General features: G+C 46.3%; 2 protein-coding genes and 1 pseudogene across 2 annotated transcripts in view; 2 read left to right on the top strand and 1 right to left on the bottom strand.

The window, feature by feature from the left end:
- The first annotated feature begins 12,194 nt into the window (after positions 1-12,194).
- Mmp20 (matrix metallopeptidase 20) lies at positions 12,195-46,694 on the top strand. Its single transcript, XM_051199220.1, has 10 exons — positions 12,195-12,317; positions 19,909-20,156; positions 23,699-23,847; positions 25,948-26,073; positions 27,181-27,342; positions 28,393-28,534; positions 35,393-35,529; positions 36,427-36,583; positions 45,246-45,349; positions 46,594-46,694. Exons 1-10 carry the CDS (start codon positions 12,195-12,197, stop codon positions 46,692-46,694), a joined length of 1,449 nt encoding a protein of 482 aa, XP_051055177.1.
- Positions 46,695-56,456: 9,762 nt separating this feature from the next.
- LOC127233222 (interferon-inducible double-stranded RNA-dependent protein kinase activator A-like) lies at positions 56,457-61,956 on the bottom strand (annotated as a pseudogene).
- A 1,178-nt stretch (positions 61,957-63,134) lies between these two features.
- The window catches only part of Mmp7 (matrix metallopeptidase 7), a 9,161-nt gene continuing 4,922 nt past the window's right edge, over positions 63,135-67,373 (top strand). Inside the window, exons 1-3 of the mRNA XM_051199592.1 lie at positions 63,135-63,251; positions 66,390-66,616; positions 66,702-66,850. Coding sequence (XP_051055549.1) covers positions 63,138-63,251; positions 66,390-66,616; positions 66,702-66,850 — 490 coding nt within the window. The 5' untranslated portion in view covers positions 63,135-63,137. The remainder of the gene's footprint in view (positions 63,252-66,389; positions 66,617-66,701; positions 66,851-67,373) is intronic.

Genomic DNA, 67,373 nt, shown 5'->3' with positions numbered 1-67,373 from the left:
AGTCCATCCCTCCCTGGGTGCAAATGAACCCTTGTTGCTGCCATGGCTGCCCTAGGCTTGCTATCCTGCCCACATACTGCCCTCTTGGCTGCCAGCTAAATCCCAGCCCTGGCTGTGAAGCTTCGCCACACCTTCAGCCAGGACTAGAGCTCTCCCTCCTTGCTTTTGCCTTTGGTCAGGCTAAGAATTCCTGGCCTCTTCCTTCCGGTGGCAGTCACTGGGTTTGTGGGTGAGCCATGCCTCCAACAGGTCTCTGTCTCCTTGCCCACTTCATCCCCCGCTGCTGTCCCATCCTCATGAAGAAATAACCTTAGCTCCTGAAGAACAGACGACTTGGAACATTGCCTCACTCCGCGATCACCTCATCTCCAAACTCCTCAATCACCTCATCTCCAAACTCCTCCTTCCTCCCTTCCTGCAGCCACCTCCCAGTGTCCTCTCCACCTTTTGGACAGCCCACCCCCTCCTTCCCATTCCCACCATCTGCTGTCTCGAGAGAGGTGGGCTTTCCCTCACCTGCCTTCATGTAGACCTGCAAATGACACCGATCAACCACGCTGCATTCTACTCAAGTTCATATGAAAGTATCCCTCTCCCTAGACAAATGTGACCATGGGGGGGGGGACAGATTTTATTATCGTTACCATTTGTCCCCCTCATTGAACCTGGTACTGGCAGATAGAATACAGGAGAGAGTCTCAGAGTAAATGGGTCAGGCATGGTCAAACAACCAATGGCTCAATTATACTACTGAGTCCGTTTTAAATTACCCATTCTTTTTCTTCCTTTTCCTTCCTTTTTATTTCTTAGATACAAGTGTGGCGCGTTCACTCCCACAGCCTTTCTAAAACGCACCACCTTTTAAAAACATGTAGATTATCCTGAAGGAAAATGCCAACACGTGTTGGGGATGAGACTCCAGTGGCAGCCACTGAGCCCACTTCCCGTCGTCATTACCGATGTTCACTCTAGCCAAAAATAAACATTTTCACTTTATTCTTTTTTTATAGTTATTATTTTTTCTTATTTTACATATCGATCCCAGTTTCCCTCTACCTCCCTCCCACCCATGCCCCACCCACTCCACAGGGAGGGTGACGCCTTCCAGGAGGGGTCATCAAATCTGTCAAGTCATTTGGAGTAGGATCTAGGCCCTCCCTCCTGCCTCTAGGTTAAGGGAGTATCCCTCCATGGGGAATGTGCTCCCAAAGTCCTCTCGTGCACCAGGGACACATCCTGGTTCCACCGTCAGAGGTCCCTTAGACTGTCCAGGCCTTCTAACTGAGACCCATGTTCAGGGGTTTGGGTTGGTCCAATGCTGGTTTCCCAGCTATCAGTCTGGGGTCCATGAGCTCCCCCTTGTTCAGGTCAGCTGTCTCTGTGGTTTCTGTAGCCTGGACTTGACCCCATTTTCTTATCTCTCCTCCCTCTCTGCATCCAGTTCGGCTCAGTGTTTAGCTGTGGATATCTGCTTCTGAGGGCTCTAGGATGGTGTATACGTTAGTTATCAATCTCATTATCAAGGAAGGGCATTTCAGATAGCCTTTCCCCTGTTGGGGTCATCCTTGTAGGTCTCTGGACATTTCTCTAGAGTCAGTTTGCTCCTCAGACCTATAATGGCTCCCTCTATCTCTTTGTTTGTTTGTTTGCTCTCTTCTATTCAGCCCCTGACTCAATCTTTTTATTTTATTCTTATCTTAGCAAACAGTATTAAGAGTGAAATGCAGTGCCCAAATCTAATTTTACTGTGGTTGATTGGAAGGATGCAAAGGTACTGTCTTGTCAGAAACCTTCCACTTTTAGCTAAGGTCTTCTCCACAGCTGGTATCTTCTATTATCCCAAATGCTGAGCTCCTGGGATACAAAAACAGGTCTCATCTTTACGTCCAAAGGTAATTGGAACTCCATAAATATTTTGAATACATGAACAAGAAGAAATATTTTCCCAAGTGTGGTGGGCACATCTCTAATTCCAGCACTTGAGAGGCAGAGGCAGAGGCAGAGGCAGTTAGATCTCTATGGGTTCCAGGTCAACCAGGGCTACATAGTGAGAACCATCTCAAAAATCAAAATAGTATTTTTATTATCATGTCATTCCTAGAAAAGAAAACCTCAGTGGCAAAATTACATTATATATATGTGTGTGTGTGTGTGTGTGTGTGTGTGTGTGTGTGTGTGTATAATATATATAACAACTATTGTGAATAAATTGCATAAATCAATTGTATGTATGAATGACACTTGGAACCCATGTGCAGCTGTGCACACAACCCACACCTAAGCAGGCAGGCAGAAAGGAAGCTGGGCGCTGCTTGGTTTTCCTTCCTTCGTGAGCTCTTGGCAATCGAATGCACAGCCTCAGGCATACTAGGCAAGTTGCTGCTGCTAAGCCGAGAACCCAGCCTGAGAAGCCAGCACGCTGGTTCTAGCAGTTTCTTCCAGTGCTCTGACTGCTGGGTCAGAAGGCTACACAAACTTACCTAGTGTGTGGGGAGTCCCTTCTGCTCTCTTCCCTCTTCTTTCTGTCTCTTCCTACTCTCAGGGATGATAAAGAGACTGGCTTCTAGATCCTTTGCCAGGCTGCCTCTGCCTCTCTCCCTTCTCTCCCTCACAGGGCAGGCAGGCAGGGCCGTTTCTTGACCTTCCATGGATGGTTTTGATGTATTCCTGGGTCTCAACTACAGTTTAGAACTTTAACTTAAATCCATCTAATTCTACACATGTTTACCTAGAAATTCTGGCTATAGGGTGATATTACTCTGCTTTTTTAGAGATGGGATCTCAGGTACCCTACACTGGCTTTGACCTCACTAGGTACATTTGAGGATAACCTTGAACGGCAGATCCTCCTGCCTCCGCCTACAAAGTGCTGGCAGTATGGTTTGTGCCACCAGACCTGCCTTATTCAGGTTTGATCAAAGCCAGCACTTTGTGCCTGCTACACAAGCTCTGTGTCCTGCTACACAAGCTCTGTGTCCTGCTAGACAAGCTCTGTGTCCTGCTAAGCCACATGCCCAGCCCTATTCTCTCTGTGCCTCTGCCTGTCTTTCTCGGTGTCTCTCTGTCTCTCCCTCCCTCTCTCCCTTCTGTGTGTGTGTGTGTGTGTGTGTGTGTGTTCTTTGTGTGCGCATGCCAGTTTTCTCCTACTACGTGGTCTCCAGGAATGTAGCTCAGCTCATCAGGCTCCCTGTCAAAAGCTCTTATCCACTGACCCACCCCACCTGCCCCCTAAGCATTCCTTAAGTCTGGAATTCAGTGTAGAGTTTATTTACTGAAGGATCTGAGGTTTGTGAGGGCACTTATGGGCTGGAGAGAGCTGCTGTTGCCACAGAATGTGAGAGTCCTGTTGTTTCTAGAGCTTACACTATAGCAGAGAAACAAGGACATTGAATGAGAAAGCACAGCCTGAGGGGAGTGGACAGCCTGAGGGAGTGCACACTCAGCCTGAGGGAGTGCACACTCAGCCTGAGGGGAATGGACAGCCTGAGGGAGTGCACACTCAGCCTGAGGGAGTGCACACTCAGCCTGAGGGGAGAGGACAGCCTGAGGGGAGTGCACACTCAGCCTGAGGGAGTGCACACTCAGCCTGCAGGGAGTGCACACTTAGCCTGAGAGGAATGCACACTCAGCCTGAGGGAGTGCACACTCAGCCTGAGGGAGTGCACACTCAGCCTGAGGGAATGCACACTCAGCCTGAGGGAGTGCACACTCAGCCTGAGGGAGTGCACACTCAGCCTGAGGGAGTGCACACTCAGCCTGAGGGAATGCACACTCAGCCTGAGGGAATGCACACTCAGCCTGAGGGAATGCACACTCAGCCTGAGGGAATGCACACTCAGCCTGAGGGAGTGCACACTCAGCCTGAGGGGAGTGCACACTCAGCCTGAGGGAGTGCACACTCAGCCTGAGGGGAGTGGACAGCCTGAGGGAGTGCACACTCAGCCTGAGGGAGTGCACACTCATCCTGAGGGAGTGCACACTCAGCCTGAGGGAATGCACACTCAGCCTGAGGGAGTGCACACTCAGCCTGAGGGAATGCACACTCAGCCTGAGGGAGTGCACACTCAGCCTGAGGGGAGTGCACACTCAGCCTGAGGGGAGTGGACAGCCTGAGGGAGTGCACACTCAGCCTGAGGGAGTGCACACTCAGCCTGAGGGAGTGCACACTCAGCCTGAGGGGGAGTGGACAGCCTGAGGGAGTGCACACTCAGCCTGAGGGAGTGCACACTCATCCTGAGGGAGTGCACACTCAGCCTGAGGGAATGCACACTCAGCCTGAGGGAATGCACACTCAGCCTGAGGGAGTGCACACTCAGCCTGAGGGAATGCACACTCAGCCTGAGGGAGTGCACACTCAGCCTGAGGGAGTGCACACTCAGCCTGAGGGAGTGCACACTCAGCCTGAGGGAATGCACACTCAGCCTGAGGGAATGCACACTCAGCCTGAGGGAATGCACACTCAGCCTGAGGGAATGCACACTCAGCCTGAGGGGAGTGCACACTCAGCCTGAGGGAGTGCACACTCAGCCTGAGGGGAGTGCACATCTGCCAACTATTCTGCAGGGTACGGCATGAGCTAGGAGAGCTGGACTTGGGTTCTGAGCGGGTGGGCCTATTAAGTATGTAGCCAGTAAAAATGAAAGAGGGAATAACACACAGACAGACATGATAGGCAGATAGCAAAACATCAGGAAATCCAAGGCTCACAGCTTCCAGCAGTGTTGAGTGTAGCCCGTGTGAGAGCTGACGGGGAGGTCAGAGTCAGGGGAGTTGCCTCTGAGCTATCCCTGAGGATCAACTCCTGGCTTCCTCCCCAGTACAGTGTAAACATAAGCATTCTCTGTTGGGATCAGTTTCTCAAGGATACAAGCTCATCTAACACCCTCATCTGCCTGATGCTCTCCTCTTCCCCATAGGAAGCCCAAGAACCAGCCTGACCCAGCACAGAGGAATGGGGGGAGACTCTGTGCATCCTTGTTCCAGAAGTCTGCTTTCAGCAAGCTTAAGCACACATGAAAACTTACCAGTGTGATCTATATCAACTTAATCAATTAATGATGTAATGCCCTCTTTTGCCCCCCACAGTAGCTATTTAACCAAGGGTTGGTCCAACGACCAGTGGTGTCCTAGAAGAAAGTATCTTGTGCTCATTTTTATCAACCCATCCCAATATTTCTTAGAAATGTTTTCAAATCATGACAAAAAGCAGTTCTGAAACAAGCAATCATCAGCATTAACATCCATTAGTCACGTTAGCGCTCCCAGAATCCTCGTGTGTGAGAACTAGGAGACAGAAAGACTGGGAAGTCACAGAATATTCCCTAGCTTTGGTTCTGTTGATTTGGATTTGTTTGTATTTGCAGGGCATGCACTCACCATTTAAAAACACAGTCTCCATGGAGGTGTCCTTCCTCTGAGGTAGAGGCCGAGTAGAGGGCAAGGGCGAACCTCTTCCCAGTCTGTGCACCAGGAAGAGGGCATCCAACCCAGGGCCAGTCAACAACTGTCACATGTGGCACTTTAGAGGGTGAGATGATGACAAACAAGACCTTAGCAGCAACTGTGCACCTGGGACTGTCCACCACAGGAGACCAGGGTCCCACCAGTTCACACTGTGAGTCTGGGACACACTGTCCACCACAGGAGACCAGGGTCCCACCAGTTCACACTGTGAGTCTGGGACACACTGTCCACCACAGAAGACCAGGGTCCCACCAGTTCACACTGTGAGTCTGGGACTGTCCACCACAGGAGACCAGGGTCCCACCAGTTCACACTGTGAGTCTGGGACACTGTCCACCACAGAAACCAGGGTCCCACCAGTTCACACTGTGAGTCTGGGACACACTGTCCACCACAGGAGACCAGGGTCCCACCAGTTCACACTGTGAGTCTGGGACACACTGTCCACCACAGGAGACCAGGGTCCCATCAGTTCACACTGTGAGTCTGGGACACACTGTCTACCACAGAAACCAGGGTCCCACCAGTTCACACTGTGAGTCTGGGACACTGTCCACCACAGGAGACCAGGGTCCCACCAGTTCACACTGTGAGTCTGGGACACACTGTCCACCACAGGAGACCAGGGTTCCACCAGTTCACACTGTGAGTCTGGGACACACTGTCTACCACAGAAGACCAGGGTCCCACCAGTTCACACTGTGAGTCTGGGACACTGTCCACCACAGGAGACCAGGGTCCCACCAGTTCACACTGTGAGTCTGGGACACACTGTCTACCACAGAAACCAGGGTCCCACCAGTTCACACTGTGAGTCTGGGACACTGCCCACCATAGAAGACCAGGGTCTCACCAGTTCACACTGTGAGTCTGGGACACACTGTCTACCACAGAAACCAGGGTCCCACCAGTTCACACTGTGAGTCTGGGACACACTGTCTACCACAGAAACCAGGGTCCCACCAGTTCACACTGTGAGTCTGGGACACTGTCCACCATAGAAGACCAGGGTCCCACCAGTTCAAACTGTTAGCCTGGGATACACTGTCCACCACAGAAACCAGGCTCCTACCAGTTCACACTGTGAGTCTGGGACACACTGTCTACCACAGAAATCAGGGTCTCACAGTTCTCACTGTAAGTCTGGGACACTGTCCACCATAGAAGAGCAGGTTCCCACCAGTTCACACTTCAGCTCTGGTTCTCCCAGACTGGGTCTCCAACTCTTTGGCAATTCTCTGACCCACCCAAAAAAAAACATGGATTCTCTTACATAAGCCAAATATGGTTTACAGAGCATGATATTTAAAAACACTCACTGAGAACTAATCTGGAAAATGGTTGATCATTGTTGAGTTCTAGGATTATCTAAGTAACAAACCTGTGTCCTTCATTTAAGGAAGACAACCATAACCTCCATGCCTTCCCATGGACCCAACACATGGTGGGTGTATATGTAAGGATACATGCCTTACATACACACATGCATACATGAATCATACATACCAAGAGGTAGAATAGTGGGCATCAGAACCTTCTAATAGTGTCTAGATCACTTTATTTACTCCACTCTTCCCTCCAAACTGGAACTTACCATTCTTTTTCACATGCTAGAGATGAGAATATTCTCTTCTCTCTCTCTTGTCCTCGGAAGTTCAGAACATTGGTGTACTTGTTAACTTTAGTCAACCTGACACAAACTGGAGTCATCTGGGATGACAGAATCTCTGCTGAGCAGTGCTCCATCAGACTGGCCTGTGGGCATGTCTGTGGGACGTTCGTTCCCTTCCTCATTAACGACTGAGGTGAGCCCTCAGTCCACTGTGAATGGTCTACTCTCAAACCTGTGGGCTGTATAAGAAAGCAAACTGAGAGGTCATAAAGTGTAATCCCCTTAGCACAACCCTCTGTCATCTGCTTCATCTACTGTAACATGAATTAATGAATGACCCAGAGCAGATATTGGCGTTCAAGCTGAAGATCAGGGAAGCAAAGGCCGACCTCTAGCTTCTTACCTCTACCTCAAGCTGAATGGACTGATCCTGTCTCTTTGAGCTCTCACCAAGCCTCAGACTGTGACCTCTCCTCAGTGTAGCTGGAGAATGAAGGCCTCCTCCTGACTCCTGATGCTAACTTATGTACCTCTCCTGAGTCCTGGAATTAAAGGTGTGAGCGATAATTCTCTTTTAGACTAATTCAATCTTGTGTAGATCTGGGTGGCCTTGGATTCACAGAGATCCATCTACCTCCTAATCCTAAAGGCTAGGATTAAAGTGTGTACCACCACCTCCTAGCTTCGGACTGCTGGAATTAAAGGTGTGAATCACCACTGCCATGATGCCTATGGCTTTGCTTTTCCGAATCATCAGTCAAGCTTTAATAAATCATAAGTATCACCACAATCTCCTGCCTGGAGTCCCAGCTTTGAGCTCAAGCCTTAGGCCAGACGAGACTGTAAGCAGTAAGCCAAACAAATCCTTTTCCTCCCCTAAATTGATTTTGAACTGTGGTTTTCATGGCAACAACAAGCAAATTAAGACGCCTGGACTCTCTGCTCCTTCCTGCTAGGGTCATCTTGGAGAGGAAATAAGAGGACAACATAACCGATTGCAAAGAAGTGTCTAGACTGTCTGCTCGTTCATATTCCACAGCGGCTGGGGGGGGGGGCTGCAGAAGGCAAAGGGCTTGCTCTGTTTGAGCGACTGTTGTAATGTCTTTTTCCTTCCTGAAGCCAGGAGGCGATAATTACTCTCTATGTTCATTCATATACTAAACAAACATAAGGGGTTTGTTTTCACGGTAAACCAATCAAGAAGCTTATAATTTAGTTAGCCAAGTGAGGCTAGCCGATCTGCTAGCTTTCTTTTTTGGTTTGAGATGTGCCTCATTTGTCCCAGGATACACAATGCATATGATGCGCACACCTAACAAAGCAGACGTTCCCCAGACCTTACAGGGCTGCTGTAGCTCCACTGCTGCTGGATCCATTCAGGAGAGGACAGCAGAAGGGGAGGGAGAGGGAGCACAGGGAGCACCTTGGATTTGTCTAAACTCGAGAGTGAGCCTTACATACGCCTGTGCTCTAAGAGGTATCGTGCCACGTTATTAGCAAAGACTACGTAGACCACTTTCAAGTGACAGATGCCACGATAAAGTGGCCCCAGAGGCAAAGGCAGCATTGAACACTTCTTGTGACTGACATGCTCCTAATCTTATTTTACATTTTACTCTTACTGTTTACCTTAGACCCATGATTATACTCACTCCGCCACTGCAATGGTTCTCCAATGTTACCGTGCGTCAGAATTGCCTGAAGAGCTTGTTAAGAGTACAGTGAGGTTGGCTTAGATGGGTCAGTGGGTAAAAGGAGCTTGTGGCTAAGCTAAGCCTGATGACCTGAGTTTGATCCCTGGAACCCACATGATAGAAAGAGAGGACACTGATTTCTACATGTTGTTCCCTGACCATACAAGCACATGACCTCTTTACATGTGCGCATACACAAAACTTAAAATGTAATTTTTAAAAATCATATCCACATGCACACAGACAACACTTACTGAACTCAGTGCATCATAAAACAAAAGAATATAGAGGACATGAAGTTGGGGGCAGGGGAAAACATGCTGGTGGGGATCTGGGAGGAGCTGAACTGGGGAAGGGTGGATTTAATCTAAGTACATTGTGTCCGTGTGTGAAATGACCAGAAAATATTCACTACGAGGTTAGAAGTCCTCGGGTGATGGCGATGCCCTGAGTCCAGAAACAAGGTTAGAAGTCCTCGGGTGATGGCGATGCCGTGAGTCCAGAAACAAGGTTAGAAGTCCTCGGGTGATGGCGATGCCGAGAGTCCAGAAACCACACCTTGAGGACCAGAGCCCTGGGGCTCCATCCATTCTCTCACCAACGCATTTGTTAAACACCAACCAGGTTCCAGGCACCAAAAGAAAGAGCTGATGTCAGATGCCTAACGCTCCCCCCCCCCCACTGTGCTAAGAGCGCTACAATAACAAGATTCTTTGTAGTTGGCATCTTTCCCGATTTTAAATATGAAAATATCACAGACAAAAGGGACGAACCAGCCTGATAGATCACATGCTTATGAGTCAGAATTATGCTCTGAACTGGCAAAGCTTAAAAAAATAAAAAGCATAAATAAAAAACTAAGAATAAATAATAGCTCTGGGTGAAAAGTATCAGCAAGCAAAAAAGAATTTCTGCAGGGCTGAGGAAAGGGTTAAAGTCCGGGTACATGCCATGGCAATGTGCTAGACCCAAAAAAGGGGGGAGGGGTAACAAGTTTTTGTTGGAGAGAATGGGGGAGATAGGGGGAGAGGGAGAGAAAGAGAGAGAGACCATACATAAGGTGCTTGGCTGCAAAAAATATATTGATTTGGGTCACCTAAGGCCAGAGTTGGTGCTATCCCCATGGTAGACTGCTCAGGACAAGCTTCTTCTCTGAATGGGTGACACCTTAAATCGTGTTAAGAGGAAGTCAGTGCAGGTAGAGTGTGGAGGACATTCTGGGGAGGAGTCAGTGCAGGTAGAGTGTGGAGGACATTCTGGGGAGGAGTCAGTGTTTGCCTCCTTTATGGTTGAGCTGTCCACTGTCCCAAGTCTCTTCTGATTACAAGTAAAATATCAGATTCTCTCCTTCACGTTTTCTGGCTTTTAATTTTCTCTGAATCCAATGAGAGTGACTTCATATATTTCTCAGACCCGGGGTCCTAGAAGCAAGGTGGCACTAGCAGACACAGCTCTGTAGCCAGTACTGGCCTGTACACTAGTGCAGGCAGTCTGCAGATGTAAAACTGCTCAGGCGCACGCTGCTAATGCATCTGCAGATGCAAAACTAGAATGCTCAGATGCATGCTGCTAAGAAACACCTTGCATCTTTCGGGCCTGCCATGTTACCATTGGTTCAAAGTCAGAGTCAGATTGAAGAATATGACTCCAGGGGCTCAGGAGATGGCTCAGTGAGTGACATGCTTGCCTGTAAGCATAAGAACCTGACACCACCCACAGAACCGGTGTTAAAAAGCCAGGTATGGCCCTTAACAACAGGGAGGCCTCAATGATTACATAAGGCCTCTGCAACCCTTAGCCAAACCTTTGAGTGAAATAAATGTTTTTAATCCCCAAAAAAAAACAAACAAAAAATCCAAGCAAGGTGGCAAGCCCTGGCAATCCCAGAGCGCCCCCCCCCCCCGTGGGCCCACCCAGGCTGTTTATAACCCTGTAAGAAGCTTTGTTTCAAAGCCATTGTCTTCCGGGCTCCAAGCACATGTGTGTCTGTACCTGCACACATGAATACACACACAAATATGACTCCAAACTAACCAGGGTTCACGGAAAATAGGAAATTTTGTCCCATATTCTGGTTAGCAGACATAACTCTGGGGTAGCTGGTTTTTACTTTTACTCTGTGGCTTTTGGGGAGCTCACCACCCAGCTCCCGAATAAACACACAGTCTAACTCTCTCTTGTGAATGGCCAGCCTTAGCTTGGCTTGTCTCTAGCAAGCTTCTCTTCGCTTCAATTATCCCATCTACCTATTGTCTCTGGGCTTTTACCCTTCTGCATTCTATATGGCTTTCTCTACTTCTTACTCCGTGGCTTGCTGGGCAGCTGGGTGGCTGCTCCCTGGTATCCTCTCTACTCCTTTTCTCATTCCTATATCCTCCCTTCACAGATTTCTCCTTCTATTTATCCTCTCTACCTGCCAGCCCCGCCTGTCCTTTCTCCTGCCTCGCTATTGACCATTCGTCTCCTTTAATTAGACCAATCAAGTGTTTTAGGCAGGCAAAGTAACACAGCTTCACGGAGTTAAACAAATGCAACATAAAAGAATGCACCACATCTTTGCATCATTAAACAAATGTTCCACAGCATAAATGAATGTAACACAAATTAGTAGTCCACATCACTCTGGTGTTACCTCCTTGAAAAGTCTTCTAGTAGTTATGTTTGACTCTCCACCCTCACTGGCATGGTGTCACATGAAGTTTCCTGGATGACCTTGTGTGTCTTCGAACCAACAACAGCAGCAGGAGCTGTTGCAGCACACTCATCCTAAGAAACATCTTGGGAGATGCACATACAGGGTGCTGGAGGTTGACTGGAATGTGTAGACAGCTCAATTGTATTATAGTCCAACTATTCTTTGACCATTTAGCTTTTTTCATTTTTAAAGTTGCATTTATTTATTTATTCATATATTAGTAGGAGGGCATGCAGAAGGTGCCATGACATGCATTTAGAACTCAGAAGGCCTTGGAAGAGTCATTTCTCTCCTTCTACCATGTGGGTCCCAGAGACCCAGGTCATCAAGCCAGCAGGTGAAAGTAAAGGCTCAGTAAGGAGCCATTGGTCCCTACTTTTTCTTTAATCAGAATTTAAAGTGGGCCCAGAATTAGGACTAACAAAATGTTTCAGTTGGGTGGGAGTCAAATCAATCAGTGTGTATAGTTAACAAGCTTCATTAGAAGTGGCCATTTCTCTCCTTTTTGACATGGTCAGTCACAAAGAATGAAGCTTTCCCTGATCCCTGTGCACAGCTGGTACCCCATCATCAGAGAGAGAATCAAGCTGTGTAATTACCATTTGAGACATGAATCATCACTTGCAAGGCCCAGACCTGTGTGACTCTATAAAAGAAGCTCGGGTCCAGGTGCAGATGTGCGCTGCCTGCCATCCCCTGGGCTGACCCCACAGCAGGTGACCGAGAGGAGATGAAGGTGCTACCTGCTTCTGGCCTTGCTGTCCTTGTCACAGCTTTAAAGTTTGCCACTGCCGCCCCCACCCTATTTGCAGCCGCCCCTAGGACCATCAGGAGCAACCACCACATCGCACAGGTTTGTGACTCTGTCCCATTCCCTCATTCTTGTCCGAAGCCAGAACACCCAACAAGGTCGTAATGACAAAGTAGACAGAAATCTATTTTTGGAAATCACTTTAAACTCCACAGAAGCCTGATTCACCACACCGTCTAAGGTCCGTGCCTGGTGCTTGTTAGGTGCGTGGATGAATTCATGGCTGAATAATTGTCTGTGTAGGTGTATCACATTATATAGAACTTGAGTGGGATTATACAACATACAAAATTCAAAAATAAGTACTTGAGGAAAAATAAAGCTGAGAAATAGCAACACTGGGGCAGGCTGTGAATTCAAGGCTGAATGCCCAGCAGCCACAAGGGGAAAGTTTCTTAGGTTCACATTGTGAAAAATGGCTTTTTTGCTCAAGGTAACCTTGGTCAGAATTTGAGACGGGCCAAGCTTTCTTCTCTCCAGTGTCTTTCCTCCGCACGCTGTGTCTCCACAGCCCTTACTCCAGCTTCCCTCCGCTCTTGTGCGTCCCTGCACCTGACCGAGGAAACTAAGTGGGTGTGAAGGATCTGGTACAATCCATTACATTAGAATTTTGTGAGGCTTTTGTGGCTGAAAATCATCCTAAATGCAGAGAAGTCGGCTGAAGGAGAACAGTGAATCCTAACCGGTGAGGACAGATTTCTGGAGACAGAATGGCTAGCTATGACATGAGGAGTTTGTGGATGTGCCACATGGGTCCCTCACGGGAATCTGATGAAACTACAGCATACATGTGATCCCATCTCTGCCTGGGGCTACTGCCCTGTCCAGCTGCATCCGCGGCCAGCTTGGGCCCAAGAGATAGACATCTGTCACCTATGTACCCTGGGCTGTCCCTACCAGTTGTGTCTCCACTTACCTACTGCAGTTGATCAGTTTCTCTTATAACACGAGAGAATTCGGGGAGCATTTGCAGGAGTAGCCTGAATGTAAATAAGCAAGTTCAGCTCGACAGAAGACGTCCACTTCACAGAAGATGCCCACATCAACAGCAGATGCCTGTATCAACAGCAGATGCCCACATCGACAGCAGGTGCCTACATCAACAGCAGATGCCCACATCAACAGCAGATGCCTGTATCAACAGCAGATGCCCACATCAACAGCAGATGCCCACATCAACAGCAGATGCCCATATCAACAGCAGATGTCCACATCGACAGCAGGTGCCTACATCAACAGTAGATGCCTGTATCAACAGAAGATGCCTACATTAATCGTAGATGCCTGTATCAACAGCAGATGCCCACATCAACAGAAGATGCCTATATCAACAGAAGATGCCTACATTAACCGTAGATGCCTGTATCAACAGCAGATGCCCACTTGAGTTGAATTTTTTTTAGTAGAGCCCATGTGTACATCAACTCAATTCAAAGTAGCTCCAGGTGCCAAAATTATAAATTGTGTTGTACTGGCACACTCTGTGGGTCCTTTCCCTCCAGACGTATGCTTCTCTAATTCAGAAACTATAAAGCCTTTGTCATATCCACTTCCTGGTGCTCACTCAGCTGGTGATGTCCAGCTAGAACAGATCTGGGCCAGTGGGAAGTTCTGATGTTGGTCCAGGGTTTGAGCAAATGTCATTCTACCACTCAACCCTAGCCAGACCATTAGACTACAGGCTCCTGTGCTATAGTGTGCTACAGTCTGCAGAATCAAAACTATCAACCACAGCTCTTTACAGATGGAATAAGATGGTCCCACTCTAAATAGGACTAAGGTCAGAAAGTTTTGAAGGCAACTTTGCTGGTCTGACCAGCTGTGGAGTGGGAGCACATTTCAAAAGAATGTTGTGGCTGGGGCCGGGGCTGTTAAGACATCCTCATTTTATTCTCTCTCCGTAAGTCTCTGTTATGCCCTTGGGGTCATGGAAACTTGTCCATACCCTGTCACTTGACACACAGAGCATCCGCTCTGGAAAGAGCATTTTCTTTAGGAGGCTGGCCACAAAGATGAGGACAGATCTCTCATGCTAAGCCCAGAAACTAGAGACGATTTATGTGCCACCTTGCAGCTTACAGAAATATCCACCGGCCTTGTGAGCCTATAGAATCCAGATGCAAACTAGCAGCTTGTACTGTTACCGACCGCCTCTGGATAATGCATGCTGCGAAGCACATGTCCACCTCTGCCCTCCTGGTCTGCCGGGACGGCAACAGGACGGGAGGGAGGATACAGGGAGGACGCAGACACGCCACTCAAGTGCACAGCTTATTTCCAGAAGTGGAAAGAGATATCGGAGAAAGACTGACAGGCTATGGGCCGCCGCGGAAGCCTCTCTGAGACAGCCACGTCTGGGATGAGCCTCAGCTGTAGAATGAGCTTGCCCTGGAAAATCCTGGAGACAGGGCAGGCTGGCAAGATCATCCTCAAGTGCAGGTTCCAGCATAGAGGAGTGCGGGGTGTAATCACCGTGTGGCTAGAGCAAAGAGACCACGGAGAAGGTCACGAGACCGTGGGCAACCAGGAGGCATCTGTCACAGTGCTCTTTTCTTCCTAAATTGCTACCTGCGAAACAACAACTGCAGATATCTGTGTCCCCAAACCCACGGACATAAACATCTGCACTTGAGGACTTAAACAGTTCTGACTTGATTTATTTACTGTCCAGTTAAATAAGTTCTGTTTTGCTCATCAGGGCATTGATAGGGGGATGAAGATATAGTGCAGGTGGGGATATAACCCAATAGTAGAGCGTCTGCCTAACATGCCTGAGGTCCTTCATTCAGTCCTCAGCAATTCGCGGGGGGGGGGGGGGGGATGACTCTTTGCTTTGTAAAATCGGTGCAGATGTTTCTTCGCATATGTTCGTGTTATAGCTTGATAACCTCATCATGGATTCAAAATAGGCGAGTTCAACCGCTTACCAAAAGCCATGGTTTGTCAACATGGCACAGTGTGCCCCAGCTTTGTGTCTACCTGGCTGCTGTGTGGCTTGGAGCTATGGTCATGGCCGAGGCTCAGGATCCAGGCAGAAAGCCTCACCATGCACTACCAGCTGGAAAAAGACCAAGAGGGTTTGTACTTAGAGGGCGCCACTTCTCACCATCGCACACTCAAAACTCCCTGTCTCAGACGATTGGGACACGGGAGCTACCTGCTGTTGCTGACATAATATTTAAAACAACCTTCTAAAGTGTCTCTAAAAATAGTATAAATTCTCATTTACCACATGATTCTAAAAAATTACATCATCCAAAAGAAACTTCCAGGCTCTGGAACCATTGATACCCATCTTTTCTGTGGTAAATATTTTTTAATTGTTATTATCTTTAGATCTTGGCTTCTACTTTTCTCACTGAAAATTATACCATAAGAACATTTTGCCTTTTAAGCTATTCCCATAACTCTACTTTTTAAAGAGTTACAAATGGCGGCTAAAGAGATGGCTCGGAGCTCAGGTCTCAGCATCCACATGGACACTCACAATTGCCTTGCAACTCCAGCTCCAGAGCATCTGACGCCCTCTTCTGGCCTCTACAGGTACCTTCAAGCACACGGCACATATGTCCACTCAGGAACACACACATGCACATAAAGTAAAATATGTATTTAAAATATGTTAATTGTCAGAAAGAGTCACAGACATCTCTGAGCGTAGGTAGGTGGTGGGCACTTCCTTACCCATTTCTTTTGTTAAAGAAGCACATTGTTGCCCTCGCACTGGTAGTAAGACAGTAGGCAAGGCTGAAGCTGGCAAGAAAGCTAAAGAGCAGTTCAAAGACTTGCCCTGGCCTGTTTATGTGTGGCCTGCATTCAGCCAAGTCCTTACAGTTCTCTCTCGATGACTCTGTGCTGAAGGACGCATACCCTGGCCATTGCTCAGAGCAGCGATACTCCAGCCCGGGGGTGGGGGGTGGGGTGGGGTGGGGGGGGTGGCTGTTTCTAAATGTCCTAACATGTTGGCAGCGAGACTGGACCACCAGCCAGCCGAAACAGGCCCTCTTAGCCTCCCTTACTTTTATCTGCTAAACACTGGACAAGAAGAGGGTAGAGGACCGCTTGAAGTGAATGCTAAACTTGCTGATTTGCCTGGCAGCGGGCTGTAGAGAGGGTGCCAGTTAAATTGGACACCTGTGACCAAGGGACAACATTAAAGTGGTGGCCTATAAAACGGGACAGTCCTCAGCATACCTCTAAGTGCCAGATGGGGCATCTTGACTCCACAAAGGGTGCCAAAGCCTCATCAACAGCTCTGGAAAAGAAGCCCCAACTGCGAGGCTCTCCCGGGCTTAGAACATGTGACAGTGCTTCATACTTGGCCCCAGGAGATCACTGAATCACCTCCTTGGTACCATTCCACTGGCAAGGGTTTCTCCTTTTTTATTAAGTAAGAATAACTTCTGAGTTTATTTCATTAGAGGTTTGGCAACCTGTGTGTATTTTAAAGGAAAAGAAAAACATTACAAACATTGTGTAGACTCTTAGGAGAAAAACTTGTAAAAACTATAATCAAAAAAAAGAAATGCCCCGAGTCCTGTCATCAGCATGTAGACACTGTTAATTCTTTAGTCTGTAGCTTTCAAGTCAACTCCCTGTTAACTCGGGGTGAGGTTTTGGACAAGGCAAACAAGGGCCCGCCTTTCATTTTGAGGTTTGGGTTTTTTTTTGTTTTGTTTTGTTTTGTTTTTTAACTTTCTATTTATTCTTTGAGAATTTCATACATGCAAACAATATATTTCCACCACATTCACCCCACCCTCCAGCTCCTCCCCGATCCTGTCAACATTCCCCACCCCAACTTCACACTTTCTCTGTTTTTAAAAATGGTCTACTGAGGCTCTGACTGTGGCCCAGGGCCCATACATTTACAGGTGTGGGGCCATCCTCCCCAGGGGCCAACCCGCTAGATAGAGGCCATCCCCCGCCAGGGGACCCGCACCGCTGAGAATACTGACTCCTCCTCCTATGCCAGGGGTGGGGGTCTCAGGCCATTGCTTACTTCTCCCCCATACAATCCTGTTATCCTGTTAGTAAGTAAACTTGTGAGGGCCTTTTCACACTGATTTTACTGGGTTTGCCCAGTGTCTGTATAAATGTGTTATTTCTCTTGCTAGATGAGTCTTTAATAACCTCTCACTGGCTTCCCTGTGTCCTTGATTGTGACTATGCCACTTTAACAGTAGCAGTAAATACAGGACTAAACATCCCCTTCTATGGTCACATCATACATACATACATACATACACACACACACACACACACACACACACACACACACACACATATATATCAGATACTTGAAACTGAAACCATCTCAGAAATACAGAGCATCTGGCCTTAGGCTGAGTTCACTCTTCTCCAAGGAAGGTAACTGAGTCATCACTTCAAGCTGCCTCAACATCCCTTTGGACACAAACCACAAGCCCTCAGCACAGCTTCATTCTCAAAAAAAAAAAAAAGAAGAAGAAGGAAGAAAGAGGACAAAGGAAGAAAGGAAGGAGGAAAGAAGAAAGGAAAGGAGAGAGAGAGAGAGAGAGAGAGAAAGAGAGAGAGAGAGAGAGAGAGAGAGAGAGAGAAAGGTAAAATGAAACCCCTGCCATGGATGGAGGTGGACCCTGACTCAGAGCTCCTCATCCAAGCCAAAAGGCCTGAACTTTTTAAAACATTGTTTCAGACCTATTTTTATTTTCATGTATGTGTTTGTAAAAGTATGCCACAGATGTGTGTGCTCACAAAGGGCCAATGAGGAAATCAGATCTCCTGGAGTTGGTGTTATCTGGCGGCTGTGACCTGGGTGCTTGGGACCAAACCCGGGGCCTCGGGAGGAGCAACAGGCACTTTTTCCAGCTGCACAGACCCTCTAGCTCCCGAGCTAAACCTCTGAAGGGGCGCTCTCCAGCACAGCTACCTCCTCTCTCCTCTCAGAGGCGGAGCGCAGAGGAAATAGAGCATGAGCAGTAACAACAGCAGCTGCACCACAGAAAACGTGTGGGTTTAAGAGAGCATGAAAGGCAAAGTAATAGTTGCCAGCACATGCCCCACCCACAGACGACCAGCGCTGGGACTCAGGCCTCTCCACATCCCTTATCGTTCACTGCATGTACTTAATTCTGAAGGTCCTCAGGACTTAGTAGAGTGCTTGTACAGCAAGCCAAAGTTTCCAGGTTCGCTCCCTAGCCCTAAAAACAAACACAGCCCGTGTTGTAAAACAGTAAGTTTGCTTCCAACATTTAAATATGTGTCATTTGCATAATATGTTAACATAATATGCATAATTTATGGATAATTAAATCTATGGTTAATGTAGAGATAAATATTTTATTTATTTAGACATTTTAATACATCTATAACAACATTTATACAATAATTAATCAACTAAACTAAATATAAGATGTCTAAATCTCTAGCTGCATTGGACAGGGGAAATTCCTGGACCAAACATGGGCCTCAACCCTGCTTTTGTGCAGTCCTGTGCAGCTCAGGTCACCGTAATTCCAATCAAACGTCCACAGTAGTGGTGATCAAGGCATCCATCGTAAGGGCTTTGAAGCCTGCATGTGTAGGTGAAACTTGATCATGTAGGAAGAGGTTGATTATTTTTTTTCTTTATTCTTTGAGGATTTCATACATGTATGCAATCTATTCTGACCATATTCATCCCCACTGTTCCCTCCAACTCCTGAGTTCTTGTCCAGTCTCACTCCCAACTTCATGTCCTCTTCCCTCTCTCTCTCTCTCTCTCTCTCTCTCTCTCTCTCTCTCTCTGTCTCCCCCCCCCCCATCTAATTGGCATTACTCATATGCATAGAGGCACAGGGCATGGTCAACCCACAAGGAGGCACACCCCTAAAGAAAATGTTCCTCCTTCCCTCAGGAGCCATCACTGGTCAATACCTCAGTTAGGGAAGGGCTCACGAGCGCCTCCTGCATCCATTCTGGAATGTTGACTGGCTTGACTTTGTGTAGTCTCAACTGTCACAAGCAGTGGCCCTGTTGTATCCAAAGGACACTGCTTCACCCTACCCTCCTCAGACTCTGTCTCCTCCAGTGTCCCACCGCCTGTCCCCTGAGCTTTATATGCAAGAAGCCTAACAATTTATGGGCTTGTTTTCTTTGCCTCAATGGGTATTGAACATGTTCCAGAAAACCCACCCTCTGAAAACAAAGGTCACCCACAACCTACCAAACTACTTACGATCTTCAGCCCACACATTGGCCTCTTTGTGTCTAATGAGAGGCTGAAGCATAAGTCCTCTTGGAGAAAAAAAAATATTTATTTCACATTACACACGAAGTGTTCTACAATATGTAATTAAAATGACTTACCAACATCATCCTGTGGTCTCCACATGAGCCCACATAAGCAAGTGTGCCTACACACATATGTGCATACCACACACAAACCCAAAAACTGTATGGAGTAAGGAATACGTCTACAAACTTCAGTGCTCAAAGGTAATCATTAATAATAATTTAGGGCATACCTGTTTCACCTATGCAAATATGTCTAAATTTTAAAAATAAGAATATGTACCCTATTTTTATATCAAGAACACTGTCCCCTATCTTAGCTGAGTATGAGTGTTCTCCAACCACACCATGGATGTGTCAGGCTTTCTCTCCATTTCAGGAGTATCTTGACAAGTATTACTCACACAAAGGAGGCCCCCAGGCTGGTGAGATGGTGGCAAGAGAAGGCAACCCCATGGTCCGGAAGATTAAGGAGCTACAATCTTTCTTTGGCCTCCGAGTCACTGGGAAGTTGGACCAGAACACGATGGATGTGATCAAGAGGCCGCGCTGTGGAGTTCCTGATGTGGCCAACTACCGCCTCTTCCCAGGTGAACCCAAATGGAAAAAAAATATGTTGACATACAGGTAATGACACTGAGTCTTTCCCAATTCAAAGAGAAAGACACACCTCTCCGTCCTATCTTTCCAAGCCCTCCTGCTTTTGATCTGTATGAAAGGCAGAATCCGAAACAGCCATAAGAAAGGGTAGAAACTTGCCAGCTGTTTGTTTGAAAACTATAATCTCGGGGTAACTGTCCACACTCCCCATTACCAGCCTGACCAGCTAGGAACAACTCAGTAAGTTTACAGCTAAGTAACCCTTGGTAGGATCGGCAACCCTTTAATCCGGCCAGCTGGGCTCATCAGTCAAATGAAAGACTGAAGGCCTTGTGAGAAACCACACTGAAGGCTGGGCTCTGCCTGCATCCCACTATACACACACTGCAAAAGACTCGTTGATAGACTCATTCATTGACTCCACAGATCACTTGCTTACAGACTTTGGGCTGCTATAGGCACTCAATTTATGGAGTATAAAGGTGAGTGGCTCATCTTTCTGCTCATCTTTAAGGGGAGATAGACATGAACAGGAAAGAACTGTCCTCATGGGCCTCCGTGGGCTCCGGGCCAGCAGTGCAGGGAGCCATCAAGTTCACCGGGCATACAGAAGTGACACTTGACCCAAGCCCCATTTTACCCATGGTGCAGCCCTCGCATTGTCCACCATCTGGAATTCTCCTGTTTAGACCGAGGAGACCTGCCCAACAGGAGCTGTTGTCCTTTCTTATTGAGCTCCAGGTATGAAGAGCAAATTTCCCTCTCTGGCTTCCTTTATCTACTCCAGAGCTGATTCCCAGGTTAGCCCAGTCTCAAGTGTGTCACTCAAGGCGCCCACTCCTCAGCCTCAGTGGGTTTGAAGGTGGCTGATGCTGTCACGCTTGGGTGTCATGTGTGTAGCTTTGGGTGGTTCTACACCAGAGTTTTGTAGAACTTAGGCCATTTCCAAGCAGAAGCCCACCAAGCAAGCTGAGTGAAACGGGCTGTCATGCTGAGTGGCACTAGCCTCCCAATACCCAAGTGCACCACTGAAATTGGAGTAGAGAGAGGGCGGGTGCTGTGCAGTGGTGGGGAGGCAGATTGAGCAGTAAGGACTAGCTGGCTGTTGGTAAGACCAGGATCTGGATCGGTTACAGTCCCAGGATCAGCCCACCTGGGTTAAACCTGGAGATGAGGAGGCCTGGGCTGGAGCAGAACGGCTTCCTTACCATACCAGGAGCCAGCTGTGATGGCAGGAATTCTGGGGTCTGTCATTATGCTTCCAAGAGCTTTGTGTGCTAAGAAATGACTATATTCAATAATTAACTTTACCATTAAATTGTATTTTAAAACAAAGATAGCTGAAACTTTACTTCCTATTCTTACATTTTGCCATCACCTAGATTTACAAGCTTATCTGTCTATTTTAACTGATTAGTGTCCACGCTCCACAATGTTCTCTTGGCTGTTGCCAACGTGGCTTCCCTGACAGGAAGTCATTATTTACATTACAGGAGCCAGCAAGCCACACAAGCCAGAGTGTAATGTTCCCTGGTGAAGTGGGTTATTAACCCTTTACAACAGACCCTGTGATGAGACCCAAGGAAAGGAGAACTCGAGGGACACTTTAGTCACGGGCTATTAGACTCCCTGCCACAAGGTGCCACTCGGAACAAAGAAATCAAAACCACAGGGCGTCTGGGAAAAGTTAGCCACAGTCTGAGAAACAGCTAGAGTTTAAGACCTTAATAAAACAAAAGAGTGAATTCACGACATCTTTTCATGATTGTCTTCAACTGCGCCCTAGAATTGTAGGCTGTGACTACACACGGCTAACAGCAGGGGCATGCATCAAGACAGCATAGCACTTGGAGATGTGTAATATCCGGTGATAAATAGCTCTCGGTCCCCAGCTTCGAGACCTGCTCCCCGGCGTTACCACTCCTCCCTAGAGCCTGCCCTGATGCTGACCGTTCCTGGAGGTCACAGTCGCGTCTTGTAACAATCACCAGATGATTGAAAGTGGAAACACACAGCAGAGCTGCACAAGCTTTGGAGACAGACAGAGCAGGACTAGGCTCGTGCTAACCACAAGCTGCAGACCTTGATCATCATCATTACCGACTGCCTTGGGACTGTGAGGGCTAGATAACACACCACATTAAAAAGTGCTTAGAGCCCTGTCTAGCTCTAAGAGCACATCTTCAAAGGATGCTGCCTATGGTCCCCATCCGCTCATGTGTTTTCAATCCATAGACCCCAGGTCAGGATTTTTCCCACTTCCTCTTCTCTGGCGTTATTCTTTTCTCCATCCTTATCTTGGCTGTCTCCATCAACTTGGTACACCATCAACTCCAGGATACACTGTTCTGCCCATAGAAAGAGAGAATAACGAGGAACCGTCTAACCTGGTCCTAAACCATAGGTTTATATGACAAAGGGGTGTGCCATATTTTGAGATCATTAAATAGTCCAGAAGTGAGTGATTTTCCACATCCTCTCTTTTGGCCCTTTTTTTTTTTTTTTTTTTTTTTTTTTTTTGAGTACCCTAGGATTCTGTATGCTGGTTCAGATCATATCACCTGCATACCTGCATGAAAATAATCTAAGATACTTGCTAAAATACAGATTTCAAGACTAAATCAGTACCATCAACAAGCTTGCTAGACAGTTGTGGATCCTAAAATCCAGAGTCCCGGAGTACCCTTATATCACAAGCCTTTGTTCTTCATTTTGCCAAGCACCTCCTCTGTTTAAGATACTGGAGCCCAAGCTAGAGAAAAGGGGAGTGGATGTGCCTCCAACGCTGGCTGCTGAGCACCTGCCTCCCCACGGTGTAGCCATTGCTCCAGCCCAGCCCAGAGTCCCAGGTAGAATTCTCTCCCTTCTTTTCCTGCTGGCAGAGCCCCAACCTCTGTGCTGCGGATCAGAAGGGACCTGGGTCCACCAACCCTGTCCATAACCACTGTGCTCTCCGGCTTTGTCACTCCGGGCTCCCCGAAGCGCTCAGCCCTCTCCACGCCCAGTGAGCACTCTGTTCTACAATAGTCCATCCCCTTCAAGGAAAGAAACACAGGGCTGGAGAGATGACTCAGTGGTGAAAAGCACCTGCTGCTTTTGCAGCAGACCCAGGTTCAATTCCCAGCACCCACAAGACAGCTCACAGCCATCTGTGACTCCAGTTCCAGAGGATCCACACTCTCTTCTGGCTTTCACACATTATGCACAGACAAAACATCAATCCTCGTAAAATAAAAATAAATGTTAAAAGAAAACACTGTACCCCCCCTCTCACACACACACACACACACACACACACTCATAGGCCAATCCCCAAGCCATTGGCCTTTGATAAAGACCTGAGGTGACAACCCCTCAAATAACAATGAAAACTAAACTTTGCGAAGCCCAGGGCTGTCTCTGCCTTTTGGGTCTCTCCGTATTGCCCTGTGGAGACATGGGCCTGTGGTCTGTAAACAGCCTGTACCATGAGACCCAGGCCTGAGCCTATGGGTAGCCTGGGTGTTCACTCTCCCTGTCTGTTTGGGAGCTGTCACTAAAGCACACACATCTGCTTTTCCTTTGTCCAGGGTCTCTAAGTATACGCCTTCCATGAGTCCTGCTGAGGTGGACAAGGCCGTGGAGATGGCCCTGCGTGCCTGGAGTACCGCTGTCCCTCTGAACTTCGTTAGAATAAACTCTGGGGAAGCGGATATCATGATATCGTTTGAAACCGGAGGTATTGTACTGTTTCTTACATTCTGTCTCTAATGCCAAGGAGAATTGTCCCAAACTTGCTCCTTTGGCAGACTTATGGAATGATTAGCTCAGGGTTTCATCGCACAGCGTTGAGATGAGCAGAGCCAAGACCATAGCCAAGATGAACATCTTGCCAGAAGGTAGAATGGAGCAGTCTTAGCACTGGATGCATCTGTAGCCTCCACCATGGGACAGATGCCCTGAGGTGCCCCTTCCACTGTGGCTCTGCCCCAGGAGAGGACAAGTTTGGTCAGCTTTAGGTTTTCCCACTGGCTAGGGGACCAGATGATGCCAGTTTCCCGTAACAGTGCTCATCACTATTACCTGGTTCCATGTTGCTCAAAATTCTCCCACATGGAGTTCCCAGGGACCCTGTGGTAGCCCAGACCCCAGTGATAGCTACAGAGGCAGCACTCAGGTCTTACCCATGTTTGAACACTACTTTTGAGAAGCACTTGTGAAGCTTGACTCTACCTGCCTGCTTCTCCATTTCCTCACACAGCCTGCTAGAGTAGGCCATGACTGTGGACGTGATTGGTAAAGCTCTGAGCGCTTTGCAGAGGAAGGCATGCAGGAAATAGATGAAGCAAGAGGTCTCTCCTCCTCAACTCCCAACAGTGAAGTTGGATGTCACTGGCTCTCACCCTGCCCAGCTAATGTTGCTCAGTGCCCGAGACATTCTGAGCCCAGGGCTGTTGCTGTGGGGATGTGCTGTGGAGGTAGGGAGAGGAGGTAAAGAGAATCATGAAATGGCCTTGGGTGGAATCTGGCCACCGACAGGTCCTGTTCCTGCCGGGCATCAAGGGCACTTGGTGAAACGCAGGGCATTGTAACTCAGGGTAGGTTCAGGGATGTGGAACTGATTGGCGACTCTATCTTTCGAGCTGGTCCCCTAGCACAAAGACTGACTAGAGACCAGGCAGCCATCTCATCAGCCCCTCAGAACACACAGGCTGCATCACCTGAGACCTGAGAAACAGCATACTGAATTTGGGAGTGCTGGCTTTAAAAAAAAAGATGGGCCAGTGAGGTGACCCAGCCAGCCAGATGGCCCCAGATGGACCCCAGAAACCTGGGGTGTGGTGGAAGGAGAGGACCGGCTCCCACACATTGTCCTTTGACCTCCACGTAACAGTGAGTGTAGCCACTCACTACACATGTACATACATACACAAAGTAAATAAATTGAAAGTTAATGAATGAATTAATAAAATGAAATACAAATGCCATTTTAAGTAAACAAATGATTTGGCATTGTCACTAAAACTCTGAGAAGTCGAGAACAGTGCCTTCTGCTACACCCTCCAGAGGCCTCCTCTTCTGTGGGGTTCACCGCCTCTAACTTAACTGCAGATGACAGGACAGAGCGCCTAAGGCGCTGGGTGCCAGCATTTTCCTGATCACCGTTACTTTCGTAGGCTTTACATACTCAGGTATCAAAATTACATTGACATATCCTTTCGTACTTTGGACACACTTTAATTATATTATGCAATGCAAACAGGAAGCACACTTTCAGCTTACTAACCACCCCCTCCCGAGAGGAATCAGACTTTGAAAGTTCTTTCTGCCCACAGGTTCACACTGTCACCAGTCAGTGGGACTGGTTGCTATCAAATCAAATGTCCCTCAGTCCTTTCTCCTTCTGCAACCTGTGTTTATCATATACTGTGCAAATGTAAAAAAATAAAATAAAATAAAATACAATGCTTATCGGTTGGCGATGCCTCTTTGAAGTAAAAAATTTTAGTTTTTAATTCCTTGACCTATGACCTTATAATATTTTAGATTGAATATTAATGCTAGAGAAATGTCTTGGCAGAGTTAAGAGCAATTGTGCTGTAACTCCAGCTCTGGGGAGATCTAACACCCTCTTCTGGCCTCCTTGGGTACTGCATTCATGTGCATATACTCCCATAGGGAGACACACACACACACACACACACACACACACCTAAAAATAGATCTTTAAAAGATTAATGTTGAAAGTGCATTTTAAGGGTCAATGTTGTTGAGACCTTCTGTGACCCCCCCCACCCCAGAATTATTACACCTTAATCCAACTGATGCTTCCTCTTAGATCACGGTGATTCCTACCCGTTTGATGGGCCCCGAGGGACTCTGGCCCATGCATTTGCACCTGGAGAAGGCCTGGGAGGAGACACACATTTTGACAATGCTGAGAAGTGGACTATGGGAATGAATGGTATATATGCACAATTCACCATAACCTGGAAACTATTGTACCTTCTTCTGGGCCTCCATCATGAAACCTTGAGGTTCAACGTCCCAAGCCACCCTTTAACTAGGGGGGCTGGCTAGGAAAAACAAGTAAGCCAAAAATCCAGAAGGGAACACACAGGGGAAGCCCCCCACCATGCGATGTTGTAGACTAGCCTGCTCTCTGTTTCTTGGCATATAATCTACGGAACCTGTCCCATCCCAATGCACAGATTACTTCTCATTCAGGTGTACAAGATTTATGGCTTCTTACCTGTATGTGGAAATGTTTTTAAGGCTGACCCCGGGAACTGAATTAGTACTCTTCTGAGGAGTGTGATGGGGGAGGGTGTCAAGTTCCCAGACTGGCATGCGGGTCATCTGGAAGTGTGAAACATGCATGAAAGAGAAAGCTGGTACACCACATACAATTACGTATAGTCGTTAGAATTCCAGCTTTGATGGCAATTAAATTAAAACCTCGATTCCTGGGTCTATCAATTGTTAACTGTAACCATGGGTGAATTATTTCAACTCTCTGAGCCTAGTTTCCCTGCAGCATTTATTAAAATGTGAAAGGTGTATAAAGCTGAGTTGTATGAAAACAGATTTATTTTAAAGCAGTAAGCTAACCTTATAACTGAATTCAGATTTATTTGTAAGCCCTTAATTTGCCTAGAGCAGAAGATAGTCTGATTCAGTTTCTATTCAGTGACTTTTTTTTATAAAAACCACTTATAATACGAAAAGGGAGTAGGCTCTAATAGCAGAAAGTGATTCAAGTATTTAGGATCCAAAGCTATGCATTATTATAAATTTTATCACCGCTTCTAGCTCCAAGGCCCTTTGTCAAACCTCCATCACTCATCACTGGCATGGGAGAATGGGCTCTTTCACATTTCCCTCTGCCTCTATTCCCCACAAGGGTGAAGGAACCACAAGATGACAGACAAGCCAACTGCTAGGCTACCCTACCAACCTTTGAATCCAGTTATGAAAAGGAGAGCTAACTGTGATGTGGGCACCAATTCTCCTATATCTCAAAGAGAGGAAAACAAAACTGTGTTGATGCTTTCTCTCTATTGCTGTTAAGGGTTCAACTTATTCACCGTGGCTGCTCATGAATTTGGCCACGCTCTGGGCCTGGGCCATTCCACAGATCCATCAGCGCTCATGTACCCAACTTACAAGTACCAGAACCCCTACAGGTTCCATCTCCCCAAGGATGATGTGAAAGGAATTCAAGCATTATACGGTATGGGCTCTCCACTCTCTCTGCCCCTGAGAGGGACAGGCATTCGGCCGCCATCTTGGAGAAAGTGTGTTTTCCCATGGGTTAGCTGCTTAGGGAAAGGAGGCTAGGACCACACATGCCTGGAAAGAGCATACTGTGTTTTCTGTCCTCCAGAGTATTATGATCCTGAAAAGCCAAGGAAAATGGTCCATTTGCCTAATTTTCCAAAATAGATGAAAAATTATGCATTGGAAGATGGAAGGCAGTGGCTATAGTTTATAGCACACACACACACTTACAGTAAGTGGCCTTAGCTCCCTAAAAACAGCAATAATGATGCTAACAACTCTATCACTCAACCATACAATCTGTTACTTATGACACACCCTGTTTATACTTGTCATACCTGTCCTTTTCAAGATACGGTTGTATGAACTTGCACTTCTTAACTGAGTTTTGAAGGTTAAAGGCAGTAGAATCCTAAGACAACTTTAGCTACCAAATTGGTTATGGGTAACGGTAAAAAATAGAAACCACTTCTTATATAATATTTTCATTAATTCTTGGGGAATTTCACATACATATACAATCCCTTTTGATTATATTCACTTCCCACACTTCCTACCTCCTCCCATATTCACACAGGTTCCCAAAAGCCTCCTCCTAACTCAATGCCATCTTTTTTTTTTTTCAAATTGTACTGCCAGTATACTGGAGCACATTTGACCTCCCAAAGAACACCCATAGACAGACAAAACTGACCTTCCAGTAGTCATCCATTCTAACAGTGTTTTTCAGATATTAAGTTTCACACAATAGTCTCAGGCAGATCCTACTGGTACAACTGATGTGGCCAAGGCTTTAAGAAGTTAAATTATTCATTTATACCACACAACTAGCAGCTAGAGACAATGAGATTAAAACCCAGATCCGCCTGCCATTGATAACCATTTCCTCAAGACATTGCTGTTTGCAGTGGGGATGTGTGCGGACTTCTAGGGTCTCAAGTGCTCAAGAGTAGAAGTGTGCATGCTCTGAATGGCTAGCCTCATTTTACACCTTGAATCGTAGGACCCCGGAAGACGTTCCCAGGAAAGCCCACCATGCCTCATCTCCCACCTCACAAGCCCTCCATCCCTGACCTCTGCGACACCAGCTCATCTTTTGATGCCGTGACCATGCTGGGAAAGGAGCTTCTGCTCTTCAAGGATAGGTGAGCCTGAGATGCCCCAGGCCTGCTCCAGCCGACATCAGTCTCCATGGCAGAGGATGGTGCAGAAATGCTACCTTGAGTGGACGTAGGGTAGATGTGGGGTCTACAGCTGCACAAACAGCTGTACATGGAGTACCTGCTGTGGTCTGGGTGCTTTGCTGAGTGCTTTCTTAACAGCTGCAGTATTTATCCTAGCTTTCATGGTAGGGAGGGTTTGGAATCCCCAGTGTACAGCCGGAGAAAGTAGTTGAAAGGTAGCAACTTCGTCTCCCTAGGCATCAGCCCAAGTGTGTTGGGTTACCATTTGTTGTTGTGTGCCTAGTGAGAGGAACAGTAAAAGGCTCAGTCAATGTTTGGTGAATGACAGTTAGCTAGGTGAACAAATGAGTAGACGGGTGAATGCATGTATGCATGAATGGAAAGATGATGGATGGATAGATGGGTAGAAGGAGAGAGGAAGGGATGGATGGATGGACGAATGGATGGATAGGCAGATGGATGGATGGATGGATGGATGGATGGGTGGGTGGGTGGGTGGGTGGGTGGATGGATGGATGGATGGACTGAAGGACAAATGGATGGCTGGATGATCAAATGGATACATGCATAGGTAGGTAATTCTAAGGAAAAGCTCTTCCTATACTCATTTTTCAAGGCCTCCAGGTTTTTCAGTGTCGGTCAGCTGTCATCATAGACATCTTCTGTTCCCACACTCTAACTTCTGAGAGAGTCTCACAGGTATCTTCATGATACCTCCATAAGTCCATGGAGGAAAATAGAAACAGCAACACTCACCCACATTCACTCCTTTACTGAAGAAAAACTTTAATAATACCAGAACAGATGATCCCAGGAATATGTGTGTCACATTTTTCTTCATTAGAAAAGGTACTCAGAGTGTCTGTTGAATCCACATTGGGTACCAAGAACTACTATCATACTCTCAAAAGTTTCAGAGGCAGATCTACCACAGCATAGCTCGTGAGCATTGCAGTATTGCAAGGGCAGAGATGTATCTCAGCTGTTGAGTGTCTGCATACCATCCACAAGACCCTGGGTTTAATTCCTGGGATCTTGTAATTGGGCAGGACGGTACATATCTGTAATCCCAGCCCTGGGAGATAGAACCAGGAGGGTCAGAAATACAAAGGTACACTTGACTTCATAGTGACTTTTGAGGTGAGCCTAGGCTTCTGGAAACTGTCTTTATGTTTTCTCATCATTGCAAGACAGAAGCTCAGGGGGCAGAGCTGTGTGCAGGGGTGGGGGGTGTTCAGGGGGCCGAGCTGTGTGCAGGGGTGAGGGGTGTTCAGGGACAGAGCTATGTGCAGGGGTGAGGGGTGTTCAGGGGCAGAGCTGTGTGCAGGGGTGAGGGGTGTTCAGGGGCAGAGCTGTGTGCAGGGGTGAGGGGGTGTTCAGGGGTAGAGCTGTGTGCAGGGGTGAGGGGTGTTCAGGGAGCAGAACTGTGTGCAGGGGTGAGGGGTGTTCAGGGGGTAGAGCTGTGTGCAGGGGTGAGGGGTGTTCAGGGGGCAGAGCTGTGTGCAGAGGTGAGGGGTGTTCAGGGGGCAGAGCTGTGTGCAGGGGTGAGGGGTGTTCAGGGACAGAGCTGTGTGCAGGGGTGAGGGATGTTCAGGGGTAGAGCTGTGTGCAGGGGTGAGGGGTGTTCAGGGGCAGAGCTGTGTGCAGGGGTGAGGGACAGAGCTGTGTGCAGGGGTGAGGGGTGTTCAGGGGCAGAGCTGTGTGCAGGGGTGAGGGGTGTTCAGGGGCAGAGCTGTGTGCAGGGGTGAGGGGTGTTCAGGGACAGAGCTGTGTGCAGGGGTGAGGGGTGTTCAGGGGACAGAGCTGTGGCAGGGGTGAGGGGTGTTCAGGGGGCAGAGCTGTGTGCAGGGGTGAGGGGTGTTCAGGGACAGAGCTGTGTGCAGGGGTGAGGGGTGTTCAGGGACAGAGCTATGTGCAGGGGTGAGGGGTGTTCAGGGGGCAGAGCTGTGTGCAGGGGTGGGGGGTGTTCAGGGACAGAGCTGTGTGCAGGGGTGGGGGGTGTTCAGGGGGCAGAGCTGTGTGCAGGGGTGAGGGGTGTTCAGGGGCAGAGCTGTGTGCAGGGGTGAGGGGCAGAGCTGTGTGCAGGGGTGAGGGGTGTTCAGGGACAGAGCTGTGTGCAGGGGTGAGGGACAGAGCTGTGTGCAGGGGTGAGGGGGTGTTCAGGGGGCAGAGCTGTGTGCAGGGGTGAGGGTGTTCAGGGGCAGAGCTGGTGCAGGGGTGAGGGGTGTTCAGGGAGCAGAGCTGTGTGCAGGGGTGAGGGGTGTTCAGGGACAGAGCTGTGTGCAGGGGTGAGGGGCAGAGCTGTGTGCAGGGGTGAGGGGTGTTCAGGGGCAGAGCTGTGTGCAGGGGTGAGGGGTGTTCAGGGGCAGAGCTGTGTGCAGGGGTGAGGGGTGTTCAGGGACAGAGCTATGTGCAGGGGTGAGGGGGTGTTCAGGGGTAGAGCTGTGGCAGGGGTGAGGGGGTGGGGGGGCGAGCTGTGTGCAGGGGTGAGGGGTGTTCAGGGGGCAGAGCTGTGTGCAGGGGTGAGGGGTGTTCAGGGAGCAGAGCTGTGTGCAGGGGTGAGGGGTGTTCAGGGGGTAGAGCTGTGTGCAGGGGTGAGGGGGTGTTCAGGGGTAGAGCTGTGTGCAGGGGTGAGGGGTGTTCGGGGGCAGAGCTGTGTGCAGGGGTGAGGGATGGAGGAAAGCAGGCGGAGGCAGGGTGCTAGCTTAGACTAGTTTTCATGTGTATGAAAATCCAGACAAAAAGGCAGACGGTGAGCCAAGACCACTGAGTCTGTCACTGCAGAGCCCTCTCTTCTGTGTGAGGACGGGCCCTTCTTGTCTTCATGAGTCGTGGCCTTTGCTCCTCACATGGCTGAAAGCTGTTGGAGCTCTGATTTATACCCTTGACTATTTTTAACCCACACCAGGATTTATAAGCTCCACTTTCATGGCTTCAGGGAAATAGACAATATATGGTTGATTTTTCTGGCCTCTGAAGCAATCTGATTCGTGAACCCCAGAATGAATGCCTTTTTACCCACAGATGTGGCAGTACATAATTCAAAGTTTTCAGGAACAAGTTTCGAAGGAGCCTTACCTTACTGGTAAACACTGTGCTTGATACTTACATAGTAACACTCTGGTTCTTTTCAGATCATGTAAATCTTTTCAGTTTTACATAGCAACAATTAATACCTTTTTGTAGAATAAAACATCTTTTAAATTTTCATACAGATAATCATACGTGCCTATGGGGTTTATTAAGCACTTTCTTTTTTAAACATTTAGGGACATGTTGGCAATGATCAGGAAGGGCCAGTTGTAATAGAAGTTGAAGTTATCGTTTTTCTCCATAGCTGGACCCTTCGGCCCATGCACTCTGCACATCGGGCTCAATTCTAGCACTGCTCTTAGGGCGTCCTGCTGGCTGTGAAACAATCATTACCAAAGGGTGACCTGACCTTGAAAATACAGTAAAGGTCAATTACAATGCACTCGCTCCATCACCACCAATCATTTTAGGAAGTAAAGGAGACCAATAATTCTGTGTGCCTTGAGAAATTAATTCTAGAGTTGGTAGGATAAAGCGGGGGTGGGGGGTGGGGGGTGAGGCTGGTGGTTAGGGCCCAAGTGGCAGAGGAGAACAGTAAAGCAAGTTCAGGGAGGACGAGGCACCCTGGTTACAGGGGGAATCACAAGAGAACATACAGAAATACAACCAGATCCCTAAAATCGTCCCAGCTCTTAGGTTCCCCAGGTCAGATGGCAGATGCTGTTCACGCTCTGCACAGCCTCTCACAAGTCTGGCGGGCAATTCTGATCTCATCCCTAGGCAGTCCTCCCCCCCCCCATGTGTGAGAGTACCCAATGCACCTCAGCTCTGACCAGATCTCCTCCTCACTCAAAACTCCCTTCCTGGTCGTCTAGAGGTATTCAGCCAGCCGGTTCTCATACACTCCAGTGGTATTTGCTCTGGGTCCTAAGAGTGTATGGTTCCAGGAGGGTCTGTTTCCTCGAGGGTGGCCAGGACACCATTTTAAAATGGCCTTTCTCGGGTGCTCTGGCTGAATGCCAAGAAGAGAGTGTCCCCAGCCCCTTCCCTTCCTCTGCCATTGTTCCTGCTCTTTGAAGTGTCCCAGTGAAAGTACAGTGCAGGTTTTCAAAGCTCTAAAGCCATGGCTGCAGTGACTCCCCTCAGGACCACCATCCCTCCAGGGTGCAGTCTGAACTGTCCCCTTTCTGCTCTACTAAGGTCCTTGTTTCGCTTTGTTATTGGAACCAGAGGTTCCCGGCCATCACCTACCTCCTCTGATAGCTGTTACCTAACTTTTTCCTGGTTTATTCCTGGGGATGCTGGCAGCACATCTTCTGTGTCCTGTTTCTTTGTACCACACTGCCCAACCCCAAAAGAATAGTCAGCAACTAGGAGCCTCCAAAAGAGGAGAAAGATCCTTCTTCCTCCCTGGCCATAGGAAAAGGGTACCAGAGGTGTGGTACTCATGCTGGTAGAAGGACATGAACTCTGGTGCAGCCTGAGCCAGACTGCAGTGACAGTCTGTGGAACACGGTGAAGACATGTCCTGAAAGGGGAAGATGTGGATCTGCCTGGGCAGGTTTGGAACAAAGAGGGTTAACAATGTTCTGAGCCGATAGGTACAGTAAAAAGTTTCTGAACAGGCAGAATTTAGTTAAAAATCAAACACATAATGAATGCCAGATGTGTCCGGCAGCCCTCACCCATGTCATGCTGTGTAATTTCACCACAGCCTTGGTTCCAAACACACAATACGCACATTACATCTCAGCATGTGATGCCAATGGACATAGCCTGATACCTTCACTCAGATTTGAGACTGTTGAATTTCTGTGTTATTATGGTACATACTGCACTTTACAATACTTTATGGAAAACAATGATTTCTAATACGTTCCTAGAGTCATCCCTCCGATGGAAGGAGCAAATCAATGTTTCTTTGGACTGTTCTGTGTTAGATAGTTCAAGCACCTCATTGGAGGGCAAATTTATTTTCATCATTAATAAGTGGTTAAAAAATGTGTATGCCAAACAAATTGAAAATTAAGATAAAATCTTTGTGATTTATCATCAGTAAATGTTTGATTTGTATAAGTATTTTATATGCCTATATACCTGGGTAGCTTAAATCTTTCTCAAAAGTAAAAGGGTCACACACGGGGGAAATTTTAAGAAAAAACGTTCAGTTTAGGTAGGAGGTAGCTCTATGACTTAGCAAGATCCAAAATTCAATTCCCAGGAAAAACACACAAAAAAGAGCAAAGGTCAAACAAGGTGGGTCAGATGTGCCAGGCACTTTTTTAAGCCAAGGGTAAAAAGAAGAATAAGGCCTGCCCCAGTGTTCCAGAACAGGCACAAAGCAAAAGCTGGGGAGAGGTTATCAGTAAGTTAATCTCAAATTTAATCTATTAGAGTTCTAGTAACAGGAAATGTGTACTTCATAAACTCTGAAATTCATTGATCTAATGTATTCTGCTCAACCCTCTGGCATCAGCTGGCAAATGTTTATTGAATCTTGATTATGATAGCTACCGGGTACATGAAGATAAATAGCGGCAATACATATCAGCTGGCTGGTGATAGCAAGTTCTACTGCTTTTCCATCCTTATCAAAGATGAGATTATGGACTGCTGACATCCATCTGCTACACTGCATAGTTCCTTTATACCCTAACCTGTCTCTGCCAACAAGTCTCTAGATTAGAGGAAGTTCCATTTTAAATTTTTGTTCAATTTCAATTCATCTTTTGCTTTAATATGCTGAATCGGTGTTCTATTGTTTTATTATCTACCAAGCGTAAGCTTTCTTCACCCACTATCTTATGAAAAGTTCTTGTGATAATTTACATAATAATAGATAGCACTATATAGAACATAACGCTGCATGGAATATGCACATTGTAATAAGACTCTTTAAAACAGCATTTTCTGTCTTTGCGGTTGCTGATATTGTGAGCCACGCTAGGTCAAGTCTCTTAGTTCGGCTACTCCTAGTTCTGAGAGCATTTCTCAGCGTCAGCTATGACAACCGACATTGTAACCACACATTATCAAATTCTGTGTTCCCTGAGGCACAATTATTTGAATTAGAATGACTGCTCTGCTTCAGGTTCGTTCTCACAATGTCTGTAGTAGCTTAAACCAGGATTGGCTCGATATGAAAATTGATTTTCTAACCCTGGGAAAGCTCCAAAGCCTCACTTTGGCTGTCTGCCCTCTTAACTCTGCCCTACTGAGATTCACAGTTGCCAACTGTGTCCTTCGGAGGATGAGCAGGCTTTCATTTTCGCCTAGTCATTTGTTCATTTGCAATTTCTTTTGGAAATCGTAGTTCTGGAAATATCAGAATAGAATACAAAAGAGAAATTTGTATGTAGTGATCTTTGGAAGTAGAGGATGTGTGTTTAATGAATACCCACTGCCTTACCATCTATGTTTTGAACTTAAGTGAACTCTCAATGCTAATACAATGAGAGAGAAGGGATATTCTTTTAAGGTTGAAGGATGAAAACCAGACATGACGGCACACCCCTGGAACTCAGCACACAGGAGATGAGAACCCAAGCATCAGATATTTAAAGTCATCCTTAATGAGTTTGAGACCAGCCTGGGATTCATGAGACTCAAAACTAATAATAATAGAGATAGTAGTATAGTATAATGTGTTACTCTCTGAAAACACAGCCACAGGCACTGGGGATTTCACAGTGTTCTCCCCCATATGGCTTACAGTATCGTTTTTGTCTCTGCCATCTAAGACCTCAACCAGTCCTTGACGTTGATTTCTTCTGCCCCACCCAATAGGATTTTCTGGAGAAGGCAGGTGCACTTGGCGGCAGGTATTCGGCCCAGCACCATCACCAGCTCCTTCCCCCAGCTCATGTCCAATGTGGATGCAGCTTATGAAGTCGCTGAGCGGGGCATTGCTTTCTTCTTCAAAGGTATCTGCAGATCCCTCAAAGGGAGACATGCCAGGGCCTCAGCACCAAACCTGTACCACTTGGAGGTCTTGGGGCAGGTTTCTCTTGCTCCTGCTCAGGTTGGGTACTAAACGTCACTCAACACTGTCATAGCCATGGAAGAATTGACAGTGGCTATAGCTGTCCCCAGGACCAGCCTTTGAGTTTAGTGGGCACCACGCTACACGGCCAGGGCTAGGAAGCCTGGCACACTCTAATGAGATCCTTTAACATCAATTGAAATCCTTATTACAATGTCACACTTTGAGCACTGGTGTAACACAAACTCCTGCCTTTTCGGGAGACAAAGCCACAGGAATCCAATGTCTGGCTTCAGCCATTCACTATTTAAATAACGCTGAGATATTTCCAACTGCCATAAGGTTTCATTTCTCACCAGCAAATTGGTTGGAATAGCACCCATCTTAAACATATGTCTTAGCAGTAGATAGCCAAGCAAAGCTACTCGGAACACACAGACTGTCAAGCCTCACTGATACTTAAGAGTGTCGTAAAGTGAAGAAGGTCATTAGATGCCACTCATCTCCTCCCCTGTGCATACGTGAAGGTGATGGGGAGCTATAGGTAAAAGATATATTGAAAGCATAAGATGTTAAGTGTAAGAAGACACAAATGTATCGATATTACTGCTTTCTCAAGGTATAAATGTTGCTTGCCTCCAGGGAAGTTTGAAGCCTGCTATTGTAATTGAGTAACTAGATATTTATACCCACAAGTCTCCTGCTATTGTAATTGAGTAACTAGATATTTATACCCACATGAACTAGCCCCGGTTTACATCCAGAATAGTGTCTGTGGGAGTCAGGTGACTTTGATGAGTGTTACAGAATCGCTGTAGACTCCTGCCTTTGTTTCCAGGTCCCCACTACTGGATCACAAGAGGATTCCAGATGCAAGGCCCACCCCGGACAATTTATGACTTCGGGTTCCCAAGGCATGTGCAGCGAATAGATGCTGCGGTCTACCTCAAGAAGCCTCAGAAGACACTTTTCTTTGTGGGAGAGGAATACTACAGGTGAGATTTTACGCCTTAATTTCTTCCCATATAATCATTGGGAAGGAAAAAAGAAAATCTTTTGCAACAACTAGGACAGGCTCCTTGACCTCAGAGTGGTCTTGAGGATGCAGAACTGTAGTCAACCATCTGGTTGTCTTTAGGACCAGCACCCTAGCATTTCTGTGAATTCATTAACTTGGCCCCAGTGGCCTGAAAGAGGGGAGGGAGATGGTGTCTCCAGGTTCATCAGCACCATATAGAAATGCCTGAGTGGGAACAGATTCCAGCATCACATGAGATCATAGGAACCTTCATGATTTGAGGCAAGAATGCAGGTGGTCACAATGCAGGTGGTCACAACAGAGGTGGTTACAATGCAGGTGGTCACAACAGAGGTGGTTACAATGCAGGTGGCCGCAAGGCGGGTGGTCACAATGCAGGTGGGTACAATGCAGGTGGCTTCAATGCAGGTGGCTGCAATACAGATGGCTGCAATGCAGGTGGCTGCAATGCATGTGGTCACAATGCAGGTGGTCACAACAGAGGTGGTTACAATGCAGATGGTCGCAATGCAGGGGTCACAATGCAGGTGGTCACAACAGAGGTGGTCACAATGCAGATGGTCGCAATGCAGGGGTCACAATGCAGGTGGTTACAACAGAGGTGGTTACAATGCAGGTGGCCACAAGGCGGGTGGTCACAATGCAGGTGGCTGCAATGCATGTGGTCACAATGCAGGTGGTCACAACAGAGGTGGTTACAATGCAGATGGTCGCAATGCAGGGGTCACAATGCAGGTGGTCACAACAGAGGTGGTCACAATGCAGGTGGCCGCAATGCAGGTGGCCACCATGCAGGTGGTCACAATGCAGCACTCTTTGGAAGAGTTCTTCTTAAAGAAAGGGCCTTCAGAGAAGTCCTGTACCCGAATTAGAACCTAAAGGCACGTGAGGAATCATGTGTAATCCCACGGCTGTCCTGCAAGGCTCTAAGGCAAGTGGCTCTCAGAGGCCTGACTGAGCATCCAGTCACTGCATGTGGGGCCACACCACAGCTACCCACTCAGTCCTGCCTTTAACTGATTGGTACTGAGAACTGACTGAGACTCTCCACCAAGCAGCCTCCAAGACCACCCCACCCCTGCTCCCACTCTCCTTTTTCTGCTCATTTCCATAAACATCATACAAGAAGCAAAAGCAGGCTCTAAGCGGGTGTCTGTGACAGACACTGTTCCACGGTGAGGCTCTGAAGGAAATCAGGGGAGCAGAGGCCAGCTTTGTAGAGAGAGCTTTCATTTCAGTTTATGCCATCTGTCATCCAATCTATCTATCGTCTATCTATTATCTACCATCCAATCTATCTATCTTCTATTATCTATCATCCAATCTATCTATCGTCTATCTATTATCTATCATCCAATCTATCGTCTATCTATTATCTACCATCCAATCTATCTGTCGTCTATCTATTATCTATCATCCAATCTATCGTCTATTATCTATCATCCAATCTATCGTCTATTATCTATCATCCAATCTATCTATCGTCTGTCTATCTCTCATTTAGCTTGCTTTGGTCTCTCGAGACAGGGTTTCTCTGTGCAGCCCTGGCTGACCTGAAACTCATTCTGTAGCCCAGGCTAGCCTCCAACTCAGTGATCCTCCTGCCTCCACCTCCCAAGTGCTGGGATTAAAGGTGTGTGCCTCTACACCTGGAATTGTTTTTATGTTTTCTCTCTTAAATAATCATTTTCAAAAGAAACTGACACAAACAAACAAACAAAAAACCCATACTTTCTTCTATTTCCTCACATGACTGACCCCTCCCTTTTCAATCTGAACAAAGGAAAGTAACACAATTAGAGCACACACGTTTCCTGAGGGTTTTATCATTATTGTTTTATGACCCCGCTGACTCCTCTCAGCACGGGAGCCTTGGGAGCTCTGCTCAAAGCACTGAGAGAGCAGTGGCTGCATATACCACCACAGCACCAGCTCCTTTTCTCGAAAAACTTCCTATCTGAAACAGACTCCTGAAATTCACCAAAGGGCATGTCAGTTTCTTCAGGCTTCCTCTAAGACCGGCTGACAAGGCCAGTGGGCAAGTAACCCGATCGCCGCGGTGGATTTTGCGTGAACCGGGTGGACAGGTGTCTGTATGAGCAGGGGGAAGGGGGTGGGGGGTGCACTTGAGGGCGGTTGCATCTGTTTCTCAGTGGTCGGGACCTGCAATATCACAGCCTCTTTTCACGTTAGTCTGTGGCCCACCGCAATACTGTGAATGGAGGTTTGCTGAGGGCAGAAGTCTCAAATTCTCTCTGAGTTGGGGATTAGGGAAGGAGCGCTTCTCTGGTCATGATCGCTAATGTCCTCAGTCAGAGCTGGATCTCCGTGGCTATCGATGAAGGGAGAGTCATTATTTGTCTGCCTGTTTGCTATTTGTATTTATTGGGAAATGCACATGCATGGCACCATGTAGAGGTCAGAGGACAGCACATTCGTTTCTCTCCTTCCACCACGGGAGTCCTAAAGGATTTAACTCCAGTGTCAGGCAGGGCAGCAGGTGCTTCTACCGGCTAAACTATCTGCCAGCCCAGGGAAGAGTCTTCAGTAATCCGCTGTAGGAGAATCCCTCACCAAGTTGATCTGGGACAGCAATTTAAATGTTAATGAGCTCATTTTGTCTCTTAGGGAAGGAAGCGGTCTCCCAGGGTGTTAGGTGGCCTTGATGAGTTCAGACACCCAGCACAGGGTCTAGAACTTGCAAAGTGAAAATCCTCCACGATAATAAACCCATCACAACTGATAAGCAGTTACTTTTAAATCACCCAATATGTACTCATAAATCATCCTACAGCTCTAGAGATAAATGATTAACAGAAGTTCAAATGCAAGAGCACGCTCCTGGGAGACGGCAGGGTGTTCAGGGAGCCAGATCAAAGAGCAAACAGGTGGTCTGACAAAGGTATTTGGAAAGAGTCCCCAGCGGAATCGAAGACCGCACCCCAGCCCTCTGTGAGAGCCGCGTGGGTGTTTCCCGGGCAGGAGTGGGTGGGGGCCAGTGGCTTCCAGGCAGAGCGAGCTGTTGAGGTAAAAGCACCCAGGCAAGACTAGGGAAAACCACAGGTGAGTCATTCCGCGAGTAATGAGAGACAAGTCCAAGACAAGCAGAGAAGAACAGATCGGGAGGACCCACAGCTTTCTACAAAGACCCGGGTCAATGCTATAGAAAAGGGGGCATTGTTAAATATCTTGAATAAGACGCTAACTGAACATGCTTTGTGACATAAAAATGCCAATCTGTCAACAATGTGAATGCCTGGAAGTCAAGGGAGTGAGACCGCAAACCACAGTCTATTCAAAGTGTGGAAAGACGTAGGTCCCCAGCAAATGTGCTCACGTCACACAGAGAGATAGGGCATGATGGTCATGCTTTATTTAGTCCCAGCTCTGGGAGGCACAGGCAGAAATATTTCTGTGAGTTCAAGGCCAGCCTGGTTTACATAGCAGGTTCCAGGCCAGCCAGAGCTACATAGCGAGTGTCTCTTTAAAAGAGATGTCAGACGGGAGATAAAGAGAAACAGAACACTGTCAAGGAAACAAAGTCTGAGAAAATCTGTGGCTTGCTGCCTTGCCTTACAAGAAATAATGACATCATTTATGCTAGAGTCAAGTGATCCTAAATATTACACACATGCACACAGCACACAGCACCAGAAAATGTAATTATGTAATGACAGAATAATATGGATGTGCCTCCTCTCCTGTCTTCTCAGCTGACTTGAAAATCAATTTCATTAACATATATACACATGCATATACCCGTATCTTGGGCTATGCCATAGGTACACACATATAATTGCCGCTGCTGGTGTGGGAGAAAAACTGTGTTGAGCTATGGAAGAGACACCAAATGGTAACTCACAGATAGTGTAATTAAACTAGAAGGGCTGGTGACACAAGAAAATGCAGGTAAGTACTTGCATTTTGTCCCTCGGCACTGTGACAAAACACACAATTATATAAAAATATAGTTATAAAAATTATTTACAGCTTGTAATATATGTTACAAAATCACAAAAAGTAAATATCTGTCTTGCTGGAATTAAGATAGGTATTACATATCTGAAGCTCTGTCTGAGGTCTTATTTTGAGTGCATCTGTATACGTGTGTGTACTCAGATGTGTTCGTGCATGTTGGGCGTTGTCAAACTATCTACCTTTTTCTCTTCTTACGTCTTCCTGGCCAGGGACTTGCTAAGTTGGTCAGGTGCTGGCCAGTGAGCCCCAGGGACCTTCTACTCAGGGACTCTGTCCTCTGGAGTTCAGAGTGTGAACACTCCACTCAGGGGCTCCATCCTCTGGAGTTCAGAGTGTGAACACTCCACTCAGGGGCTCCGTCCTCTGGAGTTCAGAGTGTGAATACTCTACTCAGGGGTTCTGTCCTCTCTGGAGTTCAGAGTATGAACACTCTACTCAGGGGCTCTGTCCTCTGGAGTTCAGAGTGTGAACACTCCACTCAGGGGTTCTGTCCTCTCTGGAGTTCAGAGTATGAACACTCTACTCAGGGGCTCTGTCCTCTGGAGTTCAGAGTGTGAACAGTCCACTCAGGGGCTCTGTCCTCTGGAGTTCAGAGTGTGAACACTCCACTCAGGGGCTCCGTCCTCTGGAGTTCAGAGTGTGAACACTCCACTCAGGGGCTCCTTCCTCTGGAGTTCAGAGTGTGAACACTTTATTTGGGGGCTCCGTCCTCTGGAGTTCAGAGTGTGAACACTTTATTTGGGGGCTCCGTCCTCTGGAGTTCAGAGTGTGAACAGTCCATTAGGGGCTCTGTCCTCTGGAGTTCAGAGTGTGAACAGTCCATTAGGGGCTCTGTCCTCTGCTTCTCCACCTCTCTACCTGATCCAGAAATGTTATAATCCATGCTCTCTTTTCATGCTGTCAACCAATGCTCCTATTACAGAGGCCGTGTTATGATTACAAACACATCCAACTCATGAGTGAGTCATTAACACTATGATTTGTTCCTACTTTGGGGGTAAATGGTTTTTGTTGTTCTGTCCTTACAATTGTTCTATTAACACATGCAATGGCATTGTGTGTTATCATTAATCTCAATCTTTTTGTTGCTTTATTTCCTGATAAATGGCATATGGGCATAGTTTTTGATTTTTGTTTATAGAAGGTGGTGTTTTTTAAGACCATATCTCCCTGTGATGATAACATTAGCCTCAGACACTCAGCAATCCTCCTGCCTCAGCCTCCTAAGTGCTAGGATTACAAGCATGTGCCACCATGCCCAGCTAGTATTTTATTTAAGTAAGAAAACATTTAGTTGAAAGTGACTATAGCAAAGCCTGTCCATACTTTTGAATTACTAATAATTTTGAATCTACTGTTCTGCTTGGTGGTTTCTCACCACTTATAGTTTGCTCTCTTTTCTACGCTTGCATATTAAGAGGTCACTAACCATGTCGGGTGGTGGCTGTCACTGAAGATCTCTGTATAGTGTATACATTTGGACATACGGTCAGCACCTGTGTTTGGCCATGTTTCTTTAACCTTATAATTGGCAGTTTTTGTGGTGATCAACTGTTCCTAAAAACGTTCCTTGGTACCTGAATGCACACACATGCACACACACATACACACATGCACACACACATACACACATGCTCAACTAAAATAACTCATGCCAGTAATAGAAAGCATGCCAGTAATAGAAACAGAATAGAATAGAGAGAAACTTCCTGAACTGGAAAGAGAATCACAGCTGGCATGTGACTCAGCAGTGAAAACTGATGGTTGTCCCCTCTAAGATCAGGGACAAAACAGAATCGCCAGCCTCCCATTCCTGTTAAGTGTTTACGGGAAGTGCCAAGCAGGACAATTAAGCAAGAACAAGTAAAACAAGTAAATGAAAGTCTTCCAGAGGAGAAAGTCAAACTGTTTCTTTTTGTGCATGACATAACTTTTAAAAGAAAAACATGATTAAGGCTCAAAACTATTAAAACTAACAAATGCATTCAACAAGTTTGCAAGGATGAAAGGGAAATAAAATAAACTACATAATATAACATCAAAGAGACTAAAATATTTTTTAAAAAATAAACTAAGAAGAAATTGAAAAAGCATGCTGTCTAAACACTGAACTAGTTCTGGAAGAGGTTGTACATGAGCTCTAAGTGGAAGTGTTGCCAATCCGTGGGCTGCAGACCCTCACAGTTGGAAGACATCGGTACTGCCCAAAAATTGACCTGCAGCTTAAGCACAATATCAGAGCATCACTTTCTGCTTTGTAGAAAGTGACAGGCTGAACTTCAACTTCACCTGGAAATGAATAGACCCTCAAATAACTAAAGCATTGAGGGGACCAGGGATGAGGAGAATTTATTTAACCACTCCATTCTTCCTGATTTCAAAACTCACTACAAGGAGCAACAAACAGAGAAGTGTGACCATCGTAAGGACAGAAGTATAGATCAATGGAATAAAGTTTGGAGCCTAGAATTTGACCCATATGACCATGGCACCTTAGCTCACGCTCTGCTTAGGACACTGAGTGCAGTGGCAATACTTCTCTTGGTACAAGCGATGGGCCACACACAAAAGCCCGGGACTGGACTCTTCACAGCATGGATAAAATTACGTAAACATGATTAAATACCTTACATGTAAATGCTAAAATGAGAAAAAACTTTCAGAGAAAAATATAAACCTCATTACTTTGGATTTGACACTGGGTGCTTACATATAGACACACACACACACACACAGGGAAATCAGACACACTGGACCTCATTAAATTAAGAAGTTTTCTGCTCAGAGGACACCACAAGAAAGTATGATACAGCATTTTACTTATGCTTGGGGGAGGACTAGAGGACATCTTGCAGCTAGGAAGTGGTCCGTTGGAAGCTGTATCGCGTATGCTTGGAATCCAAATGCAATGGCCTTTTGTCTGCCAGATATTCCCATTCTTCAGGTTGCTTCAGCAGTCCCTTGTTGAGTCAGAAGGGCCCTGAGTCTTGTGCTGCACCTAAGTTTTGCTTCTGCAATCCTATTGGCGGTGCCCTCAGCACAGAGGTTCTTACCCCTTGCCTGGCCCTGTCCTCAGGAGCAAGGCCACCACCTCCCATCCCCCACCCACCTCATTTGTCCCTTGCGTAGGGCAAGATGGGATCTATGCAGTTCTAAAGACTGAAGCTAAGCAAGGGACAAAAGAAAAAGGAAGGATGAAAGAGAAATTAAGAATCCAATTCACTGATGACTTAAGATCCCAGATCAAATTACAGTCTGCTAGACCTCATACTAAGAAGGCAGAGTCAATAGTTCTTGGGATCAAAATAAACCGCAATGTCTGTGGTTGGAGCTTGTCTTAGCTCCCACCTGAGGCAAGGGAAGGTGGCATAAGGGACTGGGTTTGCGCATGTGTGAGTTGTAGCATCCTCATGCTGGCTCTTTCCCAAACGAAGGCTTACAGCTCTGAGCACATTCTCATATTCCTTTGATTACACCTTGGTTGGATACGAGTCAAAAAGCCAACCCTTACAGGTATGATGCTTTCTGCTCTATTGTTGGAATTCCCAAATATCATCCACAAAGGACAAGACCATCACCAAGTCTTTGCAACAAAGTAGGAACAGCTCCATGCCATAAAGGGGGAGCGTGTCTGCACTGGGAAGATCGTTGGCAAGAACCGTCTTATAGTCCCAGCTTATACCTTTCTGCCTTTGTTAGTGATAGTTAGCTTCCCTCTTGGTGAAATGGAAATAAGCAATAACTGGGTAACTTAATGATAACGTCCTTACAAAACAAAAAGCACCCTGGTCCTATGTCTACATCAGAGGTCTCAGTGGAATATCAATACATCCTTGTTGATCTGCTGATATGTTGGGGGCCTTAGCATCGCCCCGGCCCATAGCATGGCTCATTCCCATCAGCCTGAACACTTCTTTGTGGAGGCTTTGTTTCTCCTCAGATCTCGGCAGGTATCCCCCTGTCCCATGGAAGCAGAGGCACATTCCAGGGAATGGTAGGCGTAATCTGTCATAGGAAACTTCCCAGTAACCCAGGGGACGGGTTACCTGACCTGCTGGTGGGGTGCACACATGGGCATGCCCGGCTTGGGCTCTGGGCTCCTATAGAAGGGACTTTCTCACACTGTAAGTGGAGTCTCACTGAGGAGCAAGCTTCCCCCCCCCCCCCCGTGCTGGCCCATACGTGCTGCTGACTCACAAAGAGACACACTGACTGACTTCAAAGCAAGAATCCCAAGGTGGTTGGCACTGGCCTTCTTTCAGTGGAGATACAATGAATGACAGTGGCTGCATATCTCCCACAATCCATCAGTAGCCAGTGGTTCTGCAAGGTAGGGTGACGTAGAAACACAGGAAGGGATCCATGAAGATGCAGGGCTCCAGTACCTAAAACGCAAAATGTGCATGTTTGAAACTGTCAAAGAACAAATTCAACAGAAGCCATTTTTCTTTCAGACTTGAGGGCTCAGTTACTACAGATTTTCTTGGTTCTAATGTGCTGGCCACTCACACATTCATTCAAGAGAGACAGAGACAGAAAGATCTCAAAGATGTCGAAGATCAGTGCTGGCTAATAATATTCCTGACCACCTTATTGTCACCTGCAATCAACGTAACTTGTTTATTGAATATTTCCTCCAGCTATGATGAAAGAAAAAAGAAAATGGAGAAAGACTATCCGAAAAACACTGAAGAAGAATTTTCAGGAGTGAGTGGCCATGTAGACGCTGCTGTGGAATTAAATGGTGAGTGTCCCCACAGGAAGCCATCCCTAGGAAACTACAAGAGATCTGTGCTCTGCTTTAGCTTGATAGAAAAATGGGTTTCAGTGGAGTCGCTGGCTCTTATTTTGGTTTCAAACATTTAGTCAGGCTACATATTAGAAAGAGGAATTACAAAAAAAATCCTTTTTTAAAAAATAAATAAAAAAATAAAATGGTGGTTCTTCCTTTACTAGTAGATATGTTTAAATGTATAACATCAAGTTGGGAGTATATCTAACCCTGACCCTGACCTGGCTATTATGCATAGCCCTGGGTTCAATTCCCAGCACAACATAAGCAAAGCTTGTGGCTTATAATTCCAGTACTTGGGAAAGGGAAGTTCAAAGTCATCCTCAGCTATGTAGCAAGTAAGAGGACAGCCTAGAATGTGTAAGTCCATTTCTCAAGTGAACATACAAGAAGTGTAGCTCTGGCCTATAACCCCAGCATTCAGGAGGTTGAGCCAGGCAGATGAGGAGTTTGAAGTCAGCCTGGGCTAAATAGTGAGACTCTCGAAAACTCTCGAGAGTCTCAGGCTTCCCAGTATCTTTTCCCTTTCTATCACCCAACTCCTGAAATCTAACACACTGCTAGGGAAGTTAGAAGACGTGAGTATTATATACCAGTCAGATCAATTGAGTCGCTTCCTTCGGATCATGTTCTTATTGCGTATGTAGCACAGAGGCAGACAGTGCTCAGAAATGCAAAGGAGATTCCATGTGTGACCTTCATTTTCATGGAATATTGAGCATCCTTGGGAAATGCCTACCCAGCATAGATGAAACTACTAGAGAGAAGTCTGTGCTTTAGTGTTGAGTGGTAGCAATAGGCTTCACAATGACTTCGAGGAAGTAATCTGAGACAGTCAAGCCTAACATGGCGGTTGCCTATATCATGAGACATTAGCTGGATCTGAAGGCCAGTTAGACATTTTACAGGCTACAAAAAAAGGTGGAAGAACTAAGCAAAATCATAAAGCCTTGTCATAGGACCCAGAGTGAAGACCCAACTTTGCTGGGACAAAGGACAGGATGAGGAACGACTTGAGAAGTTAGAGGTGTCGGGTTGTTGGAGCTGTGCAGAAGACAAGCTCTCTGCCATCTGCCATCTGCCGGATCCTAGTCCCTCCCTGGTACCGCCTCAGAAAGCTGCAGTTAGGACCCCACCCCCCTTAGAGAGCCACAAGTCACCTCCGGTAACCACAACTTCAACTTTATCTCTTCTAGGCTACATTTACTTCTTTTCAGGACCCAAAACGTTCAAGTATGACACAGAGAAGGAAGACGTGGTTAGTGTGGTAAAATCCAGCTCCTGGGTTGGTTGCTAAGTTCGCTGGGTTGGTATCTCCACAGAGACGAAGGCCAACGGTGAGCAACTGATACCTGGATATTATAGACTAAGCACAGAGCCCGAACACTCTTGCCTGGCCTGCAGCCCTAAGGGTGATTTAAAGGCCACTAAAAAAAGATAACAATCCCACTGTTTTTCCTAACTGTTCATTCATAATTTTAATCCAAGCGAGAAATTAAGTCACCTTTACTCAGAATCATGTAATATACCTTATGGTTAAACATTTTTTTTTTTAACCTACTACACTAAAGCAAATTGAGCAGGTTGGTTTCTATTTATAGAAAAAAGACTGCATACATGCACACACAATTCTTTCATTAAGAAAGGTTATTACCTTACAAATCATAATTATCTTTTAAAAACAATAGCCATCATTTACCATGATGAGTATAAATGTACCTATTTGTCATGAACAAAATACAATACCAGGTCTGTTTCTTGGCTTTGGGTTGTTCTCTGTGTCCCTCAATGGTCTCTGAAGTGTGTTGGTAGACAAACACTCAAATTAATTTTCATGCTCACCAACAGCTGGACACTGCAACAGGGAACCTTTTTAACAAAACCCAATAAAAATGTTGTATTAGGACAGTCCCTCATTTCTCTTTTCTGTTAATATTTACTAGCCCTTATCATGCTTTATGTGGCAACAAATTCTTTGTACCTGTAGAAAATTTAAACAAGAGAATCATCAGTACACAGAGCCAGAAAACATAATGCAGTCTGGTCTATTTCCTTCTTCCTGGTAGCAGTGGAGACATCTTTGCTCCGCCTTGGTTTCTTCTGAAGAGTTTTCTATTAGGGAAGTTTTTGTTGTTTTAGAGGGTTTTTGTTTGTTTGTTGTTTTTTTATTCAAGCTAAACTTTCATTCTCAGCTCTACCCAGTTAACAACACAGACATAATTATGGTTATCAGTCTTATAGTTTTTAAAACTTTAGCCTAGATAATTCTAGAACCAGTCTAGAGAAACTCTACAACATTTCAGGAGTTCTGAAATTAATAATATTTTATTTCATGGGCTGCTTAGAAGAGCTACAGTTATAACATCCTTAAGCTATTATTGTTAGCATCGCTTATTAAATTTGCTTCATGTATTTATTAGAAGACAATGACAGTTACTACAGGCATCCCATTGGGGTTCAATTACTGGAAGTCATGGTGCATATCCAACCACATGTTGACTATTGAAGACAACATTTGGTATCTTTGCTAAGGTCAGGTGCTCCTATTAAGAAGCAGAGCCATTTCTTTTTTATGGCAGATTGGAAACATCGTACTATCAACAAACAAACAAACAAAACACCCCAGAGGCGAGAGGGCTCAGAGACTTGGAATGCTCACTGTCCTTGTAGAGGATCCAAGTTCAACCTCTAGCACCCATATGAACAACTTACAACCATATGGTAGCTCCAGTTCCAGGGGAGCTGATCTTCTCTGTGGCCCCCTTGTGCACCTGAACATATATGTGCACACTGACAGAACACACAAAAGTAAAAATAAACTAATTGTTTAAAAAACAAGCAAAAAGCAAAGTAGTGTGGCAAGCCCTCACAATGTTAATCAGAAGCTGAGCAACTACACTACTGTGTATATACCTATGAGAAATTAAAACACAGAAACTTGTACACAGATGTTCATAGCAGCATTATTCACAATAGCCTAAAGTGGGAATATGTCCATCACATGATGCAGGTATGAATAAAATGTGGTAGATTAAGACAACGTAATGTTTAGAAAACCAGAAAAGGGATGCTGAGACATGCTATAATATAGATGAAGTTTGGAAAATAAGAAGGCGGACACAAACGATCACATGTTGTATGGTGCTATTTATGTGAAATGTTGGCCATAGAAAAACACATAGAGACAGAAATGTGAGTACTTGTCAGGCAGCAGGCAGCCAAGGAGCAGGGAGCAGGTGCAGAGTTTCTTCATGGGTGATTGGGGATGATCTAGAACTGACAGTGGCGATAGTTGTACAACTCTGTGGTGATACAAAGGCTGCCGGACTGTACGTTCTCAATGAGTGAATTATGTATTCGTAAATTCTGAGTTGTTACAAAAACATAAATAAGCAAGGAGGTCAAAGTGATGTGGTCAGCAATGAGGCGTTGTACTGAAGACATCTGGGACCGCGCATCCAGAGGGTTACCTTCCTTCTGTCCAGGACTGCCCAGGAGGGGGAAGCGTAAACATGCTGCACTGTGCAGAGGGAGGCTCCGGGAAGCAATAAAGCATGTGCTCTGGGGACAGGCCGGCTGCACTGGAAAGCCAAGGACTTGCTTTCAGCTATGCGAGGCTGTTCCCGTTCTCTGATCTCTTCGTGATTTCCTCCTTTGCAAGACAGATAAGAATAGCCCTTGACCTTCCGGGGACAGTCCAAGACTTAAAATATGACTCAGATTATACAAAGTTCTACGATCAGTTCCCTGTAGCCTGAAGGGTTTACTAGGTGTTTTTTCTTAAGATGATTAGCTAATTTTGTTCTGAGCTATTGTGGAGAATTCAGACTCTCCTCAAGATCTGGTGAGCTGTAACAACACAAGAACTGATAGCCTGGGGTTTTTTTCCTTTCTAAATTTCAGATTAAATCAAAAACTAGAAAATATACTGACTGTGGTTAACTCCATGCCCCCCCAAGTCTCCCAAATTGTCCTCATTTCATTATTGAATCAGAGGCATCTAGGCCCTCAACTATAACTTATATGCACCTTGGGAAGACAGGGCCTCTGAGCATAATAGACAGTTTTTGTGTCATTAGTTATGGCACTTGCCCTATTAGATGTGAGAAGTACTGAAGAAATAACGTATAGCATACACAGTGTGGTTTCCATTTCTGAAGGCTTCTTACCCACAGACTTAACAAACAGGGATAAAATAGAGCGTCTATATATTGAGTATATGTATTTTTATTTGCCGAAATGATACCACTCTGCTATCTCCATATCATTTATATTTCACTAGATACCACAAGTAACAAACAGATGACTAAATTATACATGAGCATGCATGTAGCTTACCTTTTACCGGAGGAACCTGTGCATTCCTAGACGCTGTTATCCATGGAGTCAGTATCCAGTCTCTGAAAACCAAGAGAGACAGTTCTCAGCTTCAGGGAAACTAAGTGGAAGATCGCCATCCCCTAACAGTCCACTCTCTGGTGACCTCCATGGAGACTGAGGGCAGAGCCCTCCACAAGCAGAAACCCCACTGGAAGATGCATAGATGTTCCTGGGGTGCTTCTCTAGCTGTCCCCTTTAAGGCTGGAGCCTCACCCCAAACAGCAGCCCTAAGTTAGCTGGGGAAGCATCAGGAGACAGCATAGGTCTCTATGTCACAAAGTAGATGCTAAACCAACTAACTATTCCGGGTTTTATTTAAAATTCTGAACATGTATTTTCAAGTTCTCAGAAGGTCTCCAGGATGTTTCCATTTACACACATCCATGATTTGTTCTTATTTCTGTTTTCATCATTTTCTACAACGGTACCAAAGGTTCTTTATAAATATTTACAACTAAAATATCCATTTGAGAGAGAACCGTTAGAGAGAAACTGTTTAATACTGCCCGGTGGAGTATAATTTCTGGATCTCAGTAAAAAAAAAAAAAAAAAAAAAAAATATATATATATATATATATATATATATATATATATATATATGAAAAGATCTGCATTTCCCCCCAACAGGCCTGAACAAATACAGCATCCTTCGGTCTTTTTGCACCTGCCAAGCATGCCTTTAGTGTTAATCCCATCTCAAAGTGACTTGATAATGCGGTCAGACTAAAAGGCATCGTTTTTTGGCCCCCAAATTCCACAACCCCAGCTCTGTTCTCATTACCTAGGCTCTTGGAATTGAAACAGGAACAGAACTGGGAATCTTCTGGTAAATAAATTTTAGTTTGAAATTAGAAAACTTTTGTTTTGAGAACAAATTAGCCTGTTTTGAAAGGCACATATCTTCAATGTAATCTGTTCTCAATCTCAATCTACTTTCTTCCTCTAATCCAATATGACATTTAACATGCTTGAGGATAAAACTAAAAATTTCTCGAACAATGTAGTTGTTCTGGCAAGAGTTGGAGGAGAGATCGAAAGACAGAAGAACAGAAACCAATGATAAAATCACAGGAGAACTCAGAACATGGAAACCCCTCTCCAGTGTTCACAGTAGGGAAACCATGTGTTGGTCTGAAATAACAATTTATTTATTCTTGGAATACCTCAAGACAATAATACAATGATAAACGTTAGTAATACGATGATAACATTAGCCTAAGGTTAAATTATGGACACATTTCTGTGTATGAGTTTGCTTATATTCATAGGTAACCATACCTATGTCTCTGAGAGCATGTCTATCTGGGAACTTACCTAAGAATAGAATTGTTGAGTCATAATCTGTGCATGGATTGAGTTTTTAGATGTGCCACTATATCATTTTCAAGGTGATTGTAATTATACTATTGTACATTTCCACCCACAATGTGTGAGCATTTTCATTGAGTTTTATTAAATGACCTCTTCGATAGCGCACTCCTTGTGTGCCAAACACTGCTGAGTTATGCAGGCCATTAATCTTCACATTAAGTGACATGAGTGTTGCTTTCTCCATTTTCAAGCTGAGTGAACTTAAGCTGTCAGAGCTGTGTGTGTGTGTGTGTGTGAGAGAGAGAGAGAGAGAGAGAGAGAGAGAGAGAGAGAGAGAGAGAGAGAGAGAGAGAGAGAGAGAGAGAGCTGGGACTGGAACCTAAGCCCAATACTCTTAGAACCCTGAGACCACGTGAGAGCCGTCATCACACTCAGAGAAGACCCGTGTGGCAGATGTCTTCACAGAGTGCTAAAGGAAGAGCCGGGTTTTGCTCTGTGCACACATCAGCTCTCCCTGCCTGCTGAGGGTGGTGAACCGACAGGGAGCTCCCAGTTGGATCTGGTATGGGGAGAAGCGTGGGGTGGCTGAGCAGTGAGGAAGCAATGGCCCCGTGTGGCCAAGAGCCTGACCCCACTCTGCCCTGGGCACTAGTACGGTACTCAGGTGCTGTCTTTGCCAGTGAGTCCTCTGGCTCTTCTAGAACAGTCTGGGAAGCATGCAGACATACCCCACTGCCTGATGCCCTAACCCTCCCCCGGGCACTGCTCCTCGGTTATTTACACTGACCCTGCAGCCTTTGTTCTGTGGTGCAGATTTTCTGCCCCCTTTCCTCCTTCCGCATGCTCACATGCTCCTGCTGAGGTCACCACCCTGCTGGGAATTCCTCTTCAAATGCCGAAGGTCTCTTCAATGAGCCTTGCCCGTGAATGTAAGGGACACCTGGGCAGAATGCCCTGAGACTCTGAGGCAACTTCCCAGCTTTCCATGATGCACAGATAGAACATTCCAGGGCACACGCACCCCACATAGACTCTTGACCCCCTTGAAAGAGGAACGGGAGAAGTGATCAGGTGGTTTTTGCTGCTGCTTTAGAACCAAGGCATATCCCAGCCTTGCACATTAGATGGACTCTTCTCTACATAGTTTGTAGAACCTTCTTCTCTTCCTAACATATGGTACCAATGGTTTTCTCTCCCCTTCATTTCTGCCATGGTGTAACAGCTTATCACAGGCCCACACCAAATGTTACCTTTTTCATGGACACATTAAACTATGGTATACACTCCCTATATTTTGAAATTTATATTTACAGCTTGTGGAACAGATATTTACACTTTGAACAAATGGGGTAGACGTCTAATTTCCTGTCCACTGTGCCTATGGTCATCTTATTATTTATAGAAAGTCGTGAGACAAAGGCTGGAACATGTAAATTTAACGTTGAGACAACTAAATTGTCCTTCCCTGATTTAGAAGTGAGACCTGCCCATGTGGTAAAAGTAAGATCGGAATCCAAGTCCATGGCCATCGGCTACATGTCAGCCAACACTCGGACACAGCAAAACCTAGTCACCAGAGGCAGTTCCCAGTTTCAACGCTGGATCCTGGCACAGTCCTTCAGGCAGCATCCATCTTGGTAGAGCTGGGATAAGAGTGCAAGCTAGGGTTAGATCTGGGCAATCCCTTGGAGGACTTAGGTCTGTCTTCTCCTAAGTAGTCACCAAATTAGAACCCCAAAGAAAAATCCTGTGCCTGCACAATTAGCCTTGCTAATGTACAGATCCATGACGTCATTTCAGGCCAGTGTGGACGAGGGTGGAGCGTGGAGGCGGGGGAGTCCAGACTGCAGGGCGCTTCTCAGGAAAGAAGAAACTGTGTAGTTTCACGGTCACCAGAGACTGTGCAGAGAGCACCGTGGAAGATCCTCAGGGCAGAGTGACTCCACTGAAGGAGGGAGATAAACGGGGTGTTCTTTCTTCACAACTGAATGCAATCGCTTCAAATTAGGGGGAAAGGTAAAGAAGCTGGTGCTTGGCTATAACACCACAGTTAGGAGGCTGGGGGAGGGGAATGACAAGGAAGGTCAGCAGGCCAGGAGGAGGAGGGGAGGGGAGGAGGGGAGGAGGGGAGGAGGGGGAAAGGGGAAGAGAAAGTCCTGACAGCCAAAGGGTTGAGCCTGTTATTTAACAGACACCACTCGACCCATGAAGTGGCGATGACTAATGTAACAGTGATTTTACATCAGGAGGGGAGGCCAAGAGTGTGGAGTCAGAGAGGGAGCTCAGTGGCTACGTGCTGATTGCTCTTCAAGGGTACCTAAGTTTCCCAGTGTCACAGCAGGCAGCTTCCACCTCTAACCCCAGTTCCTCCAACCTCTTCTGGCCTCCTCAGGTACCTACGCCCACGTGGTACACACAGCAGAAACATGCATGCGCGCGCGCGCGCACACACACACACACACACACACATTTTTAAAGGAATCAATTGGGAATTACCAAAACCACCAGCTATTACATTCAAGGGTAGGCAGGGAACTTCTCATAAGATAACTTTACTCTCTCTCCTAGGGCCTTCTCCTCTAAAAGGGGGTTCAATAGTTACAGGAGAGTTTAACTGAACCAAATAATTTGACACCAGATAAATATCAGTAAATCTGAAGACTTTTGTGTGTTTTTTTAATTAACTAGGGCCTAGGGATGCTGCTCATTGGTAGAACACTTTCCAAGCATGTATGAGACCCCGATTTCAAGTATATAAACATACACCATACATCTGTGTGTATGCAAAATAAAATAAACCAAGTTGGCCATGGTGGCACATCTACAATCCTAGCATTCAGGAACTGATGGCAGAAATATATACACATACACCACCTGTGTGTGTGTGTGTGTGTGTGTGTGTGTGTGTGTGTGTGTGTGTGTAAAATAAAATAAATTAAATAGCTGGCCATGGTGGCACATTTACAATCCTAGCATTCAGGAACTGATGGTAGAAAAATCAGGAGTTCAAAGTTCCCTGCTCTATAGCAAGTACAAGGCCAGCCTGTGTCAAAGCCACAAGAACTCCTGGCATGCTGGTACTTCCTTCAATTCCAGCACTCAGGAGACAGAAGCAAATGAATCTCTGTGAGTTTGAGACCAGTCTGGTCTACATAATAATTTCCAAGACAGCCATGTCTACACATAAAGACCCTATTTTTTAAAAAAAAGCCATAAAAACAAACAAAAACCCACTGCTAATGGATGTTTATGATGTTAAACATATTGCAATAAACCTATTTCATAAAAACAGCATTAATATCTACTAGGCTTTCTTGAAAATTACGCATTTTGCAGTTGAAAATTTCCTTTTCATTGTAGAAAATCAGTTATTTTTATTTCATATTTCTTAGTCACACCTTTTTTAATTTCTCCAAAGTATATAATACTTGTACTTACAGAAGGAGAAACCGTATTTCTCCTACCTTTCCCAGTGTTTTCTTGGGGCAAACGCACTTAGCAAAAGATAGATTAATTAGATAAAACACAAACAAGTGCTTGTGTAACAAATAAGGGTAACAACAGTAGATCTCATGCAGACAGCAGGTCTGTCCATCTTCCCTGATGATTGGCAGCTCTGTGCATGTCTGGCAAAGGTAGGCCATAGCAGGAAGGTCCTGGTGAGCATGGAGAAGGGTGGGCACCATACAGCAGGTCTGTCCATCTTCCCCAAGGATTTTCAGTGATGGAAAGATCTTCTCTTCCTGGTGTAGACACAAGACCAACTTCGCAGATGAAGATTTCTCCTAAAGATGGACATTAACCGATAATGGGTAACTTCTCACTTGTAGTTTCTTAAGAGTCTGCTGTTTCCCTAAATCATAAGCTCAAATTAATCCATATGCTAATGAAATCAAATTAGGTGGCATCTTCTGATCTCCCAGAGCCTCAAGCTATAGAGATCAGAAGGTGGTAGCACACATCCCAGGACTCAGGATTGAAAGGTCAACAGATCTGAGTCCAAGACCACCCTGGGCCTCGGGAGAGTTCATGCCTTTAATCCAAGGATTTGAGAGGTGTAAAAGGCACAGACATTCATTAGTCTGAGAGTCAGTCTCTAGCAATGTTTCAGAGAGCATAGCGGTCTGAGTGAATCTGAGGAGCATTGAAGTCAGGAACAGTGTGAGGATCTCCCCTTTAGTCTGAACTGAAGTAGAGGTAAGAGCTAGTGGCTGACTGCTTTGCTTTTCTGATCTTCAGCTTGAAGCTTGAACCCTAATATCTGTCTCTAGGTCTTCTATTCATCATGCTACACCATCATTTGGACAGTGGCAATTGCTTCCTATACTTTCCTGGCCTTTGTCCCCCAAGACATGCTGTGTCACAGTAAGCAGGAGTACATGGCCAACCTGCTGGACTCTGGTTACAGGAACAATTAGAACATGCAGTAATTGTGCTGATGAAACTATACAATTATCCATCCATCACCAGCATTATGAGCACTACAAGGCCAAAAATAAATAACAGAAGAGCATCAAAAGTCTATCACATGTCTGTCTAGTTCTAAGACCTAGCATCGTGGCTGGCATAGCACACACCATACATGAGTCACTGGATGAGTAGTTGACAGTGTGGAATATTAAGGGAGTGTGGGAGTCACATATAACCAACCTGGATTCAAGTCCCAGCCACTGGGTTTTGGAAGATGAAACAATGCCTTCCAAAACCACACAGGACTTAGTTGGCTAAAGTGTCCTCAAACCCAACCCACATTAGCTCGGCTAAAGCAAGCAACAGACATGGGAGATTTTCATTGGCTTCCGTAGCCAGGGAGTCTGAGTGGTTGCAGCTCTCTTCAGGTCTGGGTAAATGGCATGACTGGAAGCCTGAATTAGCCTCTACTTAGCCCCCCCACACACACACACACACACAAGACAGGGTTTCTCTGTGTGGCCCTGCTGTCCTGGAACTCACTCTGTAAGCCAAGCTGGCCTCAAACTCACAGAGATCTGCCTGCCTCTGCTTCCTGAGTGCTGGGATTAAAGGCTTCAAGCAGACATACAAAATTCCAAGCAACAAAGCAGGATGAAGATCTGATCATTTAAATGTTTATTTGCTTAGAATCGAGTATTGACTGTGAATTTTAAAATTGTTTATCATATGAGGCCATCACCTACATTCTCCTGCTCATTATTCTCCAGTAAAATCCATACTGCCCCGCAGTTGTGCCTAGCTTCACAGTTTGGAAGGGGACAAGGGCAGTCATTGACCTTTCTTCCTGGAGGACAGCCTATAACCCTGAACTGGCAGGGCAAATGGTTAGCCACACTCTAAAGTTTTTCCGCCCTCTTCCCTTGCATGGAGATAAAAGATCAAACTTGTTGACAGGTTAGTGCTGGGCGGGAAGAGAGCTATAATTGTTGGCAGCATCATTTTTGCTTTCGTCCTCTGGAAAAAGCGCCTCGGCTGGGGATTCTGAGCAGGGGCTCTGAACATGGAAACCACCCTTCTCCTCTCTTCCCCTTTCTGTTCCTTCCTCCTGCACCTTCCCATTCTGGAATTTACCATCTGCTGATGCATTAGCCTCAAGCCTCAGGGACTGTGGTGGCTGCACCATGAGCCCTGGGGACAGTGGTGGCTGCTCTAAGGGGCCAGGTGGATGGAACAGCACACGTCTCTTTTGCAAGGAGTTTCTGGGTTGCCACTTTGTTCAGTGTCTCTCGCCCAAAACCAGTGGAAGGCCACTGACTCCGGAGGGACCCTACTGCTTTCCTGCCCTTTCTCGAGCCTTGTGATGTGGGACTTTTCTAGGCATCTAGAACTTGGCTTGGGTCACTTGTCCTAACACCTGGCTTGTCTGGTTTCAGTCTTCTAGTTTTCCTCTCTGCTCTGGCACCCACGGACAGCTTCCTGATACAAACTGTGTTCTCCTTGTTTACAGAGGGGACAGACAAGAGACTCCTTTGCTGGGTGTCATTACTCATCACGCTGTAATATTTCAGGCAGTTACTTCCTGATGTCTAAGAGAACGTTAGAATTAACGATTTCAAGAAAGATTATTGGGACACAGTCATTTCAACCTTTTGCTTTTCTTCTATATTTGTCATATTTCCACACTAGTTTCAAAGAAGTGAAAGAAACAGAAAATTACAACACATAGCTCCTAGAATAGGGGAGATGGCAAACAGTTAAAAGTAGTGGCTACTCTTCCAAAAGACGTGGGTTCAATTTTTAGTACCCACATAGTAACACACGGCCATCTGTAACTCCAGTTCCAATCCCAGAGGACTCAGCATCCTCTCTTCTGACCTTTGAGGACACTGCATAAAATGGTGCACAGATATGAATGTTGGCAAAACACACATGCGTGTACATGCACACGCACACACACATGTGCACATGCAACACACACACAGCACATCTCGCAGAATAATAATGACAACATTTGTATTGACTAGCATTTCCTAGCCTCTCACTATATTCCCAGAACGGTGCTCAGTCTTGTATTGACTTAAAGGAACTACCTTAACTTTTCAGGTAAGACATGTACATTTCAGAAAGGCTAAACACTGTGTTGCTATGAAACAGAAGGAAAGTGAATAGCTCCCTTTTAACGTAATAACCAGGTGAATCTGGCTGTTTAACAAAGCAGAAGCTCACACAAAGACAAAAGAAAACCCAAGGTACAAAAGGACACCGTGGCTGAGTTGTCAATGCTTACTTCGAACATAAGCTTGAAGATGTGAGTTGAAATACCCACAACTCTGTAAACAGTCAATCACATACTTTGCTCCCAGTTTGGGGAGACAGGTCCCTGAAGCTCATTAGCCAGTTCAAGAGCCAAAGTCACATTTTAGGTTTAAATTGCTATGCCTAAGAGATCCATGAAACAAAATTGCCTCTGATCTGCAAGCCCCTTGCCCAAGAACAAATAGTTCCCGAAATGCTAGGGGTTATTGTTTATGGGCGATAACAAGCCACATGTCCTCACTCCCCTAAACAAGTGTGTTTGACCCATCTGCTCCAGATGTGTTTGATTATGTGTGGGCAGGAGATTCACCGGCAGGAAATACAAATTGTATGCTTGCCCCAGATTAGACCTGATGGGAAACATGGATTTGTGGATTTTGCCTTTTTAAGACCCTGCAAACTGTGACTCAGAGCCATTTCCTGGGAATCCAGGTATGGATGGGCCAGAGCCCGTCCACCCGGCCAATATTTAATTACAGCTTGCTTTAAATTTTGCTCTGAACTATGCTAGTGGTCTTATTCTCTACCAGTTATTGTAAGCCTAGTGAGCCTAATAAATCTGTGAATTCCAGGTGACCTCTGCCCTCCACACATACGAGCAAAACATGCACACACATGAAGACAAGCACCACAAACACACACGTACAGAGAAAGCTGGGGGAAAATATCAAACACAGAGCATAGGGGTCAATGATTCAAAACTAAACAGTTAATGTCATAAACTTCTCCAAAGAAAATGGAGAGTGCATCTTCATAGCTCTGTTCTCAAGGATCCACTACCCTCTCCTGGCCACTTCCAGGTGCTGCATACACTTGTGTGTACACATACACACACGCGCTGGCACACACACACATAAAATGAAAACAAATCTAAAAACCATAGTATCCAGAGCATTGTGGAAGTCTAGACATTCTACAATTCAGCAACAAAAAGATAAACAACCCCATTTAAATCATGAGCCTAAGACTTGAAGAGATGCTCCTCAGGATGTGTAGTCTGGGCCTTTAACAGGCGTCCACCAGCTCTCATGCCATCGAGGAAAGACAAATAAAACGACAAAGAAGTAGTCTACCCTAGCCTAGAAGGAATGGCTTCTATTCATAAGCACAGTAATATGAAAGAAACAGAAAATTAAAAAAAAAATGTTGATGAGGATCTGGAGAAATCGAGGTCCTAGAAAAATAGCGCCAGGGACAGACAGACAGCAGAGCGCCAGGGGAAGACAGCAGAGCGCCAGGGGCAGGAGAGGAGGGCGCCAGGGGCAGGCAGGGGAGCGCCAGGGGCAGGAGAGGAGAGCGCCAGGGGCAGGAGAGGAGGGCGCCAGGGGCAGGCAGGGGAGCGCCAGGGGCAGGCAGGGGAGCGCCAGGGGCAGACAGGGGAGGGGAGCGCCAGGGGCAGACAGGGGAGCCCAGTTTCCCTCCCCAGCCCTCGCATCAGGCGGCTCACCTCTAATTCCAGCTCCAGCTTCCTTTTCTGGACTCTACAGGTACCGGAATTCACATGTGCATACATACAGACATACACATACTCACATAGTTAAAAAACAAAACCTTTTTGGAAAAGAATATAAGATAGTGAGTTTTATAAATAATAGTTTCGCAGTTCCTCAAAAAAAAAATTGAATGTAAACGTCCTGTTAAGGCCCAGAAAGTTTGCTTTTAATTACAAACACAAAATCATCGGAACCAAAGTTTAAAAGAAAAAGGTTTTTACACCCGTGATCATTTCACAAGTTTCCCAAATGTCTGTTTGGGAATGAGTGGACAAAGTTTGTTGTATTCAAATGCTAGAGCATTATTTGTCTATAAAGACAAGAGTGAGGGCCTAATATTGAACATAACACGGGAAGGAACCACACACACCAAAGGGTGGTTATTATCGTGGCTGCATTAGATGAAGTTTCTGGAATGGTCAGAATCATACAGAAGGAGGGAGAATAGAGATCACCAAGAGGATGGGGAAAGACGATAGTGATTTGAAGTGATGGAAAGTTCTGGAAATGAATCCCTTGACAGTTGGAGACCACAGTAGTAACAAGTTAGTCCTTGAACTGGACATTGAGAAATGGTACAAACAAGGCTGGTGGGTTGGCTTGTTGAGTAAAGACAGATGCTTGCTGCCAACCTGACCACTTGAGCTCAGTCCCCAGGACCTACGTGCTAGAACCAACTCCTACAAAAATGAATAATGCAGTTTGTTTTTTAAGGTTAAAAGCGAGTGAGATGGCTCCATGGCTGAGGGGTGGCTGCTCTTGCAGTTGATCGAGCTTCAGTTCTCAGATCCACACAATGACTCACAACCGTCTGTAACTCCAGTTCCAGGAGATCCAGTACCTACTTCTGGCCTCCACGGGCTCCAAGCTCATACACAGTACTCAGATACACAAGCAGGCAAATCATCTATTCTGTACAACTCCAACACACACACACACACACACACACACACACACACACACACACACCTGGCTTTCCTCCTTTTACAGTGATGCACACTGTATCACCCTCATGAGTTCTGCACATGATTCCACATCTGAACCAATATTGATACCAATGGCTTAGACACAGCCAATTCTCTCTTTCCCTGGTAACGGCCACCCCTCCCTCCCATCAATGTCCTGTCCCAACAGCAGCACCATTTGTTAAGCTCAGATCTCCTCCAATTCTTCTTCAATCCTGCAACTGACCAGCTTCCAAGTTTTTGTTCTGTTTTCTTTGTTATACATCCTGCTGTTTATTTATTTACTTCTTTCTTTCATGGTTTCATGGTTTAAAATACAAAGCAGACTAACCATGTAACCTGAAATTTAGCAATAGCATCAATGCAAGCAAGCCTCATCCCTGTAGTCCTAATAGGTTTCCACAGAATTCACTTCATAAAGCCTTGCTCAGAAAAAAGAGTTTTAAGTACCGGTAAGACTGTTGCTAGCTGTGGTTTTATTTCTCCATTGTCATAGTCAAGTATGCGGGTTCTTCTTATTATAGGATACCTGCCTATCCTAGAAAGTGGGGGTTACAAAGTTTATAAATATAACTCACCAATACAAAGTTGAAGCCATTAGAAAGAGCTTAATAACTACTACCAGGAGACGATTAAATTTGGAAAACTGACAGAATCTGAAGAGATTTGGACACGCAGACACACATTCCAGTAAATGTGTCCTCTGTAAAGGGGAGAAGGGTTCCCCAAGCTGCTCCACGCCTGCTTTCTTCCAGGTATCACCTTTAAATCCTGCAGGTCACCACAGGAGATGCCTGAGCCATGACACATGGAATTAGGACTAATGCACAACTCTGTGAGGCACTGATACTGTCCATTGGCACTCCGTTCTTCTGCATCTGAATGTGCCATGTTAAAACCTGGCTCCTTGGGACTTGGAGAGATGGCTCAGTGGTTAAGAACACTAGCTGGTCTTCCAGAGGTCCTGAGTTCAATTTCCAGCAACCACATGCTGGCTCACGACCGTCTGTAATGATATCTGGTGCCCTCTTAGGGCCTACAGGCAGACAGAGCTCTATATACATAATAAATAATCTTTAAAAATTAAAAAAAAAAAAAACTTGCTCCTTGGCAATCTCACTAAGCAGCCTGATGTAGTCTGTGTTCAGAGGACCGGGAAGGAAGGCTTCTGTTCAGTAAATTGATCTTTTTATCAGGGGAATTAATTCTTCGAGGAATGCCAACCAAGGCACAGAGTAAGGACTAAGGCCTATCCCACAGCATTTGTTAGAAAAATGTCGTTCTCGGAAGAAATATCACTGAATTTGGCTAGACATTTCTCAGCAGGGTCTCTCTTGGCTCATTTTGTTGTTGCTGTTGTTATTTGATTGGGTTTGCTTGTTTGTTTGTTTTGTTAAGTCTCCCTTTCCAGTTTTTATAAATGAGTCTAGCCTGTAAGCTTGTGTGGTGTAGAGGCAGGTCCTCCTTCCTGGGAAAGGGGATATTCTGGAAGTCACCTACCATAGTAAGTAGCCAATTCCTGTAACAAACCAGTTGAAGTAAGCTTGTTCTACGGCTGTTTAGATGGATCAGGCGCTGCAGGGTCAGGAACTGCAAAGCAAATATTTACTCTGGATTTCAAGACACTGTGGCAGCCTGTGCTTAGCCGGATTCTTGCCTGTACCTTCACTGTGCAGGCCATGTCACCCACGGTTACTCTGCCGGTGAAAGCGGGCTATTTGCACACTGGATCTTATCACATTCATCAACCAGAATGTACTGGATCTTCATGCCATGCCTGGGCTTATGTTATCATCTTCCTCATACTGAAGGTCCTGCTGCCCTTGTGCTCCAGCAGCCAGCGGGGCTCAGCGTGATGCCTGCTGGTGGGTGACTTTGGGGTAGGACAAAGGGGACATCTGGGTAGGTCAAGGCCAGCAGTGCTGAGCTGGGTCCTCCCTCCCAGCTCCCACTCCCCAGTCAATCCCCTCACCTCTTAGTTCCCTGCCTCCCTCTACAAAGCAGCTGGCCTGCTTTCCAGGCATGCCTTGGATGACCTTCCTCTGTTCTGCTGTCTCCGCGTGTCACGCTGGCTCTTGTAGTAACTTCTGCTTAGCTCTCACCAATGGCCCTCAACAGAGAGCCTTCTTTGGGTCTACAGAACAGAACACGCACTAGCATTCTCTCACACTCTATTCCAGCCACAATACTTTCTTCTTTCAAACATTTCTCTGAAGCCCATTCGCCTTTCCCCCAGCCAGCCCCCTCACTGCCTCCCTCCCTCCCTCCCTCCCTTCCTTCTTAGCTTAATCATGGTCTTGCTATGTTGCCAATGGTCTAGCTTTATAGCCACTGTGTGGGCTGAAATCTGCAACCCTCCTGCCCAAGCAGCCTCCGGAATTCTGGATTCCAGGTGTGTTTCATCATCCTCATCATCCTCGGTGGGTCTAATACTCTTTCTTGGCATTGGTTTTATTGCAGTACCTGATCGGTGATGTTATCTGTCATTCACGCACTGTTCTGTATATATTACAAATTTCTGGAAAAATCCTTGTCAGATACAGAATACAATGAGGGATCCAGCTACTTTGTCAATTGGACTCCAACAAATAAAATGAGTTTTCTTGTGGATTCAGCACACAGGGGGTGGGGGGATTCTCTGAAAGATAAATGCCCTGTGTTCCTCCTGCCAACATAAAGGCATAATACTTCCTTGTTGTTGCTAAAGGAAAATAACACATGCATTCTAAAGAGAGCGAAAGCATGCAAATGAGGCCACCTATTTCCACACTGGGCCTGTGAAGTCATATAAATGTCTCCAACCGCTGTCAGAAAACATCAAAGCAACCGGTAGGGCTGAGAACAATCGCTGTTGAAGCAGCTATGCAGCTCGCCCTGTTCTGGACTGCGTGTCTGCTGCCAGGCCACCTGGCCCTGCCGCTGCCCCTGTCCCGGGAGGCTGAAGATGTGAGCACGATGCAGTGGGAACAGGCTCAGGTAACTGTCCTCTCACTGGGGTTCTCACACCGACATTCCAAGTGCGCTTCTGAATGATCTGTCTCTGGGTATTAGTGTGACAGCGCATATTCTTGTATAATGTTCCTGGTCTGAGAAGCAGAGCACACTCTGTGAGGAGTCCTGCTATCTGGCTTCCAGAGCCTTCCGGAACTCTGACTGAGTGCACAGCCCTCATCTGCTATCTGGGTGGACTTGAGAATGCCATTCCACTTCTGACCTTAAATTTTCTAATTTGGAAACTGGAGACGTGGTAATAATGATGTCAGCAAGTGGAACTAATATCCAACACTTACGACGGACTTGAACTACCGCTCGTGCTCAGGAAGCACAAGTGTTGCTAATATTATGGATTGTAAATTCTTTTCATAAGCTGTGCTGGACTGTACCACTAAGGATGAACCCTCACAGTGAAGAGACAGACTTTCTTGCATGTCAGTAGAAATTTTAACGTCTGTATTCTACCCAAGGGTTAGTCTAGCAGTCAAATAGCATGACGATGGAAACTCACATGGCTGCAGTGGTTTCAAACCATAAATAACGTGTATGTGGCCTGCCATTTGGTCATTAACTCTATTCTAATGATTCCTATTGTTGCTGCCAACAGAGACAGGCACCAGGGTAAGATTTTCTAGCTCAGAAGTCGTGTTTCTTCGAGTATATAATATAGGTGATAAGTATATCATTAATAAGTATAAAGTGTCATCTGGTAAAATCTGACCATGACTGACAAGCTTCATGCATAAGAAAAATAGAACTTTACTTCACATTCAGTTTTGACGTTTTAAAGTTGACAAATAGATTTTACCACATGGAATTACCAATATTTAACTGGTTTTTACCTTAACAAATAGCATTTTTTAGGAATCTTGATCCAGTTTTTTTTCCCCCCCTCAGGATGCTTTTTCAAGGGTAGTTAGGCTTTTTGCTTGGCACACAGATTGTCTAATAAAAGGGGGTAATTATGTATTTGAGGCCAGCCTAAGCTACATAGTGAGTTCTAGGATAGCCTGTACTACAGAGCAAGAGTCCATCTCAGACAAAAACAGAAGTAGAAAAAAAGAATGACGACATGTCTTCCAGAGAGTGTCTTCATGAAACCCACAGCTCCGGAAGGAAGGAATACAATGTTTGCTATTTGTTTGAAAGAATGTATTCATGATTATTGTGAGTGATCAGTAAGAATTGGCTGTGTTGAATGAAATGCTTCACTGGCAACAGGTAGGAAGGAATGATGTTGGCCAATTTACTTTGGTAAATGCACAGTCATGGGAGGTTTTCTGCAGACATCCCTGCCAGGAGCTCTAATAGAGACAGCAAAGCAGCACACTCCCTCCCCAGACAGAGCACACTCACTCCCCAGACGGGGCACACTCACTCCCCAGACGGGGCACACTCACTCCCCAGACGGGGCACACTCACTCCCCAGACAGAGCACACTCCCTCCCCAGACAGAGCACACTCCCTCCCCAGACAGAGCACACTCCCTCCCCAGACAGAGCACACTCACTCCCCAGACGGGGCACACTCACTCCCCAGACGGGGCACACTCACTCCCCAGACGGGGCACACTCACTCCCCAGACAGTGCACACTCACTCCCCAGACGGGGCACACTCACTCCCCAGACAGAGCACACTCACTCCCCAGACGGGGCACACTCACTCCCCAGACAGTGCACACTCACTCCCCAGACCTCCAGTGCACACTCACTCCCCAGACGGGGCACACTCACTCCCCAGACAGAGCACACTCACTCCCCAGACAGAGCACACTCACTCCCCAGACAGAGCACACTCACTCCCCAGATGGGGCACACTCACTCCCCAGACAGAGCACACTCACTCCCCAGACGGGGCACACTCACTCCCCAGACAGAGCACACTCACTCCCCAGACAGAGCACACTCACTCCCCAGACAGTGCACACTCACTCCCCAGACAGTGCACACTCACTCCCCAGACAGTGCACACTCCCTCCCCAGACGGGGCACACTCACTCCCCAGACAGTGCACACTCACTCCCCAGACGGGGCACACTCCCTCCCCAGACGGGGCACACTCACTCCCCAGACAGTGCACACTCCCTCCCCAGACGGGGCACACTCACTCCCCAGACAGTGCACACTCACTCCCCAGACGGGGCACACTCACTCCCCAGACGGGGCACACTCACTCCCCAGACGGGGCACACTCACTCCCCAGACGGGGCACACTCACTCCCCAGACCTCCAGTGCACAGAAAGCTGTGCTTTCTTCCCAGATGACTAGTTCAGACCAGTTAACCTAACAATTATCTGATTCCTTCTTATCTACAGAAATGTAAACAGCCAGGTCGCAGCAGCCCTTACCTGGCTAATGGACCTCTGTGATGCCCAAGAGTCTTTCTATGTACTTAAGTGCTCTCTCTCTCTCTCTGTCTCTCTCTCTCTCATTCTCTCCCCCACTCTCTCCCTCTCCATCTCTCTCTTTCTCTCCCCCACTCTCTCCCTCTCCATCTCTCTCTCTTTCTCTCTCCCCCTCTCTCTGTCTGTCTGTTTGCCTGTGTATGTATGCATGCATGTGTGTGTGTGTGTGTGTGTGTGTGTTAATGTGTATGTATATTTGTGCATCTATTCATTCTGTGTGTAAGAGTGACTGGGGGGAGGTGGTCAGATGTTGATGTTGGGAATCATTAGTGACCTTCCTGTCTCTTCCTAGCACTGGAGTTATAGAAACACGGTTATTCACGTGGCGTGGGGATCGAATTCAGGCCCTCAAGTTTTTGGGGCAAGCTCTTCTCTGACTGAGCGAGCCTTTTTCCCAGCCTTTGGTGCTCCCTGAAGACATGCTGATGTTCTGCTTCCTACTGCTCTAAAAATAAGTTCAGGCTTCAGAAAGTGGGTGGTGTGTTTGTCCTCAAAGTATGTACTGAGAATACACTGATCCTAGGGGATTCTTTCCTTCATCCTATTAGCCCAGTACTTCTTGCCAATATTCCATTTCCCCTAACCAGTAAATACTTACTTTATACCACAATTGTATAACAATTCTGTCTTCAAATAATTATTCAAATCTACAACAACAGCAGGTATAAAGATGCAGGTTTTCAAATAAAAGGTTCTTTTCTCTCTGTCTACCAGAACTATCTTAGGAAATTTTACCTTCGTGACTCTAAAACAAAGGAGGCCAACAGTCTGGTGGTAAAACTCAAAGAGATGCAGAAGTTCTTTGGCCTGCCTGTGACTGGAGAGATAACACCCCGAATCGTGGAGATAATGCAGAAACCCAGATGTGGAGTGCCAGATGTTGCGAAATACTCACTAATGCCAGATAGTCCAAAATGGCAGTCTAGAGATGTCACCTACAGGTGAGGCTAGCTTTGGCTCCTTCTGATGGAGGCCATGAAGCCTTTGTCCTGAAAACTCAAACTCTGTCTTCCTGTGCATTGTTAGAATCGTGTCCTATACGCCAGACTTATCAAAGCGTGTGGTGGATCAAATCGTGGCCAAAGCTCTGAGAATGTGGAGCGAGCAGGTCCCACTGAACTTCAGAAGGGTGAGGTGGGGGACTGCGGACATCATGATTGGCTTCACGAGAGGAGGTAAGGACAGCCACTCTAAGGATTCAGCATTACGCTGGCCTGCGCCTGTCAGCGGGCAGCATGCGCTCAGGCAGTGCCCTGGTCAGCCAGGTGCCATGGACCCCTTTAAAAGAAAGACGTGCACCCACTTTGTGCTCTCTCTCTCCCCCGCCTCTCTTTCCTGCTGTTCCCCTGGGGCAGACAGGACTGTGTCTCCCTCGTCTCTTCTGTCCCCTCTCTGTCTCTGTGTCTCTTTATCTCTGTTCTCTTTCCTTCCCTCTTCCCTTCCCTTTCTAATAAAACTCACTTGAGCACTGTCTGCCTGGTCCCTCCTCCTCGGTCATGGAGTCCGCCATGGAATCCGCCAAGGTCCGCCACACCTGTTATTCCTAACAGCTACTGCAGGCTAATCCTGTGTGCTTTACCCGTTTGTCATTTGTATCAGGGTCTCCTTTCAAGATTTAAATCCTCGCATGAACACTACTGAGGGCTCTTATTGGTTTAACACATGAGAGGCATTGGCTTCAATTCTCAGCATCACACA

Source organism: Phodopus roborovskii, unplaced genomic scaffold, assembly GCF_943737965.1.
Source record: "Phodopus roborovskii unplaced genomic scaffold, PHOROB, whole genome shotgun sequence".
In the NCBI taxonomy this organism is placed as follows: Eukaryota; Metazoa; Chordata; class Mammalia; order Rodentia; family Cricetidae; genus Phodopus; species Phodopus roborovskii.
This window is presented reverse-complemented; position numbering and strand designations above follow the sequence as displayed.

Excerpts from the sequence above, each read along its gene's own strand:
- Mmp20 (XM_051199220.1), top strand. The coding sequence starts at position 12,195 with ATGAAGGTGCTACCTGCTTCTGGCCTTGCTGTCCTTGTCACAGCTTTA. Across the intron at positions 12,318-19,908 it reads GCAACCACCACATCGCACAG|GAGTATCTTGACAAGTATTA; the intron begins GTTTGTGACTCT and ends TCTCCATTTCAG. Across the intron at positions 20,157-23,698 it reads AAAAATATGTTGACATACAG|GGTCTCTAAGTATACGCCTT; the intron begins GTAATGACACTG and ends TCCTTTGTCCAG.